Source organism: Chiloscyllium plagiosum, unplaced genomic scaffold (genome assembly GCF_037043375.1).
Source record: "Chiloscyllium plagiosum isolate Xiang-an unplaced genomic scaffold, Cpla_swu_hap1 HiC_scaffold_13, whole genome shotgun sequence".
Taxonomy (NCBI): Eukaryota; Metazoa; Chordata; class Chondrichthyes; order Orectolobiformes; family Hemiscylliidae; genus Chiloscyllium; species Chiloscyllium plagiosum.
Genome location: NW_028270151.1, coordinates 60,876,570 through 60,948,658, shown reverse-complemented (window position 1 = coordinate 60,948,658; position 72,089 = coordinate 60,876,570).

Genomic DNA, 72,089 nt, shown 5'->3' with positions numbered 1-72,089 from the left:
TTTGCACCTGTTGAGGAAGTTCCATTTGCAAAATGTCTCTCAGATAGTGGAGCAAAGCTTTTAGATTAATATAAATTCTCACGTCTCTCAAAATGGTCGAGGGAGACCTGGCTAGTGGAAAGTAGAATTCAGACTCTGTAAATCCTGGATTTCCATCACAGTGTACAAATTGAACATGTGCCTGGCTTGTGACTTGTAGAAAACTTTGAAGATTCAGGTGAGGCACTCACGACAGATTACACAACCTTTGACCTGTTCTTGTAGTCACAATATTTGAATGGCTGATCAATAGTGACCTCTGGAATGTTGACTTAGAATTCAATGATGATAATATTGAATATCAGGGGGAGATGGTTACAAAGTCTCATTGAAGATGACAATTGCTGGCATTTGTATTTTAGCACTTGTCCAGGTACTGCATGCAGGAACATTCTGCTTCATTGTTTGAGGAATTAGAAATGGTATTCAGAACTGCACTCATCAGTAAATCTCTGCAGTTCTGAACTTAATATGGAGAGAAGGTTACTGATAAAGCAGCTGAAGATGACTGGATCTAAAACACTGAATTGTGCACTTCCTTTCATAATGTTTGATGACTGAAATGGCAGGGCTGAAGTAATCAAAATCATTTATATTTGTGTGACGTATGACTACAGCTAGTGGAGCACTTGATGTTGTTCCATTTTGATTTCAGTGTTCCTGTGACTTCTTAGTTCCACAGTTGGTCAAATGTTCCCTTCCTGACCAGAACAGTCAAGACTGCAATAGAATTTGGAGCCAAGTCATCCTAGTAGAATCCAAATTATACATCACTGAGCAAAGTAATGATGAATAAGTACTGCTTCATAACATTGTTGAAGACATTTTTCTTCAGTTTAATTACCAATGGACTGTGATTTGTTGACAGGAAGTAAATAGGCAAATAGCCATATTATTGGGTAATGTCAGTGTTGAAGCTGTACTGGATTAGTTTAGCTAGGGGCATCAGTATTTCTCAAGCATAGGTCTTGGCAGGTGGTCAGTCCCAATGGCTGAGAATTGTATGAGAACTTGGGAAAGAGCACTGTCTATTGGGGTGGAGGCAGTTGAAGAACCTTTTGATGATCTTCTCTGTGACAGACAACAAAGAGTTCTCAGTAGTTATTACATTTCGACTTGTCTCACTTCCTAAGTATAGTCAAAATCAACAAGCATGGACTCCCTTTACCTAGGGAGTCTTCTCTTCATGAAGCCAGATATAGATGATGATCATTCATATTGATTATCACATCCCTCTGTTCTATTACCCTAATGGATTTATGTAAGGTATGATTTGTCTGGTTATCAGAGAAAACAACACTTTTCACTATAGTTTGGTAAGTGACAAAAATAAATCAAATCATAATAAATCAATTAAATCTTTATTCTGGAAGATAACAACACATTGAGATGCCTTGGGAATATGCAGTTGTGAAGTTGAGGCATGGAGAGAATGCATAATCTTCCAAACATCTCATCCACCCAACCCTATATTTGGTTAACAGAGGTAAAGAATATTTGAGAACCAGGATCTCAAACTAAAGGCTAAGGTCATGGTTTAATGAGCCAGAGTGATCCCTTCACTGGGAGGTTTAAGTGACATGTAGCAGGCACCTCAAAACACAGGAGAAGTACCATCTGTGGTGTTTCCACAAGATCCTCCACATTCATTGGCAAGAAGGATGCAGTATCCTCTCTGAAGATACCCAACATTGAGCTGCTAGTCACTCAGTCAGTTTGGACATGTTAGACATCCAAAGCAATGGTTCTGTTCAGAATCTGTTCATGACAGGAGGCTCCAAGGAAGCCAGTGAAAATGCAGTATGATTCCCTCAAAACCATCCCAGGAAAAGTGAAACATCCCTACCAAATCATGGGAGACCTGACTTGTGACCGACTGAAATGAAGAAGCTTTCCTGTCTGTATCAATGATGCTGTGGCGGACATGGTCAAGAACTTCAAGTTCCTTGGAGTAAATATCATCAACAATCTGTCCTGGTCCATCCACATTGATGCTACAGTCAAGAAAGTACAGCAATGGCTCTACTTCCTCAGAAGGCGAAGGAAACGTGACATGGCAACAATGACTCTGACCAACTTTTATAGGTGCACCGTAGAAAGCATCCTATTTGAATGCATCACAGGTTGGAATGGCAACTGCTCTGCCCAAGACCACAAGAAATTGTGAATGCAGCCCAGACCCACAAAAGCCAGCCTTCCTTCGCAACCAATATAATCAAAGACTCTTCCCATTTTGGTTATACTTGCTTCTACCCTCTCCCACTGGGCGGAAGATTCAAAAGTTTAAAAGCATATGCCAACAAATTTAAAAACAGCTTCTTCCACACTGTTATCAGACTTATGAACGGACCTCTCATATATTAGAGGTTGTCTTTCTCTGCATCTTCTCTGTAGCTGTAACACAATGTTCTGCATTCTGTATATTACTCTGATGGAAGTATGTAAGGTGTGATTTGTCTGGTTATCAGACAAAACAACACTATTCACTGTATTTTGGTACGTGACAAAAATAAATCAAATCAAATCAAACAAATCTTTATTCAGGAAGGTAACAAACACACTGAGATGTTTTGGGAATATGCAGTGGTGAAATTGAGGCATGGAGAGAATGCATAATCTTCTAAACATCTCATCTACCCAACCCTGTATTCATCACCTGCCCCACATACAGCAGTCTGCAGATCATGTGTTTGATTTATTAGCCATCTCAGAACCCTCTGAACCAGACTGGAATTAAGTCATATTTAATGTTTAGGGACTGATTAAGACAAAGAAGTACAGAATCATTTTACAGTACAGAAGGAAGCCATTTGACCGATCGTGTCTCTATTGGCTCCCGAAAGAGACACCCAGCTAGTCCCATTTCCCAGTCTTATCTCTGTAGCTCTCTAAAGTCATCACTTTCAAGTTTATCTCTTGCTCCCTTTTAAAACTTCTATGGAATCCACTCCACCAGTCTCCCAGGCAGTGCATTCCAAATCCTATCAACTCCCTGTCTTAAACCGTTTATTTTCACCTCAGTCCTAACTCTTGGTTAACAATCTTGAAATTGTGACCCTCTCATTGTGACGTACGAGCTAGTGGAAACAAAACTTTACACTGTCTATTCGACCATAAGACGTAGAAGTGGAAGTTATGCTACTTGGCCCATCGAGTCCACTCTGCCATTCAATCATGGCTGATGGGCATTTCAACTCCACTTGCCTGCACTCTCCCTGTATCCCTTAATTCCTTGTGAGATCAAGAATTTATCAATCTCTGCCTTGAAGATATTTAGCTTCCTGGTCTCCACTGTGCTCCGTGGCAATGAATTCCACAGGCCCACCACTCTCTGGCTGAAGAAATGTTTCCTTATTTCCATTCTAAATTGACTCCCTCTAATTCTAAGGCTGTACCCACGGGTCCCAGTCTTCCCATCTAATGGAAACAAATTCCCTCTGTTCATCCTTTCTAAGCTATGCATTATCTTGTAAGTTTCTGGTAGATCTCCCCTCAACCTTCTAAACTCTATTGAATACAATCCCAGGATCCTCAGCCGTTCATCGTATGTTAGGCCCAGCATTCCAGGGATCATCTGTGTGAATCGCCACTGGACATGCTCCAGTGCCAGTATGTCCTTCCTGAGGTATGGAGCCCAAAATTGGACACTGTATTCTAAATGGGGCCTAACCAGAGCTTTATGAAGTCTCAGTAGCACATCGCTGCTTTTATATTCCAACCCACTTGAGATAAATGACAACATTACATTTGCTTTCTTAACCACGGACTTAACTTGCAAGTCAACCTTTAGAGAATCCTGGACTAGCACTCCCAGATCTCTTTGTACTTTGGCTTTATGAATTTTCTCACCGTTTAGAAAATAGTCTATGCCAGTACTTTTTTTTCCAAAGTGCAAGACCTCGCATTTGCTTACATTGAATTTCATCAGCCATTTCCTGGACCACTCTCCTAAACTGTTGAAATCTTTCTGCAGCCTCCCCACCTCCTCAGAACTACCTGCCTGTCTGCCTAACTTGGTATCATCGGTGAACTTCACCAGAATGCGCCCAGTCCTTCATCCAGATCATTAATATATAAAGTGAACAGCTGCGGCCCCAACACTGAACCCTGCGGGTCACCATTTGTCACTAGTTGCCATTCCAAAAAAGAACCTTTTATCCCAACTCTCTGCCTTCTGTCAGACAGCTAATGCCAGTAGCTCACATCCAACATTATGGGTCCTCACCTTACTCAGCAGCCTCCCATGAGACACCTTATCAAAGGCCTTTTGGAAGTCTAGATAGATAACATCCACTGGGTTTCCCTGGTCTAAACTACTTGTTACCTCTTCAAAGAATTCTAACAGGTTTGTCAGGCACGCTCTCACCTTACTAAATCCATGCTGACTTGTTCTAATATGACCCTGCACTTCCAAGAATTTAGAAATCTCATAATTAATAATGGATTCTAGAATCTTACTTACAACCAAGGTTAGGCTAATCAGCCAATAATTTTCCAACTTTTGTCTTGATCCTTTCTTGAACAAGAGGGTTACAACAGTGATTTTCCAATCATCTGGGACTTTCTGTGACTCTAGTGATTTTTGAAAGATTACAACCAATGCCTCCATTATTTCCTCAGCCACCTCCCTCAGAACTCTAAGATGTAGCCCATCGGGGCCAGGAGATTTATCAAATTTTAGACCTTTTAGCTATTCTACCACCTTCTCTTTTGTAATGGCTACCATACTCAACTCTGCCCCCTGATTCTCCTTAATTGTTGGGATATTACTCGTGTCTTCCACTGTGAAGACTGACACAAAGTACTTATTAAGTTCTCCAGCTATTTCCTTATCTCCCATCACTAGCCTTCCAGCATCAGTTTGAAGTGGCCCAATGTCTACTTTTGCCTGTCGTTTGTTTCTTTTGTATTGAAATAAACTTTTGCTATCATTTCTAATATTACGGGCTAGCCTACTTCATATCTGATCCTCTCCTTCCTTACTTCTCTCTTTGTTATCCTCTGTTTGCTTTTGTAGTCTTCCCAATCTTCTGATTTCCCAGTGCTCTTGACCACTTTATAGGCTCCCTGTTTTTCTATGATACATTTCCTGACTTCCTTTGACAGCCATGCTGTCTAATTACCTCCCACCCCCGACCGGATAAACTTTCTTTTCTTTGGGATGAACCTCTGTACTGTGTCCTCAGTTACACCCAGAAACTCCTGCCATTGTTGCTCTACTGTCTTCCCCACTAGGCTCTGCTTCCAGTTGATTTTCATCAGCTCCTCTCTCATGCCCCTGTAATTACCTTTATTTAACTGTAACACCATTACATCCGATTTTGCCTACTCTCTTTCAAACTGCAGACTGAACTTTTCCATCTTATAATTGCTGCCTCCTAAGTGTTCCCTTACTTTTAGATCTATTATAAAGTCTGGCTCATTGCATAGCATTAAATCCAGAATAGTCTGCTCCCTGGTGGGCTCCATCACAAGTTGTTCCAAAAAGCCATCCTGTAAGCATTCCATGAATTCCCTTTCTTTGGATCCACTGGCAACATTATTCACCCAGTCCACCTGCATATTGAAGTCCCCCATGATCACCATGACCTTGCATTTCTGACATGCCCTATATATATTTCTATTTGATGCTGCCTGACCTGCTGCGCTTTTCCAGCAACACATTTTTAAGCTCTGATCTCCAGCATCTGCAGTCCTCACTTTCTCCTTTATGCCCTATATATTTCCTGGTACATCTTGCACCCCTGGTCCTGACCATTGCTGGGAGGTCTGCACATAACTCCCATTATGGGTTTTTTTTGCCTATGTGGTTCCTCAACTCCACTCATACATACTCCACATCATCTGACCCTATGTCATTCAGTGCCATAGATTTAATTTCATCCTTAACTAACAAGGCAACCCCACCCCCTATACCAATCTCCCTGTCCTTTCGATAAGTTGTAAATCCGTGAATGTTTAACTGTCGGTCCTGAACCCCCTGCAACCATGTCTCTGCGATACCTACCACATCATAATCATTCACGATGATGTGAATTCGTCTATTTTGTTACAAATACTATGAGCATTCATGTAAAGTGCCTTAATGCTAATTTTCTTATCCTCATGATTTCCAACATCTCTAGTAATATGTCCTAAGTTATCTTTCCTTTTTGCTTCATTCCTAGTCTGCCTCGAACTTAAACCCTGTACACATGCTAACCTGTTGCTTATCTGTCTACGTGACTCCATACTCCCTGTTGCTTTCCCTTTCCCTTCCCCCCGACTCACAAGTTTAAAGTCCTACTGACCAGCCTATTTATCCTTTTCGCCAGAACACTGGTTTCAGATCGGTTCAGGTGGAGACCGTACCATCGGTACAGATCACCCCGGTTCCAAAACTGATGCCAATGTCCCATGAAATGGAATTCCTCTTTCCCACACCAATCTCTTAGCCATGTTTTTATTTCCCTAATTTTCTTATCCCTATGCCAATTAGCACGTGGCTCGGGCAGTAATGCAGAGATTATGACCCTCGAGGACCTGTTCTTCAATCTCCTTCCTACTGCTTGATACTCCCCAAACAGGTCCTCTTTCCAGCCTTGTCCATGTTGCTCACTATGTTTTTCACATAATTTTGAACACTTCAGTAAGGTCCCCCCTTAATTTTTCTGCTCAAATGAGAATGAGCCCAATTTCTCTAATCTTTCTTTGTATTTAAAATCCCTCATTCCTTGTGTCATTCTAGTAAATCTCCTTTGAACCCCCTCCAGGGGGTTAATCCCCTTCCTTCAATAAGGTGGCAAGAATTGATCATTATACTTCAAATGTGGTCTGACCAATGATTTGTAGAGGCATAGCATTGCTTCCTCGCTTCTATATTCTACTTCTTTATTTATAAACACAAGAATCTAAAAGTCTCTCAACAACTGAAGTGGCATAGTGGATGACAGCACCAAGGACTCAGGTTCAATCCTAACCTCAGGTGACTGTCTGTGTGGAGTTTGCACATTCTGACCATGTCTATGTGGGTTTCTTCCAGGTGCTCCAGTTTCCTCCCACAATCCAAAGATGTGCAGGTTAGGTGAATTGGCTATGCTAAATTTCCCGTAGTGTCCAGGGATGTAGAGGTTGGTGATTTTTGAGAAGATTTGAAGCTCAGGTTGATGATAAGTATGTAAGTTAGCTCACTGAGCTTGAAGGTTTGTTTTCAGACATTTCATCACCATAATTAGGTAACATCATCAGTGAGAGTTTCTAATAAAGCGCTGGTGGTCTGTCCCGCCTCTCTATTTATAGGTCTTGGATTCTTAAAGTGTGTGATGTCATTTTTTTTTTCAAGGGAAGGTAGATAGGATCTAAATCAATGTGTTTATTGTTGGAGTTCTGGTTAGAATGCCATGTCTCCAAGAATTCTTGTGGGTGTCTTTGTTTCACCTGTCCTAGGATGTATGTGTTGTCCCAGTCAAAGTGGTGTCCTTCTTTGTCTGTATGTATGGAAATTAGTGGGTCATGTCTTTTGGTGGCTACTTGGTCGTCATGTACCCTGGGTGTAAGTTTCCTGCTTGCTTGTCCGATGTAGTGATTTTTACAGTTCTTGCATTGTATCTTGTAAATGACGTTAGTTTTGTTGGTAGTATCTAATGGATCCTTTAGGTTCATTAGTTGCTGTTTAAGTATGTTGTTAGGTTTGTGGGCTACCATGATGCCCAGGGGTCTGAGTAGTCTGGAAGTCATTTCTGGTTGGTCTTTGGTATAAGGTAATGTGGCTGTGGCTTTTGGCTGCGTTGTGTCTGCTTGTTTCGGTTTGTTTCTGAGGAATCTTGAAACTGTTGTATTGATAGTTTTCTTCTGTTTTTGGTAGTTCTTGGGCACTGCAGTGTGATTTAGCTCTTTGAAATAATGTCTTGATGCAGCTCCATTTGTGGGTGTTGGGATGATTGCTTCTGAAGTTAAGTATTTGGTCCGTGTGTGTTGTTTCTTTGAAGACGCTGGTTTGAAGCTCTCTGTTGACTGTACGTTCAACTGTCACATCTAGGAATGGGAGTCTATTGTCGTTCTCCTCCTCTTTTGTGCATTTTATGCCTGTCAGGATATTGTTGATGGTATTGTTTGTTTCCTCTAATTTGTTTTATTTTGTGATGACAAAGATGTCATCCCCGTAGCGGACCCAAAGTTTGGTTTAGATAGATGGGAGAGCAACTTGTTCAAGTCTCTGCATTTCTGCTTCCACTATGAGCCCTGATATTGGTGAACCCATAAGTGTTCTGTTCACTGGTTTGTAGGTTTTATTATTGAATGTGAAGTGGATGGTGAGGCACAGGTCCACTAGCTTGAGGATGTTTTTTATGTTGACGAGATTGGTGCTGTCTGGTGTTTGTGGTCCTGGTATTCCTAGTAGTGATGCCATGTTTCTTTGGTGAAAGTGAGGACTGCAGATGCTGGAGATTACAGTCAAGATTAGAGTGGTGCTGGAAAAGCACAGCAGGTCAGGCAGCATCCGAGGAGCTGGAAAATTGACGTTTCGGGCAGGAGCTCTTCCTCAGTTTCTTTGACCAGGTCGATGTTAATTGATGTGAAAAGGGCTGTAATGTCATTATTCATCCTGTTCTATCTTGGTGTCTTTGATGGTGCTCAAGGATTCTTTGGTGGACTGAATGGAGTGGTGTGAATCTTCAATTAGGTGTTTTAGTTTTTGGTGGAGTTCTTGGGCTAATCTGTATGTTGGTGTACCAGGTAGAGTGACTATGGGTCTGACGGGGGCCACAGGTTTTGTATTTGTGGTAATCCTTTGAATCATGGTGTGTTGGATCCATCTAGTTTCATATTTTGGAAGTCTGCCCTGTTTAATTCTTCTGATTTTTAAAGTCCTGTTGGAATGGATGAGATTCTGTTTAGCAGTTGTGGGGTTGGGTCTATCGCCACCTGCTGGTAAATATCAGTATCTGCAAGCAGTTCATTTGCCTTTTAAAGATCGTCTGATTTGGTTAAGGGTCTGGGTTTGGAAGGATCTTTGATGAATTTCTGCAGTTCATTCTGCAAATTATAGACACTGTTGCTGCTGAGCATCGATGATGGAGGGAACGGAGGTTTTACGATGTGGTGCCAATCAAACAGGCTGCTTTGTCCTGGATAATGTCAAGCTTTGTGAGTGTTGGTGAAGCTGCACCCATCCAGCGCAGCAAGTGGGGACTTCCATCTGATGCCTGACTTGTGCCTTATAGATGTTGGACAGGCTTTGGGGAGTCAGGAGATGAGTTACTCACCACAGTATTCCTGGCATCTGCCCTGCTCTTGTAACCATTGTGTTTATGCGGTCGGTCCAGTGGGTTTCTTGTCAGTGGGAATGTTGACAGTGGAGGATTCAGTCATGGTAACACCACTGAATGTCAAAGAAGTCTCTTTTTGGAGATGGTCCTTGCCTGCCATTTGTGGGTACAAATATCATTTGTCACTTGTCAGCCCAAGTGTGGATAATGTCCAGATCTTGTTGCATTTAAACATGGACTGCTTCAGTATCTGGGGAGTCAGAAATGGTGTGCAGTCATCAGTGAACATCCTCGCTTCTGACCTGAAAGGGACAACAAGATTTTAGATTTTTCATCGACTAATAATCCTGAAAATTGCCTTTATTCCTCTGACTTTATGTATGTTGGTACGGTTATTATTATCATTGTGTTATCTTCAATGCTTCTTTTGATATCTCTAGTCTTTAATATTATCCTTGTTGCTACCATCAAGAGCAATGCAATGCTTTTTAAAAACATGTGCCTCTCTTGAACATGCTGGTGATCGGAGAGATATGAAAACCATTGCTGGTCAAGCAGGCATTACTTCACTTTGACAGAAGTGACAAACCAGTCAATATTATAGCATGTGATTGAATGTGTTAAAGTTGTTGTGTTCTGAGAGGTGAATTTTATGAAATATTTGAAGATCATCAGCTGCCATTGAAGTAATCGAGGAAGTTGAACTTGATATTTGGTTTATTTAGAAAGATTGAACTGCATTACCAATATTGGCCACAATTTTCTTTTATAAAGAAACAATGATACTTAAGTTCGTAACTCTGAGCACCCTCAAAGGTGGCTGTGACAGACGTTTCACATGGTGGTTGAAAGAGTAACCCACCCGTGGTGCCAGTTTGTCTGCAGCTTAACTTCCCCCACAGGTTGAACAAACAGCAATGTAAACAGCACTTGCAATCTGTATTGATAGCTTCCTTTTAAAAAGTGTAGTGAACATTTTTTCATTAAAAAATTGTTCTTTTCCCATTTCAGTTCACTGTCAAAAATGCAGCAAATTAAAAAGATACAGTCTTTACAATTGTATTTTCTGCTGGGCCTGTTGTTTTGGACCTAACAGATAAGGATACTGTTTAATAAGAGACAATTTTTCTATATCCATGTCATATATTACTTTGGTTGTTTGCCCTAGTTTGTCCCTCCAGATTTGTTTATAATTCTTTGAGTAGCTTTATTAGGTCTTTTTGTTTTCCTGCTGCTAAATATGAAAGTATCATGACTAACATTCCTAACAGATCCATGTTAAATAATTGGACAACAGATGGTTCAGTTCTGGAACTATCAGTACCTCCTTCAGCTTCATTCTATTTCATCTTCTATTGTCCTTAATACTTGATGTACCTGTGTTAGCGTCTCCTTCTTAAACATATTGATATGACACAGCCAATACTTTTCTCAATGATCTGTAATGTCAAAATTGATTTTGCTAATCCTTTTGGTTGCCTAGATGTACTACTAAACTGTGCTGTCAGTGCTTCACTGTGGAAAAACAGTATACTAACACCTCATTCCCCGTTGAAGTGTTCAGGTTTTGCCATGTTTGAGTGGCACCCATACCACAGTGGTTCTGTGGTTAGCACTGCTACCTCACAACGCCAGGGACCCAGATTTGATCCCTGCCTCGGGCAACTGTCTGTGTGGAGCTTGCACATTCTCCCCATATCTACATGAGTTTCCTCCAGGTGATCTGGTTTCCTCCCACAATCCAAAGATGTGCAGATCAGGTGAATTGACCATGCTAACTTGCCCATAGCATTAGACATATTAGTCAGGAGTAAATGCAGGAAAATGGGTCTGGGTGGGTTACTCTTCAGAGGGTCAGTGTGGACTTGTTGGGCCAAATAGCCTGTTTCCACACTGTAGGGAATCTAATCTGAAACATTTGTCTGCAATTCTGAATTACTAATCCAGTGACATTACCATTACAGAACTACCTCCATAATTTGCTCTTTCTTTTATACTCTTCATCGAGTCCCTACACTATAGGTACACCATTTTAAAATGACACTTGTCCTCCAGGAAAATTAGAACCATTTTACTTCTGGTAAAGATTAAAGACTTTCAGTTGAAAATGAGAGAACCTGTTAAACCAAATTATCAGTTTGAGATTAGTTGGTGACCAAATAGGAAAATCAAAATGTGAACAGCCACAAGAGAATTGGTATCACTATGTGTTGCTGGAAAAGCACAGCAGGTCAGGCAGCATCCAAGGAACAGGACAATCGCGTTTCGGGTATGAGTCCTTCTTCAGGAATGAGGAAAGTGTGTCCAGCAGGTTAAGATAAAAGGTAGGGAGGAGGGACTTGGGGGAGGGGCGTTGGAAATGTGATAGGTGGAAGAAGGTTAAGGTGAGGGTGATAGGCCGGAGTGGGGGTGGGGGCGGAGAGGTCAGAAAGAAGATTGCAGGTTAGGAAGGCGGTGCTGAGTTCGAGGGATTTGACCGAGACAAGGTGGGGGGAGGGGAAATGAGGAAACTGGAGAAATCTGAGTTCATCCCTTGTGGTTGGAGGGTTCCCAGGCAGAAGATGAGGCGCTCTTCCTCCAACTTTCGTGTTGCCATGGTCTGGCAATGGAGGAGTCCAAGGACCTGCATGTCCTTGGTGGAGTGGGAGGGGGAGTTGAAGTGTTGAGCACTCCACCAAGGACATGCAGGTCCTTGGACTCCTCCATCGCCAGACCATAGCAACATCACGGCTGGAGGAAAAGCGCCTCATCTTCTGCCCAGGAACCATCCAACCACAAGGGATGAACTCAGATTTCTCCAGTTTCCTCATTTCCCCTCCCCCCACCTTGTCTCAGTCAAATCCCTCGAACTCAGCACCGCCTTCCTAACCTGCAATCTTCTTCCTGACCTCTCCGCCCCCACCCCCACTCCGGCCTATCACCCTCACCTTGACCTCCTTCCACCTATCACCTTTCCAACGCCCCTCCCCCAAGTCCCTCCTCCTTACCTTTTATCTTAGCCTGCTGGACACACTTTCCTCATTCCTGAAGAAGAGCTCATGCCCGAAACGTCGATTCTCCTGTTCCTTGGATGCTGCCTGACCTGCTGCGCTTTTCCAGCAACACATTTTCAGCTCTGATCTCCAGCATCTGCAGTCCTCACTTTCTCCCCAATTGGTATCACTATGCCAATAACTGAAAGATTATCGGCAATAATTAATTCTGTTCCTCATGGATGCTCCCTGACTTGCTGAATATTTTGAGTATTTTCCATTTTTATTTCTGATTTCCATTATTTGTAGTACAGTTATGTTATTTCAGTAATATAATCTTCATATTCCTGCTTTGATTATCAATTGTTTTTACATATTTAAGTGTTAATTTGGGCTTTTGTCTAAAATTTCAATAGCCTTCAATTAGGTGTATAAAGAGTAATGATGCTTGTATTCTGTTAAACGTCCTCATCAAATCCACTTTGATCTCCCAGAACAGCTTCCTCTTTCTGGACAGTTGTTTCTGGCTACTTTCTACAATGAGAAAATTTATGCATTCTTGGTTTTAGATGGAATCAAGGTCCTTTCATTAGCTGAAAGACACTAAATGGTAAGAATGGCATCGAGGTGTGTTGAGCTAGCAAATATGGCATCGAGGTGTGTTGAGCTAGCAAATATGGCATCGGGGTGTGTTGAGCTAGCAAATATGGCATCGGGGTGTGTTGAGCTAGCAAATATGGCATCGAGGTGTGTTGAGCTAGCAAATATGGCATCGAGATGTGTTGAGCTAGCAAATATGGCATCGGGGTGTGTTGAGCTAGCAAATATGGCATCGGGGTGTGTTGAGCTAGCAAATATGGCATCGGGGTGTGTTGAACAAGCAAATACCAGTGATTATGGTTCTGTTGTCACTTGGCCTCATTCTTGCTGGAAATCAAAGTCAGTGGGTTAACGAGGGCTTATATTAATCTAAGATACATATTTTGGCCATTTTACTTCCAGTGTCACACTTGCTGTGCAAAGTACACATCACACGTCTAGTTGTGATTGAAATTTCAGAAAGAAAGTTGAGATTTATAAAATATTGGTTTTGCTGGGATGAGAGCAGAAATATGTTGGCATGCACAGGATTGGCAGGTGATTTTTTTGTGAATCAAGACTCAGGAAACAAAGTGTTGAATGTGCTCAAATTCATAGAGGATACAAAATGGGAGGTGAAAATCATAACTGAACCGGAAAAAATGATAAATATGAAAAATCATAACTGAATTGTGGAACATTATATCAATCAATGGAAAGGGTGGGTGGATTAAAGTAAAATCTAATATGTACTCACGTGAAAAGATTTTAGAATATAACATTTATTTCTATTACAGGAAAACAATAAAGTGACCATATGGAAGCCCTTTATGTTCAAAGTATGGCCAACGTGTTTTCTATTGGTGTTTTGACTTCATGAAATCCTAGAGTCAGGGCTGCTACTCCCATTATGTGCACCAACTCGCAGAAATATTTTTTTTAAACCAATAGCAAGATGAAGCATGGTAAAACTTAAACCAAATCCCTTTTCCCTATTTTATATTTTTACAGAAGGGTTGACAATATAAAACCCAGAGAAGCCATTGTTCGAACATTAATGATAAGTAACAGTCATGGAAATGATGAGGGTGAAACCAGTTTTGCGATGAATAAAAAGTTGTTTCAAATAATATGTGGCTGAATCTAGTGCTAATGTTCTGGGACATGTGTAGAAGTGTGAATAAGAGAAAGATCAAGAGTAGAGTCTCATTCAGAACAACACCATTGACAATCTACCTTATATAACTTTTATGAGGAAGAATGTTTTGTTAATTGGAAACTTGCTTTCAGAAAGGTGAGAGAAAATAATTTTCCATTTTTTCAGGTTATACTTTCACATCACCATCATGCCAAAGCCTAAAATATGGTGCTGCAGCATCATTTGAGTATTAATTACCTGGAAAGGAGCTTTGACTACTTTGTGCTTGGAAATTAGCTCTATATTTCTACCACACCAGACTGAATTACAGTTCCACAGGCTGGCTGCTCGTTAACGCCTCACTTCAATTGCACTGTGGGATTTGTTAATTTACCCTTTGGAGAACTATATACAGCTCAGATTGCAAAACTGGGAACAGCGACCAAAGATTGATGTTGATTGTTTGATTAAATGGGCCCAGTCTGAGTTATCAACAACATAAATCACATGAGCAGTGAGTTTGTTTTCCCACATAAAGAATGTGTTAAAAGTGCCGATGTATGCCACTTGCCTGTGTAGATTTCCAGTATTTATGGACTCAGCTAGCAAATGTAGTGATTATTTTAGTTTTGCTGGAATGCAGTGTTTTGCTGCCGGCTAGTTAGCCATGTATGAAATTAAGTATTTTGTTTTCCCTTTTGTTTGAAAATTTTTTTTCCCCAATTTGTGTGATGGCTTTTAATCTATCACCTTTATTATTAGAATGGACAATTGTAGCCCGATCTCAAAGGAAAGTATTACGATGATGAAATTCACTAATTTGAGATGGTAGCACACTTTTGAGATAATCTTTACTCCGTTGTTTCCTATAAACACATAAATTTATTTGTAGCAGTCATATGCACATCCAATAACACTATTCAAGATTGAGGAAAATTTCTTAAATCAGTCAGATAGTTCAAACTGCAATTACCATTATCCAAATAGTTTAAAGATACGACTGTTTTTTTTTAAAAAAAAGCTCTCCTTTTAAGCAGCTTACAAAAAAGGTGTGTTGCTGTTCATTGAGTTATTTTCAGAATGTTGACCTTTTTTTTTCCACTGAGCAGAAACTTGGCAGTGGATAGGAAATTCTGAAGTCATGGTTCTAGCCAATAGTGGTGGACAACAAAGGGCAATATATTCATGTGTGTTACCGATGGTCAAGGGTACCACTTCATTGTCCTCAAACAGTAACATTAAAGCTGTATAATTAGATTTGTGCTATCAGATTATGGTTGATGGATAAGTACATTTTCAAAATAGCTAGTGGGGGAAACATACGATCATTTTGACAGGGATTGGTATAGGATATTCTGACAAACACAAAATCATTCATAAATAATTAGTTTGAAACATGAGTTTATTGAACCTTCAAGTCATCATATATTGTAATTTAATAATGTTACCCTAAAGTATTAGTAAGTGGAAATATGTTTGATAAAGGAGGGAATGCATCATCTAAAAATCCTTTACATTTAATTTTTGCACAAGACAGTTCTGTAAATGTCCTTCTTACACTTTTTCTTATGTATTTAAACATCAGTAGCTACTTTAAATTTCTCTGCAGAGTATTTTGAGCTCCTGTAGTGCAGTGACGTTATACTTGTCTCGAGGCCAAGAGGTCTGGGGTCAAGTCCCACCAAGTCCAGAGGTGTGTCATTACATTCCTGAACAAGATGATTAGAAAATACCAATAAAAAAGGCATTCAGACAAGAAATACAGTCATTAAAATGCCTGACTATTGTGTACTAAGTAATATCCTAGTTATCCTAAGTATCCTAAGTACTATCCGAAGTAAGGTCCTAGGGAGTATTGCTGAACAAAGAGACCTTGGAGTGCAGATTCATAGCTCCTTGAAAGTAGAGTCGCAGGTAGATAGGATAGTGAGGAAGGCATTAGATATGCTTTCCTTTATTGGTCAGAGTATTGAGTACAGGAGTTGGGAGGTCATTTAGCAGCTGTACAGGACAATGGTTAGGCCACTTTTGGAATATTGCGTGCAATTCTGGTCTCCTTCCTATTAGAAAGATGTTGTGAAACTTGAAAGGATTCAGAAAAGATTTACAAAGATGTTGCCAGAGTTGGATGATTTGAGCTATAAGGAAAGGTTGAATAGGCTAGGGATGTTTTCCCTGGAGCGTCAGAGGCTGATTGGTGACCTTATAGAGGTTTATAAAATCATGAGGTGCATGGATAGGGTAAATAGACAAAGTCTTTTCCCTGGGGGTGGGAGAAGTTCAGAACTAGAGGGCATAGGTTTAGGGTGAGAGGGGAAAGGTATAAAAGAGACCAAAGGGACAATGTTTTCACGCAGAGGGTGGTACATGTATGGAATGAGCTGCCAGAGGAAGTGGTGGAGGCTAATACAATTGCAACATTTTAAAGGCATCTGGATGGGTATACAAGTAGGTAGGGTTTCAAGGGTTATGGGCTGTGTGCTGGCAAATGGGACTAGATTGGTTTGGGATTTCTGGTCGGCATGGACAAATTGAACTTAAGGGTCTGTTTCCATGCGGTACATCTCTTTATAACTCTATGACTCTATGACTCTATAATATCCAATTAAAGAAAAATGTTACTGAGATAACCGATGCCTTGTTAGACAAGTTATCATTTACGTACTAACAAAGAAAACTCAATCAAGATTTGCAACTTTCTAGTTTTAGTTAAAATAGTAACTTTGTTTTATTGCACAGTTTTCAACTTGTCATTGGAAAGATTACAGCATGAAACATGATTTTGGAATCAATATTAGAGGTACAAAGCCTTTGGACTTCTGATTTCTTTTTCAGTTACCAAGTCATTCAGCACTTACAAATAAAACAGAACAGTAAAAACTTCCAAGCACCTGACATACAAAGTCCATTGCAACATTTATATACTATTGTCCAGATGTACCACAGTGAAGGTCTTGTGTACAACTGATCTAAAACTGAAAATGCTACATAACATTTTTTAATGATCATTTTATGAATCAAGATAATTCTGAATTATACGCATTCCAGGAACTTTTACTAATACCAATTCAATTCTCAAAATAATTGACCAACAGAAATGTAGGAAATTATCAAGCTAACAGTTGTTGAATATGGACTATTTAAGAATGCAATGTGGCAAGGTAGAAATTATTTGGGAGGTAATTTTATTTCACAATCCTGTATTGTATTTTTCCATAATAAATTTTGTGTTTCTAATGCAGAAGTTAGTCTCCCACCATGAAAAGTACTTTTGTTTACATTACAATTTCAATAATAAGGAACAGATTTTTTAAAGATATGATCACCCTACATGGTTTTTGTTTACAATTTTTTTTCCATAATGAAATCTGAAAATGCTGAGCTCAAGTTATGTTATTAAAAAGCAGTAAACTATCTATTGCCTAGCTATTGTAAGCTGTTAAAATGTATAAATGAAAGAATAAATTTATTTTTGGAGTAGGGAACCTGGTGATCCAACTAAATTTATTGTGTCAAAAGCATTAGTATAAAGGCATTTTGAAAAGAATGCAAAAACTTGGTATATTTCCTGTTAAAAAATGGCAGCAAAATTTACAATTAAGAATTGAGCTGAATGCATTAATACATCAAACCAATATAGTACACATTTCATAGGGTTTTACATTGTATTCTGAAACTAAAAACCAAGATCGTGAATCATTTAGGTTGTCAATTTAAAAAAAAATAACAATTGTTTCCATTGATTCCAGTGATTGACCAGCATGTGAAGATTTCTTCAATATTGTGCATGTGCAGGCAGGTACTTCACCTCGCCACAGTGATAATAGCCACAAATGTAACTTATTCATTAATTGTTGTCAATCTTTGGATAGCACATTCCATTATATTAAGAAAATGTGGTTTATGAACACACAGCCTAACTTAATGGCTGTAACAGCACAATCCCGTCCAATTATTCTTTCCTTTCATGTAGATGCAAATATTTTTGAATAAATCATTGTTGACTATTATTAACGTTTTGGCACACAATCAGTAGAAGGCCTGTACATCATCTAGTATAATTGCATTTTGGATTTATGAAGTAAGATCTATATTCTAAATGCTTATAGTAAAATTAATTCAGTAATCTTTTTGCTTTGAAATGAACAATTCTGCCTAATAAAATAGGGAACCAAATCCATGGAAAAACCACTTGTATTCAAATAAGTTATGCTTTTCCTAGCATTGCTGCAGAAAAACTAAACAAAAACCAGCTTTATAATGATTAACAATAGAAGCTGTACTGAAACAATATTATAGCCTAGTGTATTGTTGTCTATCTTAATTTTGCAGTAAATAAATTCCCACTTATCTATAGTGTAGATTACACTGTAACTGCAATTATGTTCTGGTCAGATGAGAAATGGTATAATGCTTGCCTTTGTCTTTCTGCCTTTTAGTTAACCACAACAAGTGATTCAAAAGAATCTGCTCATTAATCTAGTAAGTATTGGACTAAGTTAGAAATCACAACACCAAGTTATAGTCCAACAGGGTTAATTGGAAGCACTGCTCCTTTAACAGGTGTTTTTTTTAGATTAGATTCCCTACAGTGTGGCGACAGGGTTGGCCCAACAAGTCCACACCGACCCATTTCCCCTACCCTATATTTACCCCAGACTAACACTATTGGCAATTTAGCATGGCCAATTCACCTAACCTGCACATCTTTGGATTGTGGGAGGAAACTGGAGCAACCGGAGGAAACCCATGCAGACACCGGGAGAATGTACAAATTCCACATAGTCACCCGAGGCTGGAATCAAACTCAGGTCCCTGGTGCTGTGAGGCAGCAGTGCTAACCACTGACCCACTGTGCCGCCCATGGTTGTAGAATATAAGATCATAAGACACAGAATTTATAGCAAAAGATTAATGTCATGAAATGATATATAGAATAAACCTGGATTGTTTATCTTTCATCTTTTCAAATGCAGGTTTCGGTTCCGAACCGAAATGAACCATTAAAAAAAAAAGAGTTGGAGTGGCAATCTATGAGGTTTGCCATCCTTGAAAAGTCTGGCCTAATATGTTTCCAACCTAGGCTAAAGTCTGAGTTGAAGTGTAATTTTTAAATGGTGCTGCTTTTGTTCGTCTTGGTCAGTGGAGCTAAGGTGGAGGTGATCAAGAGCTTCAAGTTCCTCGGAGTAAATGTCACCAATAATCTGTTCTGGTCCATCCATATCGATGCGACAGTCCAAAAAGCACATCAACAGAGTTGGCCCAACAAATCCACACTGACCCATTTCCCCTACCCTCAGAAGGCTAAGGAAGTTCACCATGTCCACAATGGCTCTTACCAATTATTAGAGATACACCATAGAAAGCATCTGATCCAAATGCATCACAGCTTGGTATGGCAACTGCTATGCCGCACTCTGCAAGAATTTAGAGTTGTGAACATAGGCCAGTCCATCATGAAAATCAGTCTTCCAACCATTGACTTCGTTAATACTTCCTGCTGCCTTGGGAAAGCAATCAACATAATTAAAGACCCTCCCAACTCTGTATCCACCTGTAGCAAGCATTTCATGCACTGTCAATTCTGAGAAAAGACATTTCTCCAAGTTACTCTCCTTAACTTCCTAGACTCCACAGTAAGGAAATTATATTTAGCAAGTTTTTTTTAAATAGACCCTTCTAATGTAATATGAGGTAAGTGATTTATAAATATACATTAACGTAATTTCATTTGCAGTTTGATTTTTCAGCTAGTGAAATGGGCTTTAGTCAGTGTGTACAACCAGGTTCATTGTTCAACTTAGTATTTGGGAACTTCTTTTTAAAACCAGCATGAGAGAAAGAAAGAGAGTGCTCCTGAAGTGATAATGGGAATTTCTTTGCATTATGAATATTTAATGCTCAGACAGAATAAACACTTATAAACATTAGCTTAGTTTCAGTTTAGGAGAATAAGGGATTGAGCTTTTTTTTCTTAATGTAAAAACCCATAGCTTGGAAAGCAGTTTAGGTTAGATTGTTGAAGTCATCAGTGAAGTGATATGTAAGGAGCAGTTTCGTCTTGAGTGAGGAGTTAGTTCAGAACACTTGGGAAATAGGTTACCTCAGCCTTTTAGTTTGAATTACCACACCAGAAGTGTTTGGCTTGAACTCTGAACAGGTTATTTGAAAATGACAAAATGTGAAAATCATCGAGGAAGAGGCTATCTAACTCTCAAGACCAAGAATTGGAAGAAATATTTAAGTCAAACCTATAAATATGTGACTGGGAGCGAAACTCTCTCTGAAATTTGGTTACTACAAAGTGGCAGTGTTGGGATAGATGGGATCGTATATTAGTGTAGCTTTCAAATCGCTTGATTTATTCTAATTTACATTTAGTTCTTCCACATAATAAATTTCTATTTTATTGTCAAAGCTAAATTTGCAGCATTGTGTTTCTTGAAAGACCACCTCATTCAATAAAAAAAAAGACAAAATATGATCTATCAAGTGGAGTCACAGGTACATAGGATAGTGAGGAAGGTGTTTGGTATGCTTTCCTTTATTGGTCAGAGCATCAGGTAAAGGCATTGGGATGTCATGTTGCACTGTATAGGACGTTCGTTAGGCCACTTTTGGAATATTGCATGCAATTCTGGTCTCCTTCCTATCAGAAGAATGTTGTGAAACTTGAAAGGGTTCAGAAAGGATTTACAAGGATGGTGCCGGGGTTGGAGGATTTGAACTAGAGGGAGAGGCTGAATAGGCTGGGACTATTTTCCCTGGAGCGTCGGAGGCTGAGGGGTTATAAAATCTTGAAGAGCATGAATAGGGTAAATAGACAAGGGCTTTTTCCTGGGGTGTTGGAGTCCAGAACGAGAGGGCATAGGTTTAGGGTGAGAGGGGCAAGATTTTAAAAGGACCTAAGGGGCAACTTTTTCACAAAGAGGGTGGAGCGTGTACAGGATGAGTTGCCAGACAAAGTGGTGGGACTTGTACAATTACAACATTTAAAGGGCATCTGGATGGGTAAATGAATAGGAAGGGTTTCGAGGGATATGAGACAAGTGCTGGCAAATGGGACGAGGTTAGGTTAAGATATCTGGTCAACATGGATGAGTTGGATCGAATGGTCTGCTTTTGTGCTGTACATCTGTATAACTTTACGACTCTAAGTCAGATTTCAATATGGGTTCTGATTCATCCATTCAAAGTGTTCAACTGTGATCGTAACATCACAACTTATTGTTATTAATGATGGATTCATAGAACAATTAACAGTATGACAAACAGGAAGAAAGAATGCACATGTTGAAAAAGCATCATAAAATCAAATTCCAGCAGCACTGTTACCTTTGGAATATTCATAGAGTCATAGAGATGTACAATATGGAAACAGACCCTTCGGTCCAACCCGTCCATGCTGACAAGATATCCCAACCCAATCTAGTCCCACATGCCAGCAATTGGCCCGTATCTCTCCAAACCCTTCCTATTCATATACCCATCCAAATGCCTCTTAAGTGTTGCAATTATACCAGCCTCCACCACATTCTCTGGCAGCTCAGTCCATACATGTACCATACTCTGCGTGAAAAAGATGCCCCTTAGGTCTCTTTTATATCTTTCTCCTCTCACCCTAAACCTATGCACTCTAGTTCTGGACTCCCCGACCCCAGGGAAAAGACTTTGTCTATTTATCCTATCCATGCCACTCATAATTTTTTAAACCTCTATAAGATCACCCCTCAGCCTCCGATGCTCCAGGGAAAACAGCCCCAGCCTGTTTAGCCTCTCCCTGTAGCTCAGAACCTCCAACCCTGGCAACATCCTTGTAAATCTTTTCTGAACCCTTTCAAGTTTCACAACATCTTTCCGAATGGAAGGAGACTAGAATTGCATGCAATATTCCAACAGTGGCCTAACCAATGTCCTGTACAGCCGCAAGATGACCTCCCAACTCCTGTACTCAATACTCTGACCAATAAAGGAAAGCATACCAAATGCCTTCTTCACAATCCTATCTAGCTGCGACTCCACTTTTAAGGAACTATGAACCTGCACTCCCAGGTCTCTTTGTTCAGCAACACTCTCCAGGACCTTACCATTAAGTGTATAAGTCCTGCTAAGATTTGCATTTATCTGAATTAAACTCCATCTGCCACTTCTCAGCCCATTTGCCCATCTGGTCCAGATCCTGTTGTGATCTGAGATAACTCTCTTCGCTGTCCACTACACCTCCAATTTTGGTGTCATCTGCAAACTTACTAACTATATCTCTTAGCTCGCATACAAATCATTTATGTAAATGACAAAAAGTAGAAGGCCCAGCACCAATCCTTGTGGCACTCCACTGGTCACAGGCCCCCAGTCTGAAAAACAACCCTCCACCACCACCCTCTGTCTTCTAGCTTTGAGCCAGTTCTGTATCCAAATGGCGAGCTCTCCCTGTATTCCATGAGATCTAACCTTGCTAATCAGTCTCCCATGGGGAACCTTGTCGAACGCCTTACTGAAGTCCATATAGATTACATCTACTGCTCTGCCCTCATCAATCTTCTTTGTTACTTCTTCAAAAAACTCAATCAAGTTTGTGAGACATGATTTCCCACGCACAAAGCCATGTTGACTATCCTGAATCAGTCCTTGCCTTTCCAAATACATATACGTCCTGACCCTCAGGATTCCCTCCAACAACTTGCCCACCACCGAGGTCAGGCTCACCGGTCTATAGTTCCCTGGCTTGTCTTTACCACCCTTCTTAAACAGTGGCACCACGTTAGCCAACCTCTAGTCTTCCAGCACCTCACCTGTGACTATTGATGATACAAATATCTCAGCAAGAGGCCCAGCAATCACTTCTCTAGCTTCCCACAGAGTTCTTGGGTTCACCTGATCAGGTCCTGGGGATTTATCCACCTTTAACCGTTTCAAGACATCCAGCACTTCCTCCTCTGTAATCTGGACGTTTTGCAAGGTGTCACCATCTATTTCCCTACAGTCTATATCTTCCATATCCTTTTCCACAGCAAATACTGATGCAAACTATTCATTTAGCATCTCCCCCATTTTCTGTGCTCCACACAAAGGCTGCCCTGCTGATCTTTGAGGGGCCCTAATCTCTCCCTAGTTACTCTTTTGTCCTTAATATATTTGTAAAAGCCCTTTGGATTCTCCTTAATTCTATTTGCCAAAGCTATCTCATGTCCCCTTTTTCCCCTCCTGATTTCCCTCTTAAATATACTCCTACTTTCTTTAACCAACTTTCTTGCATCTAAGTTAAATCATCAAGTACAGTTTGCAGCATCCCCAAATTGTAGCCAACCAATCCTTTTGCATGAACAACTCCTCCTCTGATAACGTCTGTCAGTTTGCTATTTAAGAGCCTGTTTTAGAATTCATTTCCAATTCCTGCAATTGAGTTTGGCTTTTATTATTATCATTATGGTGGATCAGTAATTCCCACTGTCAAAAAAGACTGCTTAGAAGCAAACCAATATTTAGCATATTAGCTAATTGCTTTGTTAATTAAAAAGCACTATAAATATGGGCATTACGCTAATATAAAATGAGAATTGGCTCTTTACCACAACGATTACTGTAGCAATTTATTCAGTACAAGATTTGCTTGTCATTCAATTATAGTAGTATTAGTCTGCTTGATTTTGGAAAAATTAACCTGTCAAATACAGAACATACACTGACACTTCATCCTGGCATCTCTTGCATGGACAAGGCAGTTTCAGGATGATGTATAAATACTCCCATAACAACTCTCTCAAATATTCCTTGGGTTTACTTGACAGAAGTATTATAAATTGTAGGCATTTACATCTACTCTAGGTTTGCTTTCCATTGCTCTATTTATTTAATTGGATGAAGAAAGGTGAAAGTCTCCCATGCCTGGACAGAATTTTGGGGAGGCATGGGCAGAAAATAGGGGCAATTTAAATCAGTGGGACAGCCCAATGTCCATGGAGGGAGAATCTAGGCCTTTTGTAATAGCAGTGAGGGCTCACTCTGACAAACTTGCTTTGCAAAAATCAACTAAAACAAGATGGAATCAAACACTGAATAGAAGGGATAGTTGGTTAGCTCACCCAGCTGCTGGGTTATCATGCAGACATTTTGTTACCATGCTGGGTGACATCATCAGTGCAACTTCCATGAAGTGCTGTTGTTCTGTCCTGCTTGGTTTTTATGAGGTCCAGTCTGTTGGAGTCACTGTCACTTCCAGGTCTTCTCTGCAGCAGTTTGTACACTGGGTCTATCGCTATGTGTTTGTTGATGGCCTTTTTGATAGTAAACCAGACTTCCAAGAACTCGCTTGCATGTCTCTGGTTGGCTTGTCCTAGAATGGTTACTTTGTCATAGTCGAATTAATTGCCTTTTTGACCTATGTGTAGAGAGATGAGGGAGAGTGGATCATGTCATTTAGTTGCCAGTTGGTGTTTGTGAAGTTGGATGGCTAATTTTCTTCCAGTTTGTCTGATGTAGAGCTTGTTAAAGTTGTTGCAAAGGATTTTGTACAGCATGTTGGTCCTACATGTTGTGAATATGGTGTCCTTTGCCCTTCTAAGTAGTTGGCATAGTGTGGTTGTTGGTTGGTGTGCCACCATAATACCTAATGGTCATAACAGCCTTGTGGTTAATTCTGATATGTTCTTCACATAGAGTAGGGTGGCCAGTGTGTTGGTAAGTACAGTGTCTTCTTGGCGTTGTCTATTGAACAAGCATCAGGGGACAAAGCTGATGGGGTATCCATTGTTAGCAAAGACTTTGTGTAAGTGTTTTTCCTCTTCCTTGCACAGTTCGGGTGTGTTGTGGTGTGTCACGGTTCTTTTGAATAGTGACCTGACACAGTTCTGTTTGTGGATGTTCTGGTGATTGCTTTTGTAGTTGAGGATCTGGTCTGTGTGGGTGGGTTTCCTGGATACTTTGGTTATAAATTCTCCATTGGCCATCCATTCAACCATGACATTTAGGAAAGGGAGTTGATTGTTGATCTCTTCCTCCCTGATAAACTTGGTGTCTGTGAGTATACTGTTAATGCGGTGGTGCATTTCCAGTAGTCTTATACGTTCGATAATGATAGTTATGTAGTCCACGTATCATATCCATAGATTCAGTTAGATTGAGGAAGGGCTGTGTTTTCAAGTCTCTGAAAGACTGCTTCTGCTATTAGTCCTAAGTTGGAGGAGCCCATCGATGTGCCATTGACTTGTTGGTATATCTGGCTGTTGAAAACTGAATAGAAGGACTTGCCTTTACTTACTTAAACTTTAGGTTAAACTTTGCAGAATTGGAAATAACTAAATTAGACCCATTCCTCTTGCCAGCATAAGTTCAGTTCAACTTATTACTTTTAAAGTATTTTCACCATATTAAAAATTCATATAAAAACAAATTTATCCAGAGACATGGTGATGTAGGCTAAAACTAGAACCATTTCTCACACACTTCTACAAACATATATTCAGAGTTGCACATTAAAAAAAAATTGCATTTGTTTAATGTATTTCACAGCAACTAAACACTGCAAAGTATTTACAGCCAACAAAGTACTTTTTTGAAGTGTTATTGTTGTTGTATTGTAAGAAATGCAGCAAACAATGTGCACAAGAGTCCTCAAGCAGCAATGTGATAATGACTATTCTTCTTTAATTTAATGAATACATATTGGCCAAGACAACAGGGATAACTTTATCATTTCTCTTCAAAATAGGGCAATAGGATCTTCTACACAAACCTGAGAAGTGGATGTGTCTTGGCTTAACACCTCATCAAGAACACTATAACTCCAACAGTAAAGCACTCCTCTAGTAATGCACTGAATTATCATTGTGGATTGTTGTCCTCAAATCCAGGAGTAATTGAACCCACAATTTTCAAACTCAAAGTGTTGCTAACTGAGCCACTTATGGCACATTACAAACAAGCATCATCTAAACTCCAACTCCATTTCTAGTCTGGTCCTACTTACAGGTACCCAAGTGAACACTTGGTGAATGCCTACCATTTGCATCCAGTTAGGCACAATCAATATAGTACTAATACTTGATTGGTAATGCATCTGTGATGATGTGGATAATTAATATCAGTGCACTCAATTTTAAATTTACACTAGAGCTAGCCAAGCTAGCCATGTCTGTTCGATAAGGCACGTTTCGGTGCACTTAAGTTTTATTGTAATGATGACAGGTTTATTGATTTTTATTAGCAAAGCCAGAAAGTAAATCTATTTCCAATTAATAAAGCAATAAATTTAACATGGTACTATGACAGGAAATAAAACTTGATGCAGATAATTGGCCATTATTTTATTGAATTGCAGAGCAAGCTCAAAAGGGCAAATGGCCTAATACTTCTATGTCTCATCCTTATGTCCTTTGCTTTGACATTCCTCTGGCCACTATTCAAATGATAAAATTGATTTATTTAATTTATTATAAAGGATATTCATGCAAAGATATTAAGTATTCACCTCCTATTAGCACCAAAAATAAATTTCTCGGCATTTATTTCCATGGTGTTAAAACAAATTGTATGAAGAATACAGCAGATGAATCAGCACCTAAACAGGGAATGTTTGATACAGTGCTGGTGGTTTGCTGATGCTGACTTGCTTGAATGAAGGATGGAGGAGCACATTGTCCATAGAACAAGCAGGAGCATTGTGATGAAGATTTTGGATCAAGTCCTGGGGAAGCAAACAGCAAGCTGATGCTACTGGGTAGTCACCTTGATTTACCTCTCAGGATTTGGAGCCAAGTGGTTTCTCAGGGATGGAGAGGAGAGTTTGAAATGGCATAGAAATTAAGTGAGTTAGGCCAATAAAGAGATGCAAATGCATGGAAATTAGGTAGGCATGTCTTAGTAGTGAAAGTCTGTTCAAGCTTAAAGACTAAAATCAGGAGTTTTTTTCTCATTTTTCCAGATTCTGATACTTTTCATTCTTGCTGCATCTTCCCAACTTCCTTGCCATTGCCCACACCACACCAGGGAGTGGAATGTCCCATTCTTCGTTTTTGTTAAATATCATCAGCACAGGGATGTTGCTGTGGATTTTTGAATGGAGAGGTTTTGTTCTTCCAACATGTTTTGCCATGGTCCAGTGACAATCAATCCTTCTAAACAGCAATATCTGATATTTACCATTGTGGAGACCCTAGATTCCTGAAACCAATTCAACATTAAAGTTTAGAACATATAGTTTAACTTGTGGAAAACATCAGTAATTTTAGGTTGCTCACATAGGTACTGCAGAATTTGTCCAAGCATTAGCTATTGAAATTAATTGGAAAAAATTATGGTAACTTGCTTTATTTGATTACGCTTAAATCAGTTGTGCAATGAACACATTTGATTCCTAATCCTTTTATGTTGGTATGTCTGTTAAGTCATACTTCTTCAGACTTATATTTTATGGCCATAAAGTTTAAAAGTTAAAAATCTCTCTATCATTGCCATAAAATATTTCCAAGTGAGAGTTTTGAGTTCCAGTATTCTGTTCCTATGAACTATGAACTGAGTAACACGAGAACTAACTTCTTCAATTGGAATAGAATAGAATAGATTGGCAATTTATTGTCATGAAAATACAGTGAGATGTGTACTCGTCAATGCCATTTTAATTACAGAAAATTATAGAAAGTAATATTTGAGACCAAGTTAGGACAAAGTTCATTTGTTGTTCCCTCCACAGCTCCTGAGTTAATGGAGTGGCCACAGGCTGAAGTCGCCCAGGGACTGCCAAAGCAGGGATTTCTGAACTGGACGCACCGTGCTGCCACTGCTAAAGCCATGATTTGGAGGCGCTGGTCTTGGACTGCTGCGTACAAAGTTAAAAATCACATGACACCAGGTTATAGTCCAACAGGTTTGATTGGAAGCACGAGCTTTCAGAGTGCTGCTCCTTCATCAGGTTCCACAACAATCTGATGAAGGAGCAGCACTCTGAAAGCTAGTGCTTCCAAATAAACCAGTTGGACTATAACCTGGTGTCATGTGATTTTTAACTTTGTACTGCCAAAGCTGTCACTGAATCCATTGCAACGCTGCCATAACAAGGAGGACAAAGTTAAAAAAGGTATAGTTTAACAGGTTTACTTGGAAGCACTAGCTTTCGGCATGCTGCTCCTTCATCGGGTAGTTGTGGAACCCGATGATGGGCAGCAATCCGAAAGCTAGTGCTTCCAATTAAACCTGTTGGACTATAACCTGGTGTTGTGTGATTTTTAACTTTGTCCACCTCAGTCCAATACCGACACCTCCACATCATAACAAGGGGGGACAGAGCGGACTCACCAAGTCGCCAACGACGAAGCTGTTGCTCAAGTCACTGTCACTTCAGTCACTGCCTAAAGCTGCTGCCATGACCACAAGGAATGAACCAGAACCACCGCTGAAACCACCACACTGTCACCAGGAGGAACAGACTAGACCCACTGACAATGAAACCTGCAATAAATCCACTAATAATCACCAAACTGTGAAGTAGAAAATGGTCAGTATGAACTTTTGCTTTCTTCACATTGAAAGTACTTTTGGAGAGAATTTTATTAAATTTTAGACAATCTTCTTGGGCTTTCTCCAATTTCCAAGCAGTGTGATATCTTCTGGGGCCACTTTTAGAATGTTAATTCAGATTTTGCAGCATATGATTGAAAACAGTGGAAAAGATAAATGAAACATTGATGCATTCCAAAAAGATCCTTGTCCATGTCAAGTTATTTTAGATTGCCAATCAATGAAAGCAGATTTCTATTTTGTATCTTTATTCAGTACTCTGAATACTTACATCTCAATTTGAATTAATTTTAATTCTGATTTGAAGTTTATTCCAATGTAGTAAAAAGGAACTTCTACTAAATGTATTGAAAGTGGATAATATTATATCGTCGTTGTTAAGCTTCCTGTCCAATTACTTACTTTAAAAAAAAATCAAGGCTCCTGGAATTTTGCACATAAATCTTGCACTCTTTCCATAAAATACTTCATTTTTTTTCTTTCTCAGAATATTAATTCATTCTCTTCAATCTATGCTGGTTGCAGTTCTTGTAAAGCTCAGCCTTCTTAAAGAATCAATGCCGAAAATCCTTCAGTGCTGAGTCATCTTTCTTTTACTTTGTCTATACTGGTAACTTTTTTAAAATATGCATTCAATCAATGTGGTTAAAGACTGCAATTCAAATTTTTATGAGATGAGGGAATTCCACTGGAAAAACTGCACTTAAATGGAATAACTGCATAAACATCCAATTTTGAGATGAGATTCTGAAATGAGATTTTATTTCATTTGGGTCCAAAATAAAGCTCCCTGTATACCGTCCGAGTTATGTGCGTGAGACAACATCAGAAGACCATTTCTCGTGCTATGCTAATATACAACCCATTCACCAATGCATGTAATGGGTCTGAAGTATGTGCTGAGCTTAACTGCTGTGTATTTTATTGTTTCGACTTTCAGAACAAATCAATAAAATGACTTATTGAATTATTTTGTTCTCAGCCTTCGCAGTATTTTTGCTGCAGTCTTTAAAGCCTTCATCTGCCTTTAACTGAACTTTTAAAAAATTAATTCACAGGACGTGGGCATTGCTGACTAGGCCAGCATTTATTGCTTAACTCTAACTGCTTTAGGGAAGGTGGTAGTGAGTGGACTTCTTGAAGTGTTGCAATCCATGTGGTGTAGTTACATCTATAATGCTGTTAGGGAAAGGAATTTTCTTCCTGTGATGATGCATAATCCTGCCACTGTACATTGGTGGTGGAAAGAGTGAATGTCAAAGGCATTGAGTGGGATGCCAGGAAGATGGATTTTATCTCCTGGATGGTATTGAGCCTCTTGAGTGTTGTTGGAGCTGCATTCACCCAGGCAAATAGGGGCTATTCCACCACAATCCAGGCTTGTGCCTTGTAGTTGATGGATAGGTTTGGGAGAGACAGGATTCCTGGCCTTTGGCTTTCTCTTGTAGCCATAGTATTCATGTGGATAGTCCAGTTCAGTTTTTAATGAATGGTAACTCCTAGGATGTTGATGACAGGGAATTTAATGCTGGTAACATCAAGGGACAATGATTAGATTGCCCTTTGTTGGAGATGGTCATTGCCTGGCACATGTAAACGTGCCACTTGTCAGCCCAAGCCAGAATATTGGTAATTTCTTCATGCATATGGACATGGACTGATTCAGTATCTGAGGAGATGCAAATACTGCTGACCATTGTGCAATCATCAGTGAGCAACCCCACTTCTGGCTTTCTGATGGAGGGAAGGTCATCAATGAAGCAGCTGAAGATAGTTGGACCAAGGACACTACACTGAGAAATTCTAACAGACATGTCCTGGACCTGAGCTGACTGACATTCAACCACCCACAACAATCTTTCTTTGCACCAGGTGTGACAATAACCAGCAGAGAATGTTCCCCTGATTTCCATTGGCTCTAGCTTTGCTAGGGCTCCTTGATGTCACATTTAGGCAAATATTGCCTTGATATGAAAGGCAGACACTTTCGGCCCTCAGGAGTTTGGCTCTTTTGCCCATGGTTGTACTAATGCTGTAAGGAGGTGGGGACTGAGTACCCTGCCTCAAGCCAATTAATAAATCTGGAATTAGAACTTGGCCTAATGGTGAGGAGCATTGATTGCTGTAAAACCTATTGGTTTCACTGATCTTAAGAAAAAGGAGGAAGCATATGTCAGGTATAGGCAGCAGAGATCGAGTGAATCCTTAGAAGAGTATAAAGGCAGTAGGAGTATACTTCAGAGGGAAATCAGCACTGCAAAAAGGGGACATGAGATAACTTTGGCAAATACGGTTAAAGAGAATCCAAAAGGATTTTATAAATATATTAAGGACAAAAGGGAAACTAGGGAGAGAATATGACCCTTCAAAGATCAGCAAGACAGCCCGTTTGTGGAACCGTAGGATATGGGGGAGATACTAAACAAATATTTTGCATCAGTGTAGAGAAGGACATAGAAGATATAGAATATGGAGAAATAGACGGTGACATCTTGAAAATTTCCATATTACAGAGGAGGAGAAGCTGGATGTCTTAACATGCAAAAAGGTGGATAAATTCCCAGGACCTGATCAGGTGTACCCGAGAACGCTGTGGGAAGCTAGGGAAGTGATTGCTGGGCCCATTGCTGAGATATTTGTATCATCGATAGTCACAGGTGAGGTGCTGGAAGACTGGAGGTTGGCTAACGTGGTGCCACTGTTTAAGGAGGGCGGTAAAGTCAAGCCAGGGAACTATAGACCAGTGAGCCTGACCTCGATGGTGGGCAAGTTGGTGGGAATCCTGAGGGACAGGATTTACACGTATTTGGAAAGGCAAAGACTGATAAGGGATAGTTAACATGGCTTTGTAATTGGGAATGTCTCACTAATTTGATTGAGATTTTTGAACAAGTAACAAAGAGGATTGATGAGGACAGAACAGTGGATGCGATCTATAGGGACTTCAGTAAGGCGTTCAATAAGGTTCCTTATGGTAGACTGGTTAGCAAGGTTAGATCACATGGAATACAGGGAGAACTAACCATTTGGATACAGAACAGCCTTGAAGGTAGAAGGCAGAGGGTGGCGGTGGAAGGTCACTTTTCAGACTGGAAGCCTGTGACCAGTGGTGTGTCACAAGGATTGGTGCTAGGTCCACAGCTTTTTGTCAATTATATAACTGATTTGGATATGAACATAGGAGGTATAGTTAGTAAGTTTGCAGTTGACACCAGAATTGGAGGTGTAATGGACAGTGAAGCAGTTTACCTCAGATTACAACAGGATCTTGATCAGATGGGCAAATGGGCTGAGAAGTAGCAGATGGAGTTTAATTTAAATAAATGTGAGTACTGCATTTTGGAAAAGCAAATCAGAGCAAGAATTATACACTTAATGGTAAGGTCCTAGGGAATGTTGCTGAATAAAGAGACCTTGGAGTGCAGGTTCATAGTTCCTTGAAAGTGGAGTTACAGGTAGATAGGATAGTGAAGAAAGTGTTTGGTATGTTTTCCTTTATTGGTCCGAGCATTGAGTATAGGAGTTGGGAGGCCATATTTAGGACATTGGTTAGGCCACTTTTGGAATATTGCATGCAATCCTAATCTCCCTCCTATTCGAAGGATGTTTTGACATTTGAAAGGGTTCAGAAAAGATTTACAAAGATATTGCTAGTGGTAGAGGGTTTGAGCTATCGGGAGAGGCTGAATAAACTGGGGCTGTTTTCCTGGAATGTCAGAGGCTGAGAGTTGTCCTTTTTGAGGTTTATAAAACCATGAGGGTCATGCATAGGGTAAATAGATGAGTTTTTTACCCCTAAGGTGGGGGACTCCACAACCAGAGGGCATATGTTTAGGGTGAGAGGGGAAAGATTTAAACTGATCTAAGGTGTAACTTTTTCACGCAGAAGGTGGTAAATATATGGAATGAACTGCCAGAGGAAGTGGTGGAGGCTGGTACAATTACAACATTTAAAGAGCATCTGGATGCATATATGAACAGGAAGGGTATAGAGGGATTATGGGCGAAGTGCTGGTAAATTGGACTAGAATAATTTAATATATCTAGTGGATGGGTGAGTTGGACTAAAGGATCTGTTTCCGTGCTGTACATCTCTATGACTGTATGACTCTGTCATTTAGGGAACAAACAGATCATTCTCATCTGCTGTGGTCTACAAGAGATACCAGCAATGTGGTTGACTCTGAAATGTTGGCAAGGCACTCAGTTGTACTTAATTACTATAAAGCCTGATTAAAGAAATGGTATTAGTCAGAACACCTTGCACCAACCAATTGACTGAAATGATAATATTAAACAGCCTCATTGTCAGCCCAATTTTTTTCTCACTAATATCTGGTAGCTCATGCCAAAATTGGGAGACCTGACCCACAAACGAGTCAAGCAACACAAACACAAATTGCTGGAAAAACTCAGCAGGTCTGGCAGCATCTATGAAGAGAAAGCAGAGTTCACTGGTCCTTCTTCAAAAGACTGACAATGCCCCAGACACCACTTGTACCCTGTCCCACTGACAGGGCAAACCTAACAGCGGCGATAGCCTTGTTATACAGTTGTGGGGAGGGAGCTGTCCTGGGAGTCATCAAAATTGATACTGGAGCCTATCAAGTCTAATGACAATATGGCAATGAGACCTCCTGTTTATTGCTAGCTACCACCAAACCCCATCCCATCCCCCACCCTTCAGCTAATGAATTTGCTCTCCTCAATGTTGAAAAACATTTGGAGGATGCAACAACGGTGGCAAGGGAAGAGAAGGAACTCTGGGTGAAGGACTTCTATGTTCATATCCAAAAGTGACTTTGTAGCACCACTAATGACTGAGCTGACTGAATCCAAAAGGATGTAACTGCTAGACTCGGCCTGCATTAGGTGATGAGAAACCACCAAGACGGTAAAACGTATTTGGCCTCGTACGCACCAAGCTGTAATGTTCTATGTTCTAATCTTGTGTATACATATATAAGAATGGGATACATTGCAATCAGTGTTTACTTATTTCTGAGAATATCATTAGATTCTGTTTTGATTCTGCAGCATTGTTTAGGAATATCTGTAGATTCAAGTCCTTGATAATGGAAAAAAAGGTAACTACAGATACTAATAAATAATTCAGAAATATTGATGGCATGTATGATTGATGTTGTTCGTTATTATATTTTCTCATACATATTACCTTGCAAGCTCTTGTATATTATTGGACTAATTGCTTTACACTGAGCAGTTCCACTAGGAGGAGTCTTTTGAATTCATTGTGGAAAATTTATTTAAGTGACTAGTACATGGTGGAGTGTAAGAGAAGTATTGTGTCTTTATACCACTCTATAATAAATATTGGAATTAATTTGCAAACATCCAAAGGAATACTTCAGTTAAATTTTATTTTTCATCTAAAACAAATATCTGTTACTGAGTTACCTATGAAATGTTCTAACTTTATCAAAAATACAAGTGATTATTGAGACTGCATCTCCTCAGTTTGGATTTCTGTTGAAATCACAATAATTGGGAAGTGGATTTAGTTATTGGCCCCTTGAGTCTGTTCTGTTATTCAATAATATCATGGCTGCATTGACTGTGTTCTCAACTCCACTTTCCTGTCAGTCCTCCATGAATCTTTACCATCTTGTTGACTAAAATCCATCTACGTCAATCTTGAATGTATTCAGTGCTCTCTGCAGAGGAGAATTCTATAAACCAAATGATCTAATGAGGGAAAATAAAATCTCCTCACCTTGGTTTTAAATGGTAGACCACTAAAATTTAAATTGTGCCTGCTAGTTCTAGATTCACTTATTGGGAAATGTTCTTCTTAGCATCCACCCTGTCAAGTCCCCTCAATATCTTTTATTTTTCAATAAAATCAAATCTCATTCTTCTATAAAGTTGACTCTCATTCTTCTAAACTCCAGTGGGCATTTCTCAATTTGCTCAACCTTTGCTCATAAGACAGCTCCATCAACTCATGAAGTTAAATGAGCATTCTTTGAACTGCTAAAAATCATAGAGTCATAGAGCACGGAAACAGACTGTTTGGCCCAACTAGTCCATGCAGACCAGGTTTCCTAAACTGAATTAGTCCCATTTGCCTGCATTTGGCCCATGTCGCTCTGAACCTTTCCTATCCATGTACTGCCCAAATGTCATTTAAATGTTGTAATTGTACTCATCTCTTCCATTTCCTCTGGAAGCTTTTTCCATATATGCATCACCCTCTGTGTGAACATATTGCCCCCCTCACGTCCCTTTTAAATCTTTCCCCTCTGACCTTAAATCTATACCGCTAGTTTTAAACTCTCCTACACGGGGGAAAGGTCCTTGGTTATTCACCTAATCTATGGTCCTCATGCTTCTAATGAAATTATATGCTTTCATAACTAGGCGAGCAAAACTGAATGCAATACCCCAGGTAAGATCTGGCTAAGGCCCTCTGGATCTGTATCAAGACTTCCTTACCCATACTTGATTTGCATTGCATTAAATACCAATGTTTCAGTTGTTTTCTTTGTCACTCACTGTACCTGCATGATACCTTTCTGTGATTCCAGTACCAGGATACTCAAATCACTTTGTACTGTTGACTTCAGCAGACTTAGTCCATTTAATTAGCATCATGCTTTTCTGTACTTCCTGTCAAAGTGCTCAAGTTCACTTTTTCCCACATAATACTCCATCTGCCGAATTTTGCTCACTCACCTGACATATGTAAATTCCTTCCTCGACTCTTGATATCTTCTTCATAACTTACTTGTCCAGCTATTTTTGCACCATCAAATCAGAATAATTTGAAGTTGAAGTTATCCAAAGGATTATCTTCTTGTTCCTTTGAAAAGATTTTGAGGATTGTTATCAGTAACAAAATGAAGTGCAAGAGAACAGGAAAACTTTCTGGCTGTAACAGCTGCTCCTTTTTTTGAGGTATTTTAGGTGTTGGAGGTGATTTCCTCGAATTCCAGGAGCAGCAATTACTGTTTTATATGCTGTTGCATTGTTTTGGAACTTTGGAAAAAAAAGTCAAAACAACAGCAGTTTTAAAAGGGAGAGGAACAGACAAAGGAAGCACATGGTGAGGACAGTGCAGGGGAGAGAGAGAGAGAGAGAGAACCTGTACAGTTACTGCCTTTGCTGTTTTTGAATTCATGTATCGCTTGACATTGGAGTGAAATTCACAACTGATCTTGGAGGAACCTGTTTGGGCGAAGTTCACAGCGCAGAATCAGATAAGTTCAAGAGAAAGGCTGCAGTAGTGAGTAGAGTGGGTTCTTTCTTGATTATATGTTTTTGGAGATAAGTCTCTTGATTAAACTTAAAATATAAGCCATAACTATTAATTTAACCTGGGGCAGTGTTTTATAGAGGAATAAGATGGTGTTATTTTCTGGGTTTGTAGATTGCGAAGGAGCAAAAATGGCCTTTGCAGTGATATGCATTTCTTGTCAGATGTGGGAGTTTAAAGAGAGTTTAAGGGTTACTGCGGATTATATAAATGCTGTTGGATGTGAATCTTATCAGATCGAATGGATAGGTTAGAGAGAGAGTTAGAAGCAATGAGGAATTTGCAATAGCAACAGTATGTGATGGATGCCAGTTATAGGAAGGGGGGAAAAGTCTCAGATACAATCACATAGATGGGTTAACTCCAGGAAGGGTAAGAGAGGTAGGCACCTAGGGCAGGAGTCTTTTGTGGCTATACCCATTTCAAACAGGTATGTTGTTTTGGAAAATGTAAGGGGTGATGGATTCTCAGGGGAACATAGCACGCACAGCCAAGTTTCTGGTATTGACACTGGCTGTAATGTAACTAGGGGTATGTCAGCTTCCAAGAGATCAATTGTGTTAGGGGATTCTGTAGTCCGAGGTACAGACAGACGTTTCTGTGGCCAGCAGCAAAAAAGCAGAATGGTACGTTGCTTCCCTGGTGCCAGGATCAGGGATGTCTCAGAGGGTGCAGAACATTCTCAAGGGGGAGTGGAGCCAGCAAGAGGTCATTGTCCACATTGGAACCAATGATATAGGAAGGGAAAAGGTTGAGATTCTGAAGGGAGATTACAGAGAGTTAGGCAGAAATTTAAAAACAAGGTCCTCAAGAGTAGTAATATCTGGATTATTCCCAGTGCTATGAGCTAGTGAGGGCAGGAAAAGGAGGATAGAGCAGATGAATGCATGGCTGAGGAGCTGGTGTATGGGAGAAGGATTCACATTTTTGGATCATTGGAATCTCTTTTGGGGCAGAAGTGACCTGTACAAGAAGGACGGATCGCACCTAAATTGGAAGGGGACTAATATACTGGCAGGGAGATTTGCTATAACTGTTCGGGAGGATTTAAACTAGTAAGGTGGGGGGTGGGAGGGGTGGGGGGGGGGGGGGGTGGGGGTGGGGGGATCCAGGGAGATACTGAGAAAAGAGATCGATCTGAGACTGGTACAGTTGAGAACAGAAGTGAGTCAAACAGTCAGGGCAGGCAGGGACAAGGTAGAACTAATAAATTAAAACTGCATTTATTTCAATGCAAGGGGCCTAACAGGGAAGGCAGATGAACTCAGGGCATGGTTAGGAACATTGGACTGGGATATCATAGCAATTACAGAAACATGGCTCAGGGATGGGCAGGACTGGCTGCTTAATGTTTCAGGATACAAATGCTACAGGAAGGGTAGAAAGAGAGGCAAGAGAGGAGGGGGAGTGGCATTTTTGATAAGGGATAGCATTACAGCTGAACTGAGGGAGGATATTCCTGGAAATACATCCAGGGAAGTTATTTGGGTGGAACTGAGAAAGAAGAAAGGAATGATCACCTTTTTGGGATTGTATTATAGACCCCCTAATAGTCAGAGGGAAATTGAGAAACAAACTTGTAAGGAGATCTCAGCTATCTGTAAGAATAATAGGGTGGTTATGGTAGGGGATTTTAACTTTCCAAACATAGACTAGGACTGCCATTGTGTTAAGGGTTTAGATGGAGAGGAATTTGTTAAGTGTGTACAAGACAATTTTCTGATTCAGTATGTGGATGTACCTACGAGAGAAGGTGCAAAACTTGACCTACCCTTAGGAAATAAGGCAGGGCAGGTGATTGAGGTGTCAGTGGGGGAGCACTTTGGGGTCAGCGACCATAATTCTATTAGTTTTAAAATAGTGATGGAAAAGGATAGACTAGATCTAAAAGTTGAAGTTCTAAATTGGAGAAAGGCCAATTTTTACAGTATTAGGCAAGAACTTTCAAAAACTGATTGGAGGCAGATGTTTGCAGGTAAAGGGACAGCTGGAAAATGGGAAGCCTTCAGAAATGAGAAAACAAAAATCCAGAGAAAATATATTCCTGTCAGGGTGAAAGGAAAGGCTGTAGGTATAGGGAATGCTGGATGACTAAAGAAATTGAGGGTTTGGTTAAGAAAAAGAAGGAAGCATATGTGAGGTATAGACAGGATAGATCACGTGAATCCTTAGAAGAGTATAAAGGAAGTAGGAGTATACTTAAGAGGGAAATCAGGAGGGCAAAAAGGGGACGTGAGATAACTTTGGCAAATAGAATTAAGAGAATCCAAAGGTTTTTTACAGATACATTAAGGACAAAAGGGTAACTTGGGAGAGAATAGGGCCCCTCAAAGATCAGCAAGGCGGCCTTTATGTGGAGCCACAGAAAATGGGGGAGATACTAAATAAGTATTTTGCATCAGTATTTACTGTGGAAAAGGATATGGAAGATATAGACTGTAGGGAAATAGATGATGACACCTTGCAAAATGTCCAGATTACAGAGGAGGAAGTGCTGGATGTCTTGAAATGGTTAAAGGTGGATATATCCCCAGGACCTGATCAGGTGTACCTGAGAACTCTGTAGAAAGCTAGAGAAATGATTGCTGTGCCTCTTGCTGAGATATTTGTATCATCGATAGTCACAGGTGAGATGCCGGAAGACTGGAGGTTGGCAAACGTGGTGCCACTGTTTAAGAAGGGCAATAAGGACAAGCCAGGAAACTATAGATCGGTGAGCCTGACGTCAGTGGTGGACAAGTTGTTGGAGGAATCCTGAGGGATAGGATGTGCATATATTTGGAAAAGCAAAGACTGATTAGGGATAGTCAACATGGCTTTGTGCATGGGAAATCAGGAGGGCAAAAAGACGACACGAGACAGCTTTGGCAAATAGCATTAAGTTTTTTGAAGAAGTAACAAAGAGGACTGATATGGGCAGAGCAGTAGATGTGATCTATATGGACTTCAGTAAGGCGTTCGACAAGGTTCCCCATGGGAGACTGATTAGCAAGGTTAGATCTCATGGAATACAGGGAGAACTAGCCATTTGGATACAGAATTGGCTCAAAGGTAGAAGACAGAGGGTGGTGGTGGAGGGTTGTTTTACAGACTGGGGGCCTGTGACCAGTGGAGTGCCACAAGGATCAGTGCTGGGTCCTCTACTTTTTGTCATTTACATAAATGATTTGTATGCGAGCATAAGAGGTACAGTTAGTAAGTTTGCAGATGACCCTAAAATTGGAGGTGTAGCGGACAGCAAAGAGGGTTATCTCAGATTACTACAGGATCTTGACCAGATGGGCAAATGGGCTGAGAAGTGGCAGATGGAGTTTAATTCAGATAAATGCGAGGTGCTGCATTTTGGGAAAGCAAATTTTAGCAGGACTTATACACTTAATGGTAAGGACCTAGAGTGTTGCTGAACAAAGAGACCTTGGAGTGCAGGTTCATAGCTCCTTGAAAGTGGAGTCACAGGTAGATAGGATAGTGAAGAGGGTGTTTGGTATGCTTTCTTTTATTGGTCAGAGTATTGAGTACAGGAGTTGAGAGGTCATCTTGCGGCTGTACAGGACATTGTTTAGGCCATTGTTGGAATATTGCGTGCAATTCTGGTCTCCTTCCTGTTGGAAAGTTGTTGTGAAACTTGAAAGGGTTCAGAAAAGATTTACAAGTATGTTGCCAGGGTTAGAGGATTTGAGCTGTGGGGAGAGGCTGAACAGGCTGGGGCTGTTTTCCCTGGAGCATCGGAGGCTGAGGGGTGACCTTATAGAGGTTTACAAAATTATGAGTGGCATGGATAGGGTAAATATGCAAAATCTTTTCCCTGGGGTCGGGGAATCCAGAACTAGAGGGCATAGGTTTAGGGTGAGAGGGGAAAGATACAAAAGAGACGTAAGGGGCAACTTTTTCACACAGAGGGTAGTATGTGTATGGAATGACCTACCAGAGGAAGTGGTGGAGGCTGATACAACTGCAACATTTAAAAGGCATTCGGATAGGTATATGAATAGGAAGTGTTTGGAGGGATATGGGCCGGGTGCTGGCAGGTGGGACTAGATTGGGTTGAGATATCCGGTCAGCATGGACGGGTTGGACCAAAGGGTCTGTTTCCATGCTGTACAACTCTATTACTCTATAACATTTGAGAAAGTGTAAGATTTCCACAACATAGACATCATGTACTGCACCTGTAGGATTGTTGGTGTTAGTTCAACAGCTGTTACATTTAGGAGAGAATTATTGCTCTACATTACAGCCTGGCTGAGAAATTTCTGAGACAAAATGTTCTGAAGTATTTAGTTTGATGCATGGTTTTGTAAGATTATATCTTGTTTGACAAAACATATGCTAATTACCCTGTTAATTCATTACATTTCAAGCTCTGTTTCATCATCATACTAAATGTTATCTTCTGAAGTGAAATTACTTAACAAGAAAATTAAATATTATTTATCTTAATAGAGTATACCTACACTAGCTGGCCTACTAAAACAGTAAACTGTTCATATTTCATTTGAATTAAACTATTTATTTGACAGCCCAGTCATGTTTGCCCAAAAGATTGTTAATAACTTCAGTAATTTGTTGTAATTTCCTGCATTCACTTTGGTTTGTGTGATTTTTATTTCATCTTGGTCAATAAAGTAAATGTTATTAGTTCAGGGACCTCTTATTGACAATCCAAAGATGTGTAGGTTAGGTGGATTGGCCATGGAGGGCTACATCTCTCGGTGTTTCACTTGTTTTGTTTGCATTCACTCACCTTGAGCCTACTTGAATGCTCACAGCATTGCTGCTTTGCCTTTTTGTACTTTGCCCCATCCGCCAGAGCTACCAGACTTCCTGTAGTTCTGCTTGTCTTGCTTCGTGTGGTCAGGAAGGAGAGATGACATCCAGCGTGAGACAGGCCCAACTGAGTGTATTGTTCATGGAATTTGGAGGCAGCATGGGAATAGAACTGGTGAATCTTTCTCTGTTTTAACAGTTTAAAATTCAATAGACGAGTGAAAAGGTTACTAAGGTAGATGATTCAGCTGACTGAGGGACAGTTATCAGTCAATCACCTGAAGCCGGAATGGGACCTTAATAGACATTAATTCCTCTTGAAGCTTAATGAGTGTGGGTCATCTCAGCTGTATTTGAGAAAGGACCTGTTAAAGGCACACAATCAGGAAGGAGAGATCATATCTGGAGTGAGACTTGGCCTGAGTAAATATATCGTTTGGCGAATTTGGAGTTAATGTGGGAAATTGGTACAGAGGGGAGAAGGTGCTTTTTGGTAGCATTTTTTTTAAACAGGATAAGTTGAAGCCCAGGATTGGAACCAAGCACAAAAGAGTGACATCACAGGTAGACCACAAGTTCACTGGCTGTTGATAATTACTAATTGGACTATCTATGGTAGGTTATTTTGCGACAATGCTGCTCATTTAACAAGGTTATGCTGTCCTTGGCTTTTTTTCTCAGAGAGGTTGTAAAAGCAGTGATTTCAAAAGGCCTGGGTTTGAAGGGTTTTAGGGCCAGTTTGAGTATAGCTAACAGATACTGCCTCAGCAAAAAAGGCTTTCAAGTTCTTTAAAAAAAACTACAATTAAAGGAGAGTGGCCAGTTCTTCCAGTTCAGCTTTTCTCTACTTTGGTTTGGTTTGGTTTTTAGCAGTCAGGCATTGTGAAGCTGCTGGACCCAAAGAAGCAGGTCCATGCTGATCCTCTCTCTCTCTGACATCTCGCCAGTAAAACCCTGTGTTTGAGTTTTCCTTTTGTGTCAAGGGGGTATTTTTGGGGATTGTTGCAAGTATTTGGATTAACATCATTAAATTGGGATAATCTGTTGGGTTTTCAGACATGTTAAGTTATTCTATATTCTGTTCTCTTTTGTTTGTGTTTCATTTGGTAATCTTGGAAATAAATTCTGTTTTGTTTGAAACTAAGTGGTTTAACCAATTGCATCACTTCTGGAATATCCACATTTCACCTGCTTAAAACAACAAGCAAAGTTGGAGTCTGGGCTACTTTCTTGAAATGTTTTGAGGGGGGCTGGCCTGGTCCATAACAACTTTCAGATTGAAAGTAAATAAGGGAAATGTTTACAGGCTACAAACTAAAAGACCAGTATGACATTTTTAGAACTCAATGATTAAAATAGAACTGCCAGACCAGGCGATATGTCGTAACTGCATGACATGGGAGCAGGTGGACCCCATTGTGGTTCACAGTGACCGCAACTGTAGCAAGTGTTGGTTACTTGAGGAACTTTGGCTCAGAGTTAATGAGCTGGAGTCTGAACTTCAAACAAATCAACACATCAGGGAAGGGGAAAGTTAATTGGATGTTGTTTCAAGAGGCAGTCAGACCCCTGAGATGAACAACCTCAAATTTGGTCAGTGGTCATTGACAGGAGGGTGTGACTAGGAGTGAGGCAGATAGAGGGATGCAGGAGGTAATGCTGAGGGAGCTTCATCCCTTGACCTTGTCTAACAGTTTTGAGATTCTAGCTCCCTGAATGGATGAGAGTGGGGAGGATAAGCAAGCTGACCATAACACCATGGTACAGGGAACCATTCAAGAGATAGGGAGAAAAGAGAAATGTAGTTGTAATCAGGGATAGTACAAGATCAGAGAATAGACCCGGTTCCCTGTGACCAGGATCGAGTGCGCTGGAGGCTGTGTTGCCTGCCTGGTGCCAGGTTCAGGATATTTCATCTGGGGCTGCAGAGGCACTTGGAATGGGTGGGGAAAGATCCAGCTGTTGTAATCCTATCTAGGTACGAATTATATAGGTAGAATGAGGAAAGAGGTTCTGGTGAGCAGCTAGGGGCTAAATTGAAAAACAGAATCAAAAAGGAATAATCTCTGGATGACTACTTCAGTCATTAGCATGTTGGCTCAGGGTCAACAAGGTTTAAAAAGGTAAACACATGGCTTAAGGATTGTTGTGAGAGATCCAGGTTCAAATTCATGCTTCTTTAGTACTGGGAAAGGAGAGAGTTGTTCTGATGGGACGTGATTTCTGAATCATGCTGAGACCAGAGTCCTGGCAAACTGCACAACTTAGGCTGTTGATAGGGCTTTAAATTAAAGAGTTGAGTGGTGGGTTCAGTTGCATGGAAAATTATGGAAAAAGTTCAAGCGGGGTGGGGAGGCTCAGCAGAGGTAATTAAAATTTCCAGAACAAGTAACAGAACAGACAGAATGCAAAGAACCAGGAATCTAACTTCTGACATAGCAGCTAGCAGGGCAATGATGAGAAGAGGGACAGACAATGCAGGACTCAAGATGTGATATGCAGTATATGAACCAATAAAGGTAAATGAGTTGTCACATAGATTGAAAGCATGAATGCAAACATGGCTGACATGGGAAGTCAGGGACAGCATAGAAGCAAAAGGAAAAGCACATAATGTGATGAAAACGATTAGGAAGCCTTTTAAAAACCAGCAGAGTCATACAGATGTACAGCATCGAAACAGACCCTTCAGTTCAACCCGTCCATGCCGATCAGATATCCCAACCCAACCTAGTCCCACCTGCCAGCACCGGACCCATATCCCTCCAAACCCTTCCTATTCATATACCCATCCAAATGCCTCTTAAATATTGCAATTGTACCAGCCTCCCACATCCTCTGGCAGCTCATTCCATAAACGTACCACCCTCTGCGTGAAAAAGTTGCCCCTTAGGTCACTTTTATATCTTTCCCCCTCACCCTAAACCTATGCCCTCTAGTCCTGGACTGCCCGACCCCAGGGAAAAGACTTTGCCTATTTATCCTATCCATGTCCTCATCATTTTGTAAACTTCTATATGGTCACCCCTCAGCCTCCGATTCTCCAGGGAAAACTACCCCAGCCTGTTCAGCCTCTCCTGATAGCTTAAATCCTCCAACCCTGGCAATATCCTTGTAAATCTTTTCTGAACCCTTTCAAGTTTCACAACAACTTCCCAACAGGAAGGAGACCAGAATTGCACGCAATATTCCAACAGTGGCCTAACCAATGTCCTGTACAGCCGCAAAATGACCTCCCAACTCCTGTACTCAATACTCTGACCAATAAAGGAAAGCATACCAAACGCCTTCTTCACTATCCTATCTACCTTCGACTCCACTTTCAAGGAGCTATGAACCTGCACTCCAAGGTCAAGGCAGAGATAACTAAAAAAAAAATCAGTAAGGGGGGGGAGATGAAATATGAGTCAGGTAGCTGGTGATATAAAAGAAGATTGCATTATTAAGACTGAGATTGCATATTACTTGGAAATGCATGGTGAAATAGAGCAGAATCAGCATGGCTTCATCAAGGGGAGGTCATGCCTGACAAGTCTATTGCCTGATGCAATAAGTAGATAGGCTGACTAGAGGGGAGGCCACATTGAATTTGGTGCTTGGCAACAAACCATGCCAGGTGTCAGATCTCTCGGTGGGAGAGTATTTCGGTGATAGTGATCACAACTCCCTGACTTTTACTATACTCATGGAGAGGGAAGGAACTGGGGTACTGAAATTGGGAACAGATGTTCTCAGGGAAATGTACAACAGAAATGTGGAGGTTGTTTAGGAAGCATTTGCTGAAAATACTGGACAGATTTGTCCCACTGAGGCAAGGAAGGTATATTCGTTGAAAGAACCTTAGCTGATAAGGGATGTGGAACATCTAGTCAAGAAGAAAAAACAAGTTTCCCTTAAGGTTGAGGAGGCAATGATCATACAGGGCTTTACAGGGTTATAAGGTAGCCAGAAAGGAACTAAATAATGGAGTACAAGAGCTAGAAGGGGGCATGAAAAAGCGAGTAGGATTAAGGAAAACCCCAAGGCATTCTACACTTACATGAGGTACAAGAGGATGGCCAGAGTGAGGGTAGGACCGATCAGGTGTAGTGGAGGGATCTTACGCCTGGAGTTGGAGGAAGTGGGGGAGGTCCTTCATGAATACTTTGCTTCAGTATTCACTACTGAGAGGCACCTTGACATTTCTGAGGACAGTGTGAAACAGACTGATATGCTAGAACAGGTTGATATTAGGAAGGAGGATGTGCTGAAAATTTTGAAAAACATAAACATAGATAAATCCCAGCAGTGGTAGTAGAGTCAGATACATTAAGGACATTTGGACAGGCACATGGAAATTAGTACTATGAAGGGTATGTAGGTTAGCCTGATCTAAGAGTAGGATAAAAGGTTGGCACAACATATGAGGGCCAAATGGCCTGTATTGTTCTATGTTTTATGTTCTGTGTTCTATATCTGTTAGAATTCTTTGAGAGCTAATATGCAGTTAGACAAAGGAGAGCCAGTGGATGTGATCTAATTGGATGTCCAGTAGGTCCTTTGACAAGATGCTGCACAGGAGACTGCTGAATAAGAAAAAAGCCCTCGGTATTAGGGACAAGGTACTGGCATGGATAAAGGATTGGCTGACTGGCAGGAGGTGAGTAAGGATAAAGGGGTCATTTACTAGATGGTAGCCAGTGATTAGTGGAGTTTAGCATGGGCCCATATTGGGACCACAACTGTTCTGGTGAATAATTAATGATCTGGATGAAAGAACTGAGGGCATTGTTGCTCATTTTGCAGATGGCACAAAGATAAGTGGAGGGACAAGTAGTGTTGAGAAAATGGGGAGGCTTCAGGAGGACTTGGACAGGTTAGGAGTGTGGGCAAAGAAGTGGCAGATGGAATAAAATGTGGGAATGTGTGAGGTTATGCACTTTGGTGGGAAGGCTTAGACTATTTTCTAAAGGAGGGAAAGGCTTTGCAAATTTGAAGCACAAAGGGACTTAGGAGTCCCATATCAGCATTCTCTTAAGGTTAACATGAGGGTTCATTTGGCCGTTAGGAAGACAAATGCAATGCAAGCATTCATTTCAGGAGGGCTGGAATACAAGAGTGGAGATATACAGCCTCAGCAGTACAAGGTTCTGGTCAGACTGTGTTTGGAATATTGTGAGCAGGTTTTGCCCCCCTATAACTAAGAAATGATGTGCTGATCTTGGAGGTGACAGAGGGAGGTTCACCAGAATGATCTTGGGAATCAAGAACTTGTTGTATAGGAGCATTTGAGGACTCTGGGTCTGTACTTGATGGAGTTTTAAAGAACGAGTGGGGATCTGACTCAAACTTCCCGAATATTCAGAGGTCTAAATAGCATGGATATGGAGAAGATGTTTCCACTGGTTGGAGAGACTAGGACAGAAGGGCACAGCATCAGAGTGAAGCGATGAAGTTTTAGAACTGCGATGAAGAGGAATTTCTTCAGTGGGAGAGTGGTGATTCAGTGGAACTCCTTGCTGTACAGGGTTATGGGTACTATATCATTGAGTATTTAAGACAGAAATAGATAGGTTCATGATTAGTAGGGAATCAAGGAATATGAGGAGAAGGCAGGTCAATGGGGTTGCAAAACATATCAGCCATGAGCGAGTGGCGGAGCATATACCTGACAGGCTGAATGGCCTTACTCTGCTTGGAGATCTTCTGGTCTTTGGTCTTAGTCTCAGGCATGTAATTCTATTTGGATTGTAAGATAAAATAGCTGGTTGATCACAAGTATTTTTCCTATATTGCCATCTGGAAAATTGCACAGCTGTCTGGATTTATATTTCAGCAATTGCTCTGTACTTTTATGGCTTACATATGATATTCAAAAAGATAGGTTTTGTCACAGGCATAATTTACTGGATAGATTCCAAAATTACTTCGGTTTCCATCATTTGACAGTCGGTTGACCAATCGTTCTCTTTTGCCATTGATTATCCCTGAATTGTAAAAGGGAATTACGTCAGCTTTATCATTCCAGAAGTCATTATTAAAGGATACAATTAAGTTGAAGAACTTGATTGGAAATGATGGGACATAAAGTGATGTCTTCTCAAGTTCAAAAAAGAATTACAGGCCTTAAATGTTTATGAATAATTTCCTTCACAATCTTGTCTTGTTACTTATTGATCATTAGAACAAGCTTATATGGTTTAAATTTGACTAGCATACATGCTTTTAATTTTTCTTTTGCAGTCCTTGAGCTGTGGTGGCACTGCTGTTACAAATTTTGTTGGAAAATAAATTGTTGGTAAACTGTCTATGTTCACAACTGGAGATTTACAGGTACATGCATGTCTCTGCATGTGAGTGTAAAAGGTTGTCACTTTGATACCAAAATTATTATGGTAAGTAATCTAACTTTGGAGCAGCTTTGAAGTGCTGTTGACATTTTCATTACATTTTCACTTGCGCAGTTTGCTTGGCTCATCACAATCTGGCCTGCTTCAGATAAACCCCATTAAATAAGTCTGACTTATCTGCACATAGTATGCACTCGTAGCCACCCTTTTATAGTGTAATGCTGGTTTTGATATTTCTCAGCAATAATAATTTTACATATAGACACACATCACAATGTTAATGCATATATGAAAAATTGATTAACACAATGTATTGTTCTTGTTAAACATTACCACTTTAAGTTTAGAATGAAATTGTGAAAAATTGTTTGTGTAAACAGGTTTTAAATTTGTGAAATGTTCAGTTTGAGGTATGTATCCCTTCAGTTGTATGGTCTACTTGCAAATTAGGCAAATGCAATGAATCTGACATTTCTCACCCTTTGATATTCTAATCAGGCTGTGCTGAGACATGTTTAAAAACAAAATTGTTACGATTAAATAATATTAACTATATGGAGATAGAACAAAAATGAAAAGTTAGCATTAGCAAAATCATTGAATCATTCCTAGGTGAGATTTAGGCAAAGGAAACCTAAGAAAATCAATCTATTTTTCTGCTTTAACCTTTCATCATAAACTGAAGATGTTTCGAGTGAACTGCTTTGGTTCAAGTAGACAATGTGAGATCAGAAAGTTCAGGTAATGAAAGATATATGGATGAGTAAAACATACAGGATAATTAAGACAGGAATGCAGAACAGAAAATACCCAGCAATTATTACACCTTTATAAAAACCACAGAGAATCAAATGATTACAGATCACTCATCCAGTTCACCCTGGATCGCCAAAAAAGAAATGAATTAGATATTGGTTCATACTTTAAGAGCTCTGTCACTACAGGAACTGTACTTTCATTGAATGGCGGAAGCCATGAGGAGTCACTGACATGAATTCAGAAGAAATAAATTGCAGTTCATTAATGTACTGCAATTTTCTAGTGATGGAGTTAAATAACTGAATAAGACATCAAATGTTTTCTAAGAATGGTTTTAAAATTTCACACCTACTAACTCATGAAAGGAATACCACATTTGCAATCTGAACACAAAACTGGTTTGGGAATTAGAGATGGAAATAAGTGGAAAATATTCTGGCGGACTGCAATGATTGATGAATCCTGTCACTTGTCATAAATAAATTTTGCTGATGATGAGCTATATGGCAAAATTATGGGAATAAAGATTACCAATATTCAAAGTGAATTGGAGCAATTCATCAGATGGGCTAAGGCTTACTGGATGGATTTTACATTTGATATAATGTGTATATGAATATGAAACATATACATTGAGAAGGAAATGATTGTGGAAGAATTGAGTCCATATGGGGAAGGATACAATTAGACATCTTAAGAAAAAATCATGATTAAAAAAAATCAAACTTAGAATATTTAGATAGAATAAATTGCCCTAAATATTACAAATGTGAATTTATTTATATTTATTTTTAATAACTTATTCTAGACTGTAAAGTTAGTTGCCAAATATGACTTGGGAAACTGGCATTATGAAGCTCATGGAATTCCTAATTTTAAACTGTAGACGCTAACACAAGCATCCTGAATATCCTGTTCTTCTGCAATTAACTAAAAACCTCTTCCAGTCTACATTGCTTCTTTTCTAATTCAGTAGAATAATGGTAAACTGAAGGAAAAGCATGATGTTGTTCACTATACCTTGGGAAGTTTACTGGGAATTTTCCAGTAAAATTGGAATAAGCCAAATTGTGGTTTTACTGGTCCGGTTTGACTCTGATCAGCTATATGGCTAGTTTATTAGCTGAGCAAGTTGCAATGTGAATGTCTCATTCTGGTAACGAATACAGCATTTTTGTATGACTTGCTGGTACTAACATATTGTCATAAGTCTCAATGAAATTTCTGCAGTCTGTCGGGAAGACAATGGTGGGTGGCACGGTGGCACAGTGGTTAGCACTGCTGCCTCACAGCGCCAGAGACCCGGGTTCAATTCCAGCCTCGGGTGACTGTCTGTGTGGAGTTTGCACATTCTCCCCGTGTCTGCGTGGGTTTCCTCCGGGTGCTCCGGTTTCCTCCCACAGTCCAAAGATGTGCAGGTCAGGTGAATTGGCCATACTAAATTGCCCGTAGTGTTAGGTAAGGGGTAAACATAGGGGTATGGGTGGGTTGCGCTTCGGCGGGGCGGTGTGGACTTGTTGGGCCGAAGGGCCTGTTTCCACACTGTAAAGTAATCTAATCTAATCTAATCTAATGGTATTATCACTAGCATTTTATGCAGACCCCAAGTAATGTTCTGGTTTCAAATCCTGCTGTGGTAGATTGTTGAACCTGAACTCAGTAAAAGTCTGGAATTAAGAGTCTTGTGGAGACCGTGAAGCTATTTGCTGATAGTCAGGAAAACCCATCCCATTCATTAATATCCTTTCGGGAAGAAACCTGTCATCCTTATCTGGTCTGCCCTGCATTTGACTCCAGGCTCACAGCAATGTAGTTGACTCTTAACTGCCCTTTGGCCAATTATGGATGCAAAATAAATGTTGGCCCAAATCCTGTGAATGATTCAAGATGTTCTGCTTATTGTACGATATAATTTTGGAGTTCTAAAAGAAGCTGCTCCTGATGTAATTTTTTTTTAACTTATCCTGGTCAAATCCTCAATTAGTCTTGCCACCACATTGTCATGAACTGCTGTGTTTCCAATAGAAAATAAAATCCTGGATGAACTAGAGTTACTTGATTTAGTTCAGCAACTGAGATTGCTTGCAGAGCCTCTTGCAAATGTTTGGTTTGATGTCATTCCATTTAGCAAAGAAGTAAGGAAGGACAGGAGGCAGTGGGATAAAGTAGGTCGCTGTTTCAAAGAGCCAGAACAGGCTGAATGGGGTTCTTCAATGCTGGAAAATTCAACGAATGATTCAAACTACCCATTCTGCTTGATTGTAAAAACAGCAGATTTGCAATAGTTGACTAAATGACAAATGATAAACCATGAGTGAATTGCATTACTCGTGAAGGTCTTAACATTGATGTCATTTCAGTACATGAGCTAGGTGACATCTCAGTTATTAGTTTTTGTGCTTTGCTACAATGTAGTCTTGGACAATAACTGAGTAGTCACATAGGACTGACAACTCATGAGAATCAGTTTTATCTCCTTCATCCACTTTAGCCACAATTGCAGGAGGGTAAGAGTACAGCTGCTGAAGTTAGATGCTGTTCATTCATTTATCCTTGCTTTCTGATTTTCACTTGCGTTCCACTTATGTCACTTCCATACTATCCGGCTCGGAAATTCATTCAGTCTGATCTTTTGGGCACAGGCCTGTGATTCATAGCAGACCTTGATCCAACATAAATGAGGTGGGCAACAATCAAAATGTGTGTACTCACCTCATTTTCACGATTGTAACGTGGCTGCATGACTAATTCCCTCATGGTCTCAGTTTTCATTGGTGCTGGTAGTTTCTGCACATTGCTGCCAACCAAAAAAAAAATCTACATATTACAGGCAGCCTTTTTGTTTGAAAGAGAACGTGTGTGGATTGGCTTTGACTCTCCAGGAATTGAAGATAAATCTCCAGGGTGCTGATTTGAAAAAAATCACATGGATATGAAAAATTGTTTATTTTGACATTTTCTTTGAATATGCACTTTACCAGTTTATAACAATATTAAAAATTATGGGGGGGGGGGGGATGTTGGGGGGTTTGAGGCTGTTCAGTTGACAATAAAGCATCTTTCAATTGATAATGAGGTGTAGGAAGATTATCTGTCACAAGGATGGTTGTATTGGCTGACATGTAGCAGTAAGCCATTTGATAAAACTTCCAGGGCTACATTTGTTTGCCGGTCCCCTCCAAGTCACTCTCTGTCCCAATTTGGAAATATATCGCTGTTCCTTCATTGACACTGGGTGAAAATCCTGGAATTCTCTCCCTGTCGGTATTGTGAATCTACTTAGAGCACGGGAACTGCAGCAGTTCATGAAGGCAGCTTACCACTACTTTCTCAAAGTTAATTAGGGGTGGGCAATAAATGCTGACCGGCCAGCAATGCCCATGTCCTTTGTAAAAGAGGAGTCGATGCAATGCAGGCCAGTTTGGATAATCACTCCTTGCCATTTAAGAAGATACCACGACACACTAAGTGAAGACGAGGCTTTCAGTAATGTTGTGATGCAATCCCGAATTACTCTCCATCTCTTCTTTTCGGTCACCAAATAGATTGTAACTCTAGTGGTGATGATGATGATGATGTCCAGCACTGATCCTTGTGGTACCCTATTAGTTATAGCCTGCTAACTTGAAAATGCCCCATTTTTCCTAACCACTGCTAATATATCACCTCCAACTCCATGAGCCCTTATCTTGCATATTAGAGTTTTGTACGGCAGCTTATTGAATATCTAAGTATACAATATCTATTGATACCCTTTTGTGTGCCTGACTAGTGGTGTCCTCAAAGATCTCTACAAAACAGCCAAGTGCAGTTCTAATATCCACAGTTAGAATCATAGAAATATAGAAGGAGTTCACTTGGCTCATTAAGTGTACACTGACCCTCTGAAGAGCATCCCACTTAGACCCATCTTATCCCTGTAGCCCCATACTTTCCATGGCTAATCCACATAACTTGCACATCCCTGAACACTACAGAGCAATTTAGCATAGCTAACCTACCAAACCTATACATCTTTGGCCTCTGGGAGGACACCAGAGCATCTGGTGGAAACAGACACGAGGAGAATGTGCAAACTCCACATAGATAGTCACCCAAGGCTGAAGTCATACCCAGATCCATGGTGTTGTGAAGCAATAGTGCTAACCACTGTGCTGCCCATGTGGCTGAGGTGCATAAAACAATCTCTATAGTTTAGATTAGATTAGATTACATTACATTAGTTAACCCTATTAGTCTGGACGAGTTGGCCAGTCAGCCTCTGGGTGTTTTGCATCTAGATGACTCTGGTCTGGTGGGAGTGCCTTTGCTTATCCTCCTCAGCTTCAGCCTCACAGATATGGAGACAAAGCTAAAGTGAGTGGTGATCCTGTGAGTGTGAGAGGGCAAAGAGAAGATGGTGGCAATTAGCTTTTCAAATGACAGAAGATCATTATCCTTCTTTCTGCTGAATATTTACTTTAGTCTGAACACAGCACAGGCATGGACCGTTATCTGGGTAGAGGCTGTTTAGATCTGGTAGCACGGCCATTTTGCTGGTCTGCAGGATACATCACTGGCCTCCTATTACTCCATCCTTCAGAAACCGAGTTGGCATGCTGGGAAGATAATTTGTGTTTTGGGGCAATGTCCTCAACTGATGCTGCAACACAATGTGAAAAGTGATTTCTGGTTTGCAGTTTCTGAAGTGGTGTGCACCATCTTTAAATATGGTGCCAATGGTATGAATGCCAAAAGGTGTTTCGATCATTCCTGCTGCACGATTCCACAAGACTGGCATTGGGGAGCCTGGCTGTTAATTAATGAACTGATGAGCAGTAGGTTGTGTCAGAAAAGTGGCAGCGAACAATAGCAGTTTAGCCAAAATGGAAAAAAAAAATCAGCCCTCTACCTTTCTTAACACATTTCCATAAATAGTTTGAATATCTTAGAACATTTTTTTCTCTCTCTCTCTACCTCTACTCAGTCTTGACCTCTTACTAGTTTAATTTCAGTCTCTTCTTGTCCTTGAAATTTATTGGACCCCAGAGTATGGCCCTTTACTAACTAGCCCCACAGTAACAGCTTCCCTGAATTAATAGTCAGTCTCTAGGAACAGCATTTAAGTTTCAGCTAAAGCCTAGACCACTAATTTGTTACACTGTTCACTGACCTCTATCATTTGGACTAAATGCTTGTGATTCCAATTCATTTGGCAGAAGGAAATAGTCTCTTTTTAATAATACAGGGGCAAAATGTTGACGTAAGGCAAAATGACAAGACATGAGCAGAAATTGATTGTGCTCAGTGATATGCTGCATCTCAATAAGTATCAGAATATGTTCACTGGACCTTTTCTGGGCTTCACTACCCGAACACAAGTCTAGCTGAATTATTTATTTACGTGGTGTTTGTATTTTTAATTTAGATATGGTGATGGACTGATGGAGACCCTGAAGCTGTGTCCAGATTTATCTCTGGTATGTTTTGGATCTATTCAACTTCAACTTCTTAAAACAAAGGCTACGATGCACTCTATGGACAAAATTAGCCTAAATTACAATATGCATGAAAGGACGGAGCACTACTTGGTCAATTGGGAGTTATTATACTTTTGTTTTCTTTATTAAATTACAGGTTAGTGGATTGTCAGAAATGTAATTCTAAAGATCTTCTCATGAAAGATCTAAAGTTCATGTTTTCTTTAATAGACACATCAGTCAATTGGCACTAATCTCAGAACTGCCTCTTTAGATTTCTGATGCGAGACAGCTATTAGTTATGTCTGTGAATGGATTATATACTAAGTCTTGCCACTGGGAATTGCTTTTTCCCATTGTCAGCTAAAACTAAAAGGCATTTTTTTTGTAAGAGAGATTAGCTGTCTTAATTCAAATTCATGCTATTCAAGAACCAATTAAAGGAGATGTTTTAATTTTATTTACTTAGAATTCAAGAATGCAGTAAGCAACTCTGCACAAATGCTGAGAATGAAATGGTCAATTTCTTTCAGCTAAACACTTTTAATGTATACTCTTTAATACTATTCTGGTTATATAATTACTAAAATGATATACTGTTACTTAGAGGAACCATTTTAATTGTTCATACTATTCATTGTTCAGAATTTGTAGAATAAACAAGTCAGTTTAGGTTAAGAGATAGAAACTCTGCCCAGTCATGCTCAGCTAAGAGTATTCACTCAATGAATTCATTTGCAACTCCTTGCTTTGTTAAGGATGAGATCGCTTTCACTCTATGCCGACTTAAATATAGTCCTGTTCCTTCTACATATTTTTGCTTCACTGACACCTTCTGGGTTGATTATACACAGATCAAGGATTCAGTCACTAATCTCATTTCCTGCAACAATTGATTCACTGTGACTCATACTTGGGCCTTATCCCCTCCTTTGCTTTGTTATCAGCATTTCAATGTTTTTTGCCTACACTGGAGAAAATCGTATTTTCAGAAATTGTTTGGATATCTTCTGACAGTGGTTAATCATCAAATACAAACTAATCTTAAGTCCCAATTTTCAGAATTCAAAGGAGCTGTCTGTTATATCATTCATAAATAAACATCACAGAAACATTATTATTCAGCCTGGAATCCAAGTTTTCCTACATGTCCTGAAATTATAGTTTTAGAAATGTACCATATAACGCTTAGGATATAAGTGTAAAATTCTTCTTTTTCAGTGATGGCTTTAGCTGCTTTGCTTGAAATGTTCAGGCACTAATTGACAAAATCCTGAATTTTTTAGTTCACCATATAATGTAAAAGCTTGAACACATGCACCAGGTTCAAGAACAGCTTCTTCCCTGTCATTTTCAGACTGATGAATGACCCTAACTTCAAATAATGTTGATCTTGTTAATGTTGTTCTTGCCTCATGCACAACCTATGTGGTGCAACCTGTATGTCTCACTCTTTCCAAGTTTTTTTCACTCTATGATCTGTACGTCCTTGCTTAGTACAATCTGTCTGTACTGCTCGCAAACAAAGCTTTTCACTGTACTAAGGTACACATGACAATAAATCAAGTTGATCAATTAAGAAGCAATTGAATGCACAGTAAAGACTCTTGGTTCTTAATGGAACTGGCTGTCCTAAAGGTGGCCAAAAGGTGTGTTAGGGTGGAATGGGAGCTGGAAGGGGTATAGGGGTAGGCTGCCTTTGAGTGGCCGGAAAGTGGGAGGGCCAGGCCATTTGCTGGTTTGCCAGGGGTGTCTGTGTAATATGCACCATTTTATTGTTTGATTGATTGGACTGTTTTATACGTGCCTGTGTCGACTGTTTCCTCTTTAAGGTGGGATTTGAGGTTTGTCTACATTTCCCTGCGAATTGGTTGTACTGTGGGATTTGGCCTAGCTGCCCCTTTCCCCTGTAAATTGCTGTTTATTGTAAACTGTTGTTTATTGTTCATTTGACTGTTTGTTTGTATTTTGTACAATTTGATAAAATATTTTTTAAAAATTGATTCTGATAACTCCCTCGCTACTGTGTTGAATGCCTGTACACCAGAGCTAAACAGGTTCTTCTAGCATCGCCTCCACATTAACAATACTGTGATGACTTGGAAAAATGATTAGCTGTGTCACATCTACAAAAAAAGTGGATGAATCCAACTTGGCCAGTTACTGCTCCGTCTGCCTTCTCCTCAAAGGAATGGTCAGAATGCTCACTAGTGCTCTTCCATATACATGATTACTAACAATCTATTCAGAGATGCTAAATTTAGTTTTTCTATCAGTTCTACCTGATCCTCTTCCTTTGTTCATATTTAATACAACCAGAAATTACGGGGAACGCTTCAATGTGGGCGAGTATGAATGTGTCTGCTTTGAATCTGTGAAAGACCAAACAGAATTTTTAAAAACTGTGCAAACAAAGATACTATGGAGGAGCAATTGGGATTCAGTTTACATGTTTATAAATCTCAAAACTAAGACAAAAAGTAAGCAATAAGGCCATTGTCAATTTAACTTCCGTCTCAAAACATTGAAATACACAAGTACATAAAGTCATGCATTTGGTCAAACCCCACCTGGAGCATTACAATCAATGCAGGGCAGTTATTCTCAGGAAATATATACTGGTTTTGGAAATATAGATTCAGTAGGCCTGAAAGCATTAAAGCAAGGACAGCTTTGCTTGTCATCCTCAGAATTTAAAGAGTTGAAGTGAGAACTAATAAAATAATGAAGGAATTTGTTAAGGTGTATACTGTACTGATATTTATTTTCTCTTATGAGTATAAGGAGGCATAATTTTAAAATTAGAGTTAGGCCGTTTGGAAGTGAAATTGAGAATCTGACAGCAGAGTGCAAAAATGGAAATTTTTACTCATGCCCCACAAAACTTAATTTTAATTGGTTCCATGTTTTTAAATTAAAAAGGCAAAGATTGTTAGCTTTTCATTCTGTAAAGTTCTAAGGGATTTGGAGCAAAGAAAGCAATGATCCAAAAGGGAGACAGGGCAGGCCTGAAGGATTGAATGGCGTACTCCTATTTCTAAGTTCAAACAGCAAACTGCAGCAGAGCTCAGAGGAGCAACCATCTCCTGCTGTCCCGTCTGAAAGGTTCTGCTGATTTTTTTTTAAAGTTAGTGCAAACTTTAAAATCCTGCGAGGCCCATTCTATGAGCAGTTCTGTTTTTGTTTCTGATGACAAACTCTTCAGGTCTTTAGGCACCTTGCAACAGGAGGATTAATCTTGTGAAACTATTTTCCTTTAACAGAATTGACCTTAGGCACACAATAGTATCAGATTATGTTAAAAATCTCAAAAAATGTTCTTGGAATCAGTCAAATTCAGTGACTTGCTGTTTTTAAGCAATGAACTTGGGTATACAGTGAACTGACTCATTGATTTCTGACATCTGACTAGAAATTATGTCTATTCTTGAATTGAATACTATTCCTGATACAATCCCAATGTTTCAGACTGAGTGGATGTACAATAATATGCAAGGAATTTTAAAGGGGAATATGGATGTTCTAATAAGGTTCCAGAGGCTAATTATTGAGTTCAGAAACAATGTTTTTTTTTGCTCTAAAAGCTCAAAGTTTGGATCGTAAGGGCATTTTTTTTTACGATTAATGCTTTCCTTGTTGAATATCAGTTTTTAAGCCGAAACAACAGACATACTAGCCAGGAATAGATTTTGGAAATGAAGCAATTCTTCTGAATGGCTTCTATATGAAAGGTTCTGATGATTAGTACCAGCCTGGAGAGGTACGTCACAGAGATTTCCCCCAACCTGACAGTGAACAGCTCCACTCTGCCTCTGATTCAATCAGAGATCCATTTTCTGGGTTGTGATTCCTTTTCAGTTTTTCCATCAACAGTGGTTTCTTTTTTCCCTCACAATAGTTCCTATTTCCAAGCTTCACCAACAAGGGGATACGTGTAGTTGACCAGAATGACACTCTCTAAATTGAATTGTTGATATAAATGTTATACCTGACTTCCTTTGTTTAACATCTGTGTTTAAAAGCTCCACAAGCCTGACTCCAAATTTGAAAATCTTATTGAAAAGTATTCAAAGCACATTTATCAAATTCTCCAGAACCAGTTCATAAGAAATTATCAACATTTGTCATGAAGATGCCTGAAAATGTTCCTTTTTGATAGCATTTAAATATTATGGGATTTGCTTATAGCCGCAAGGGGTTGGGAGTATAATGTAATGTAACTGGAATAGTAATCCAGATGCCTGGACTAATGCTTTGGAGACATGAGTTCAAATCTGACAACAGTTGGAGGAACATAAATTCAGCTGATTAATAAAACTGAAATCAAAAGCTAGTCCTATCAATAATGGTTATAAAACTACTATATTGTTGCATGTGCTTCAGGGGGGAATCTGCTGTTCATTCCTGGTCTGGCCTACAGGTAATTTCAGACCCACACTAATGTGTTTGGTTGATTCTGGACTATGGATTGCTTGAAGACAAACTGTAACAGACCTTATCAACAATACTCCCAACCGAAAAATGAACTTTTTTTCAGAAAGTGTAGCAAAACAGATCTCATTACCAAACTCTGGAACATCATTCGGGCTCTTTACGTTTACTGGAATATGTTACTATATTTGTTCAGTTTTCGAAGTTTTCCTTCCTTGTCCACTGCCTTTTTGAAAAGTTTGTGAAAAAAGCTTCTCCAAAAGTATTGCACTGCAGAAATGCTGTATACCTACACTTCCTTGAAAATTTGACCAGGGGCTAAAAAGACATTCAATGTGACTTTCTAACTCTGTGACAATCTACACTAATATCTATGCCATCTAGTCATTCTTCAACACCCCAAGCAACTAACCTTGTGTTTGAACTCCCACCTGCAAGGACATTCTCAGCACAAGCCCCAAATGTTGACTTTTACCAGGTACCTCAGAATAAACTCAAGACTCTGAACAACAAACTCCTTTTATTTTCCACTCTTATTAATTTATCCTCCAGTTTACTGACATCCACCAACACATCACAATCATGAGAATTTCTTCTTATTCTGTTGTGTGATCATTCTCTTACCTTAATTTCATTGTTTAATTAATTTTTGCAATATGTTCTACATTCATATTATGTTGTTATGTTTAATATAATAATTTTCTGTTTCATTATCATTATTTTTTCAGCAGTTGATAAGCATTTCCTGACACAGTCATTTCCTGATTAACTATTACTACTTGCAATGTACTTTCATATTTTCCAACCTTTCATCTCATTTTTTCCAGTCTATGGATCTTGTTTCTTGTCTTTCAATCTGAATGTTCAACCAATATTTCAACTTGTAATTCACTTTTCATTCATCCTTTTGTTATGACATCCCTTCCTTCATTGGATTCATCTGAAATATTTGTCAGCTGAGTACGCACAACAGACAACTGATCTTTGGATATGATAGCCCTGTCATGTCGGTCATGATCACTTGTTGCCACTTTTTTCAGTAATACTTCTTGGATGGCAGCATCATTGACTCAACCAACATTTACTACCAATTGATAATTGTATAGAGAGCAGTTAACAATCAACCACATTGCTGTGGGTCTGGAATTCAATGTATGCCAGACCATGTAAGAATGGCAGTTTTCTTTCCCTACAGGACATTAGTAAATCAGATGGGTTTTTACAGCAATGCTTCCACATGCCAGCTTTTAAGTCCAGGTTTTTATTGAATTCAAATTTCATCTGCCATGATGGGATTCAGTTGCATGTCTTCAGAACATTGGCCTGAGGTTCTGGACTAACAATCCAGTAAAATTACATCACTGTTTCCTCCAAAATCCAGCTCTTGATCCACCACCATCTCTTACACAGATTCCTCATCTGAAAACATGCAAAACAATGTGATACTGAAGGAGTGCTGCATTGTTAGACAAGATGATAATCTGAGATTCTACCTGTTCCCTCAGGTGGATATAAAACATTTCATAGCATTATTGCAATGAAGATTAGAGGAGGTATCCCAGGTGTCCTGGCCAATATTGTTTCTAATGAAACATCACAAAAAAACAGGTTATTTGTATGTCGGTGGTTATGCAAATTTGTAATGTGCAAACTGGCTTTTGCAATAAAAATGACCACAATTCGAATGTACTTGTATAAGGTGATCATTTTGAAAGAGTTAATATAGAAGTTGCATGGAGCTCCATGCAATATGACGATATCACATATTTTTTAGGTGGAGAATCAGGCAGTCTAACATGAGGTCCCAATGGAGACAGATGTACCTTCAGTGGCTCCTGAGAGTTTTAAAATTTATGCTGAACTAATGTTAATTGTATCTATTACCCTCATGCAGTGAAGTATAATGTGTTCTCTAAATCAAGTACTTCTTCTCATTCAGATCCATTCGTTGTCTGTCCGATATAAGTAGATAAGCTTTTAGACTCAGCATAGAAAGAAGGAATGCAGAGAGCATTGGAAAAGAATAGAAAGAAGGACTAGTAGCAGTGAACAATCCCATCCATAAGTTGCCAATGGGTGTCACCTAGAGTCCATAGCTTCCATTCATTTAGCCCATTGCCTATATTTTGGGATGACCTATTATCAAAAAAGGCACTATATAAATGCATGCCATTTTTATTTGAGGTATAAGGGGTCTCATTTGTTTCTGTTAAAAGCTCAGTCTAAGCATTTGTACTTAATTCTGATTAACCATGAGGAATAAAATATAATGATTTGATTGTTGTGTTTGATAGAGTATGCTAAGATAATGCCCAATACCTTTATTGGGGATCGGGTAAGTTTTGGCGCCACCCTTTTGGCGCCAATCATTTGGCCCCGCTGTTTTGGCTCTAAACTATTTTGGCGCTCATTACTTTGGCGCTGAGCTGTTTTGACGCCAATTCAGAATTTAAAAAACAGTCTTGTTTGGTTATAGAAGAGAGAATGACTAACGACCCAATGTAATTTTCTCAACTAGCAAGAGTTGATAGTCAAAGCTGTAATGACTTGCTGTAGATTCAAATCTCGTTTTGTAGTCATTTTCTCATTTAACAATTGGTAATAGTCATCTACTGCCTTGATGATACTTAAGCCCTTCTGTCTTCATATTGGAAAGCTGTGATACAATTTTCTTTCTATTTTCTTGTAGAGCCTATACCAAAAATGGCTGAAGACATTCTAAGCAAGAGAGACAAACCAAAATTTTCACACGATGATTATCTGTATGTATTGGCACCAAAACAGCTCAGCACCAAAGTAATGAGCACCAAAACAGTTTAGAGCCAAAATGGTGGGGCCAAATGATCAGCACCAAAAGGGCAGTGCCAAATAATCCCATTCCGTTTATGGGGACTTTTCCTTCATGACCCTCTCTCTTAAAGTACATAAAATCTCTGAGATAAAATTGTCTCTGATGGTTTTATACGATGGCTCACCGTTCTCTGAATTATCTACAAGACCTCAACCTGAAGAAAGTCTCTTTTCAAAAAGTATTCAACTGTACAAAAGAATCAAACTAATGATGTTATTTTGTAGCTCAAGTTGACTATCTCATAGACTAGAAAGGTCTTCATTTGGGATTTTATCAATAAAATAATTAATAGGCACAATATCATCCAATCGTCTGGAGTGAATATTGTGCATAAACTGACTATTACATACTGGTTAGCAGCTTTCAATCTGGTAAATCAGTTAAAAAGTTTCTGCAGCATTTAATCATTCAGCTCCATGATTCATTTCACAACATCTATTGATGGAAGGTCTTTTAGTTGTGTTCATGAGTATATTGTTCATATTTTCACACATGTCTGAAATCATCATTGGCAACTTCCCCTCCATTATGGTCAGAAATTTTGCAGGCGTCCAAACAAAATCTTCATCCATTACTGCATGCTTTTGTCGATTGTAACCCATTTCTCCTTACTCTATACTCTTATGGAACGACTGCATCTGATTGTTAGATCTACAAAATGAAGGATTAAACTATTCCTGTCTTTTTCCCATACCTTTGATCCATGCAATCGATGCTGAATTCATATACCAATAGAAGCCTTACAATAGAGTATGGCAGTATCCTTCAGTATGTTTTACAGAATTATCATGTCTCTCTAATGTCTTCTATTTGCCTGATGTACTTTTCATCTGCATCCTTTAGTAGGATTTTTAACCTTTATTAATGGTGATGATAATTTTCCTATCTTATTATGCTCTATGTCTAGCTTTGTGTGTACATTTTTTGTAATGGCTTACTCGACAGCATAAATATCATCAGTATTTTTGAAACAAACTGTTAGTACCATTTTAATGTGATGCTATCATCAAATAAAAGTATTTTATATCCATTAACTTTGCATTGATTGTCACTGTTTATTGAAACAAAAAATCATTTTAACCAATCGGTCCAAAATACTTATGGAGTTTATAAGGTCTACTTAGTACTCATAAGTAAGGGAGTGCACAGTTAGTGCCTTCACCCCAGGCATTACAACTCCACGTGAACAGTAAAGCTTGCTCAGGTTCATCAATATTTTTATCATCTGCCTCCATTCTCTTGATCATGAGTCATTTTGAAGGTGTTGCTTCTTGGCTTTGTGAAGTTCACTGCATGTTGATACTTTGACTCCTGCGTGAAGTGTCTATTGACTATTCCTAGGCATTCCTGGGATTCATTTATCTATTATTTTTGTTGCAATTATGTTTTTTGCTACAATAGCCAAACCTGCAGAGCTGCATTTATCCTCATTTGTCTTATCTCTAATGTTTTCATTGCATTGATACCTGCATCCACTGTCCAGATTACTTTACTTTTCCACTTTAACAATCTTCTGGCATTAGGATCATTTATGGAGTCCAAACCCATTCATGTTAGAGGTATGCCTTTCAGTGCAATCTTGCAAAGGCAGCCAATTAACAGGCCATTCAGAATTTGCCTAAAGATAGTAGAAGTGACATGGCCTCAGGAGGTCAATTGGGTGGACTACAGGACTGGAGGATCAACATTCTCACTGAGGCAGAAGGGAAACACTTTGAAATGAAGATAATGTCAAAAGGCTTTAGAATGATTAATAACAAAGTCATGTGCAGTTGTTACCGTCTTGAAAGAGAAGTGCTTCTGCCGATGGCCATTCTCATTTCCACCGGACATGTCCATGAAAGCAATATGGCCAGCAGCTTCTGAGGCCCCTTTAACATTCTGTCATGAAACTGTATCTGATATATTACTGCAATGTGCCTCATGTGGATAAATTACTCATTCTAACTTGTGTTTTGTAAGAGTGCATTGTTGCCCATAATTAAGGGCTGACTGTCTACCCACCAGCTACTGTCTCATCTGCTCTATGTAGGTTGAAGAAACAGTTTCCCTTGGGATGTTTTAAAGCAGTGGCCATCCAATCCAACAGTGTTTCCTTCTTTGAGGATTAAACAGTTGTGAGATTGAGTAACCTGTCTATTTGAAACACTGCAGAAGAATACAGCAATGCGAATAGTAGTACTAATCTTGGGATCAACAAATTGGATTTCATCAGTCTTTCATATAATCTGTTAAAGTCCATAAAATGTTCTTCAATGGAGTGACTACCATTTAAAATAAAACTATCAACTCCTGACCACAACTCATCAGAGTTTAACAGATCATTGCTTATTTCATCCAAGAACTGTAATAAAAGCCCATATCATCTTCACTATCCAACCAGTGGACATCTATCTCACAGAATACTTCATTTCTGACATTACTTCTTGTAGAAAGCAAGAACACAAAGGCCATAACTTGTTTTCTCAATTGTCGGGGAAAAATAACATGTTCATTTATCCACCACACTGATTCAATGGCCATTGATTCAGACTTTGGGGACATCAGAGGGTAACTATATCCAACAATTTACACTTGGCTTCTGACATTTCCACAATGGTCACTAGGATTTTAGCTTCCTGTATGAAAACATTTTTTTTTGTTTCAACTTTCTTGGATTCAAGGTTTCTTCCTTCTTCCTGTTTTCCCTCCAGCTTCATTCTTTAAATGAGTACAACAGATTTTTTTTTGATCATTTTGTTTTCTTTCCATTTGGGAAGGAGGCAGTTCTGGTTTTAGTTCTGGGGAAAGAATGTGGGAAATTATTTGGGGAAGAGAGAGTATAATACCAGGTTTAGAATCTCTACCGAATAGAACAAAGTACATTCAAGTGTAAAAATAGTTTAACTTGAAGAAGGCTAAATCTTGCCCAGGTGAATTGGATTTGGTAGGTAAGACTGTAATTGAATAAAGATAGTCCTTCAAAGGGGATAAAGTTCAGGTATGGCACAGGCATATTCTGAAGAGGGCTAAATGGTGGGCATCCTGGGCTATAGAATCTTTGACTAATAATGTAGAGATAAAATGAGGCAATGAAGGAGGCTTGTAAGAACTGTAAGGTTCAAAATACAGTCGAGATTCAAGAATAATGTAAAAGATACAGGGAGCATCTAAAGGAAGGACAGACCCAGAGTATCCACCAAGGAAGCTGGATCATCATCCAGAGCAACAAAATATGAGCAAGTGTGCGGGACAAACTAAGCTGATACTATATCGGAACTTAAAATGATAAGAGCAACTTTTCTTAAGTGCCTGGAGCTGCCACAGACGAATTCGAAACTGAAATATTCTTAACCTTGAGCCCTCTCCCTTCCATGCTCACCGATCCTCCAATATCAGCTTCCTGTTTCCTCTGTTTACTTGTTCACCACCCAGTCACATCTTTTCTTTTTCTAAGTCTATCCTGCACATGCTATCAGATCCTGTAATCACAGCTTCCTCTTATTGACTGTTCTTTCCTCTGCTCATTGCAGTTAGCTGAGCATTCTGAAATTTCAATCAATCAGAAAGCTGCCTGGTGATCTCATGGTGATGCAACCTGTGGTCAGAGATGTGGGATCTGAGTGTGTGAATTTAGTGAATGGTTTTGAGGTAACATAGTTATGTTAGAAATGGATAATGGGCGGAGATAGGGCAAAGACAGGCCTAATAACAACTGTCCATGTGTTTGACAAACTTTAACATTATTTTTATGAGTGGGACTGACAGGGAGCAAGTGTTATTGCCATTTTGATGGGATGCAAAGCTCAAATTTTGCTTATGGTGTTTAATACTTTTGCACAGGCCTAAAGCAGGTTTCAGAAAGCATGAGAGATGGCTATCAGCTAAATTTAAAAGGAATCTATAAGTCTTTTGTACAGGCACAAATAATAAAAGGAAATGTGATATCCATTTGACACTGAAGTGGAAACCTGGTGAAGTCTAAGTTGATGTTGTGTGGTTGGAAGGTCCCAAGTCAGACTGAGACTAAGCTACATGATGCCTGAAGGAAGAATGCCTCATCTTTCACCTTGGGATCCTCCAACCACATGGCATCAACATTGACCTCAGCAGTTTCCTTATCTCTCCTCCCCCCAATCTCCTCCCAGATCTAACCTTCCAACTCAGCACGCCCTCTTGAACTGTCCTACCTGTCCATCTTCTTTCCCACCTATTCACTCCACCCTCCCCTACGACCTATCACCATTGCCCCCTACCTGCATCCACCTATCGTCTAACCACCTACCTTCCCCTAGCCCCACCCAACCCTCCATTTTATCTCTCAGCCCTCTTCCACTCTCCCCCCACTCACCCGCCAAATTCCTGATGAAGGACCTTTGCCCAAAATGTTGACTGTCCTGCACTATGGATGCTGCCTGACCTGCTGTGCTTTTCCCGTGCCACACTTTTCAACTCTGATCTCCAGCATCTGCAGTCCTCACTTTCTCAGAATCTGTGAAGACAGCTGCCAGGCCTGCTGAGCTTTTCCAGCAACTTCTGTTTTTGTTTTTGATATACAGCATCTGCAATTCTTTCAGATTTTATTTAGAAACAATAAAAATAGAAAAATAGGATTTCCTTGAAAATAGAAAATGTAGGTGGACAGGTGGGATGAAACCAAAGTGACTGAGGGTAGATATTGCAATAGTTCTAACCAGAATCTTCAGTCCACAATCTTCCAAATCTCCTTCAATATGTATTGATGTCAGAGAATAGAAGGATTGTCAATGTTACTGCCATATTTGAAAAAGGAGAAAGGGGTAATCCTGGCAACTACAAGGAGAGAACTTAATATGTGTGGTCAAGAAATATTTAGACAATATTTCAGGACAAAAGTAATTGTCTTTTTGGAAGCATAGTCAGTCAGCATGGATTAGTTGAAATCAAATAAAGAATAACTTAATTGTGTTCTTTGAGATAACTGAAAGAATTGTTAAGGGTGGTAGAGTAAATGTTGTGTACACAAACTTTCAAAAGGCATAACATTACATGACAGGTTTGTTGGAAAAATTGTACCCACGCGTTCTAAGGTGCAATATGGATTCAAACCTTGTTAAGGGACAGAAACCAAAGACTAGGATTGAGCAGCTTTTGTTTTGCAGAGGAGAAGGACCTGTACAGTGTGTTCCTCAGCAGTCAGTGTTAAAGGTAGTGTTGAAATATATTAATGACCTGGACTGGTGTATGTATTAAAGATATATTGCATGTACCCAAGTAACTGTCATTTTTGAAAGTTGTTTGGCTCAAAATCCTTCATTTTTCATGTACCTCTAGTTAATTCTGAGAGCAGTGTTTGTGAAAATAGATTAGTAAGTTTTGTTCACGATTAGCTCATTTACATGCCAGAAATACTGTCTAGATAAAACAAAGAACTTTAGAACCTCGGAATCTGAAACAAACAAGTATGTCTGGCAGCATTTGTGGATAGACAATAGAGTTAACGTTTCGACTGCAGTGTTCCTTCTTCGGAACATTCATTAGATAATCTGTGACATTCTGTGATAATCTGTGACATTCAAGGGCTTTTGCCCGAAACGTCAATTTTCCTGCTCCTCGGATGCTGCCTCACCTGCTGTGCTTTTCTAATCTTGACTCTAATCTCGAGCATCTGCAGTACCCACTTCCGACATTCAATTCCTGCTGAATTCAGCACCTTGGTCAGCAACACGTGTCAGTGACACTAACAGCGCTTCAGAGGAATTCCAATCATCCAGCGTGGATTTCAACCCTTTGAACATATTACTGGTATAAAAGGAGACCCTTACTTTTTGATGAACAATATAATCTCAAAACTTGAATTTTACCCAAGTTAACATAGTCCTCCTGGACCATAGGGCTGCTTTCTTATTAGAGAGAAAACTCATGGTGGTTAAACTTGAGCGTCACAATGCTTCAGGTGATGGGAGATTTGAGGAGAGTCCTTCATGTTAACCTCATCTATGTGGTAATTGAATCCACAAAGTTGACATCACAAACTGGTCATCTAGTCAGCTGAGCTAACTGTCCCCACACAAGTCCACACTACAATTCAAATATCTGTAGATTGTAATAAGAAAGAAAAATATTAACACACATCTGGAGGGGAGGCAATGGTCTAGAGGTATTATCGCAAGACTGTTAATCCAGAAACTCAGCTAATGTCACAGGGACCCAGGTTTGAATCCTGTCATGGCAAATGGTGGAATTTGAATTCAACAAAAATAATCTGGAATTAAGAATCTAGTAAGGACTATGACACTATTGTCGATTGTTGGGGGAAAAAGACCCATCTCACTCAGTAATGTCTTTCAGGGAAGGAAATCTGCCATCCTCACTTGGTCTAGCCTACATGTGACTCCAGGCCCATGCTAATATATTTAACTCTCAACGAGCCTCTGAAATGGCCAAGCAAGACACTCAGTTATATCAATTGCTATGAAGTCTGATGAATGAAATGAATCCAGATGGACCACCTGGCATTGAATTAGGCATCAAAACAAAACAATGGCAGAAGTGGCCTATTGACTTGGCAAAATCCTCCTTACTAACATCTGGCAGTTAGGGCCAAAATTGGAAGAGCTGTCTCACGGACTAGTCAAGCAACAGCCTGACATAGTCATAATCATGGAATCATACCTTACAGACAATATCCTGTCCCACTGGCAGCAGAGGTGGCAGCACAGTGATATACAACCAGGAGGGAATTTCCCTGGGAACCCTCAACATTAACTTTAGACCTTATGAAGTGTCACATGGCTTCAGGTTAAACATAGGCAAGGAAATCTCCTGTTTACCATGTACTATCCTCTTTCATCTTATGAATCAGTTGAATAACACTTGGAGGAAGCACTGAAGGTGGCGAGGGGACAAAATGTACTCTGGGTGGAAGACTTCAATGCCATGACTTAGAACTCTACTCCAGTGCGAGCAGCAGCGAAGGTAAGACCGTTTGGTTTTAAAAGTGCTTACCGGTAGCGGGCAGCGGTGTTTTTTTTTCTCTTTCACTCTCTCTTCACAGAAAGAGCGGGAGCACCAGGGGGAAGTGACGACGACCAGAGGGGCAGCCGGGAAGGAAAGCGGTGAGTATTTATACTCACCCTTCGAAGCCGTCGGTCATTTCCAGTGCGAGCAGCAGCGAAGGTAAGACCGTTTGGTTTTAAAAGTGCTTACTGGTAGCGGGCAGTGGTGTTTTTTTTTTCTCTTTCACTCTCTCTTCACAGAAAGAGCGGGAGCACCAGGGGGAAGTGACGACGACCAGAGGGGCAGCCGAGACCCGGAAGCAGTTAGTGTAAGCTTACCTGGGTAGGTTTTTTCCCCCTTTAAAAACGCGAAGGAGAGGATGTCTCTGATCGTGTTTTCCGGGTCCTGGAGGGGGAGGGGGAGCAGCCCGAAGTCGTGGTCCATATTGGCACCAACGACATAGGTAGGAGGAGTGCCGAGGATGTTAGACAGGCTTTCAGGGAGCTAGGTTGGAAGCTCAGAGTTAGAACGAACAGAGTTGTTGTCTCTGGTTTGTTACCCGTGCCACGTGATAGAGATTCGAGGAATAGGGAAAGAGAACATTTAAATGTGTGGCTACAGGGATGGTGCAGGAGGGAGGGATTCCGGTTTTTGGATAACTGGGGTTCTTTCTGGGGACGGTGGGACCTCTATAAACAGGATGGTCTACACCTGAACCTGAGGGGCACCAGTATCCTTGGGGGGAGGTTTGCTAGTGCTCTTGGGGGGGTTTAAACTAACTCTGCAGGGGCATGGGAACCCAGATTTGTAGCTTCAGGGTGCAGGGCCTGGAGTGTAGGGAGGTTAGGAACATGGCATCAATTTCCAAGGAGGGTGCCTGTAAACAGGAAAGTGGCTTGAAGTGTGTATACTTCAATGCAAGAAGTATACGAAATAAGGTAGGTGAACTTGCAGCGTGGGTTGGTACCTGGGACTTCGATGTTGTGGCTATTACGGAGACATGGCTAGAACAGGGACAGGATTGGCTGTTGCAGGTTCCAGGATTTAAATGTTTTAGTAGGGTCAGAGGTGGGGGTAAAAGAGGGGGAGGTGTGGCATTGCTTGTCAAAGATAGTATTACAGTGGTGGAAAGGACGATGGATGAGGACTTGCCATCTGAGGTAGTTTGGGCTGAGGTTAGGAATAGGAAAGGTGAGGTCACCCTGTTAGGAGTCTTTTACAGGCCTCCTAATAGTCCTAGAATCATTGAAGAAAGGATAGGGAAGGTGATTCAGGAGATGAGTGACAGTAATAGGGTGGTTGTTATGGGGGACTTTAACTTTCCTGATATTGATTGGGAAAGCTATAGCTCAAGTTCGTTAGATGGGTCAGTGTTTGTTCAATGTGTGCAGGAGAGTTTCCTGACACAATATGTAGACAGGCCAACAAGAGGTGAGGCCATACTGGATTTGGTTCTGGGTAACGAACCAGGCCAGGTGTTAGAATTAGAGGTAGGTGAGCACTTTGGGGATAGTGACCATAATTCGGTGATTTTTACTCTCGTGATGGAGAGGGATAAGTGTGTACTACAGGGCAAGAGTTATAGCTGGGGTCAGGGAAATTATGATGCGGTGAGGCATGACTTAGGATGTGTGGCTTGGAAAAGTAGACTCCAAGGCAAGAGTGTAAATGATATGTGGAGCTTGTTCAAGGAGCAACTATTGAGTGTCCTTGATAATTATGTACCTGTCAGGCAGGGAGGAAAGGGTCGTGCGAGGGAGCCGTGGTTTAATAAGGAATTGGAATCCCTTGTTAAATGTAAGAGGGCGGCCTATCTTAAGATGAGACGTGAAGGTTCAATTGGGGCGATTGAGAGTTATAGGGTAGCCAGGAAGGACCTGAAGAGAGAGCTAAGAGCAGCAAGGAGGGGACATGAAAGGTCCTTAGTCGGTAGGATTAGGGAAAACCCTAAGGCTTTCTATAGGTATGTTAGGAATAAAAGAATGACTAGGGTAGGAATAGGTCCAGTCAAGGATAGTTGTGGGAAGTTGCGTGTGGAGGCGGAAGAGATTGGGGAGACACTGAATGAATACTTTTCTTCAGTATTTACTCAGGAACAGGGCATTGTCGTTGATGCGAATACTGAGTCACAAATAAGTAGAATGGATGGCTTTGAGGTATGTAGAGAAGAGGTGTTGGAAATCCTGGAAAAGGTGAAAATAGATAAGTCCCCTGGGCCTGATGGCATTTATCCTAGGATTCTCTGGGAAGCAAGGGAGGAGATTGCAGAGCCATTGGCCTTGATTTTTATGTCCTCTTTGTCTACAGGAGTAGTGCCAGAAGACTGGAGGATAGCAAATGTGGTTCCCTGGTTCAAAAAGGGGAGTAGGGATAACCCTAGTAACTATAGGCCGGTGAGTCTCACTTCTGTTGTGGGCAAAGTCTTAGAGAGAATTGTAAGGGATAGGATTTATGCACATCTGGATAGGAATAAGTGATCAAGGATAGTCAGCATGGTTTTATGAAGGGCAGGTCGTGCCTCACAAACCTTATTGAATTCTTTGAAAAGGTGACGAAGGAGGTTGATGAGGGGAAAGCGGTAGATGTGGTATATATGGATTTTAGTAAGGCGTTTGATAAGGTTCCCCATGGTAGGCTACTGCAGAAAATACGGAGATATGGCATTGAGGGTGAGTTGGAGATTTGGATTAGGAATTGGCTGGATGGAAGAAGACAGAGGGTAGTAGTTGATGGCAAAGTTTCTTCATGGAGTGCCGTCACTAGCGGTGTTCCGCAAGGATCTGTTTTGGGACCATTGCTGTTTGTCATTTTTATAAATGACCTGGAAGAGGGGTTAGAAGGTTGGGTGAGCAAGTTTGCGGATGATACGAAAGTCGGAGGAGTTGTTGACAGTGAGGAAGGATGTGGCAGGTTACAGCAGGATATAGAGAAGCTGCAGAGCTGGGCAGAAAGGTGGCAAATGGAATTCAATGTAGCTAAGTGTGAGGTGATTCACTTTGGGAAGAATAACAAAAAGATGGGGTACTGGGCTAATGGTCGGATACTTGGTAGTGTGGATGAGCAGAGGGATCTTGGTGTCCATGTACACAGATCTCTGAAAGTTGCCACCCAGGTAAATAGTGCGGTGAGGAAGGCATATGGCGTACTGGCTTTTATTGGTAGAGGAATTGAGTTCCGGAGTCCTGAGGTCATGATGCAGTTGTATAAGACTCTGGTGCGGCCGCATCTGGAATATTGTGTGCAGTTTTGGTCGCCATACTATAGGAAGGACGTGGAGGCACTGGAACGGGTGCAGAGGAGGTTTACCAGGATGTTGCCTGGTATGGAAGGAAGATCGTATGAGGAAAGACTGAGACACTTGGGGCTGTTTTCATTAGAGAAAAGAAGGTTTAGGGGTGACTTGATTGAGGTGTTCAAGATGATTAGGGGGTTAGATAGGGTTGACAGTGTGAACCTTTTCCCGCGTATGGAGTCGGGTATTACAAGGGGGCATAGCTTTAAATTAAGGGGGGGTAGATATAGGACTGAAGTTAGGGGTAGGTTCTTCACTCAGCGAGTCGTAAGTTCATGGAATGCCCTGCCAGTAGCAGTGGTGGACACTCCCTCTTTATGGGCATTTAAGCGGGCATTGGTTAGGTATATGGAGGATAGTGGGTTAGTATAGGTTAGGTGGGCTTGGATCGGCGCAACATCGAGGGCCAAAGGGCCTGTACTGCGCTGTATTCTTCTATGTTCTATGTTCTAAATACCATGGAAACTGCCATGATGCCTTTGTGCTTGAGAATGTTTAAGGTCTTGTCTCATTTCAAAGGCCAGATACCTTTTAAGGACAGCAAGGATTCCCATCTGCAATTAGGACTGCTGACTCCATGACGCAACTCCCTACTAAGGCTGAGTATACTTACAATGTATCCTATTCTTCCACCAGGGCCAACATCAGTCAGAAGATCAGCTTCCTGAAGATGAAGTCCCAATCCTTGGATCAGTCAAGGATGGACTCCTGACAGAGCTTGCCACACCTTCCTTGCATACTGCACTCTGTACAACTGGAGCAGGTAAAGACTGATATGATTGATGCTGAAGAACTGGGGGAGCAACAGTAGTCTTCTGAGGAGGAAGGTAAAGACATTGAGCAAAAGGAACATCACTTTCAACATGATAGAGTGCTGCAGCATTGAACACAGCAAGCCAGACAGAACTTAATTAATGTGCAACTCCCAGAGATCTGAGTTTGATGAAGTTATTCCTTGTTGACTATAAATTTGTTTGTGCTTAAAAGTAAGCAGACCCTGTTTAGCGCCAGAAGTAAATGCAGATTTTTCATTTGTTCTTTCTTTGTCTTTCCTGTTGTTTAATAGGAGTTAATGTCAACAATTGTTTGAAGATTTGACATCATGCAATTGTCTCAAGTTTAACAATAATATTTTGTGATGGGCATTAGGGCAAGACTGGCGGTGCTAAGAGTGGGTAGTTTGTGTTGCTTCATTCCATTATCTGCAGTTACAATGACAGTTGGTCAGGTGACGATTAAAAGTATTGATATATTTCTGCATTTGATATTCTATTTACAATGAAGTGCCACTTTTGTGCCCTCAGAAGCGTTTATTTGTCAGATTCTTCCTCCTGTGTCTACTGTCAAGGGCTAGCAGTATTTGACCTTGTATACAGCTGGGTCATACATATGGTGCCAATGTGGGAAACCTGGAAGGTCCTCGCAAAAGTAAGCACCTCCACTCATAGCAAACACAAAATAGCACCAGAGTAATGCTGTAG